Here is a 72089-nt window from a genome sequence, read left to right on the forward strand (position 1 = left end):
TCCCAAAGTGGGCTAAGAAGGAATGCAGGTAAGAAGAAGACCAAATCTTTATTATCTTCAGTCCTGAGTCTGAGCCAATGGGGATTAGTGGTTTGCTCCTACCCTCATTGATCTCAGTGGTACAGATCCCCAAAAGTAATTTCCATTCCAACTAAGCTCTCATCCCTGTAATATATAAACTCACAAAAGATATCCACAGAGAAGGCTGGAATAGACACTGCTCGTGGGAGAAACTTACTTCACCTGTGTGTTCATGTCACACTATAGTACAAACATAAGAAATAAATATTCAAAGGCAGAAAGAGAAATCTTTCCTTAATATAAATCACTTTCCACAAACAAGGAGGTATTCACATCACAAAAAGGGAGTCCAACTTGGATGAGGCAGTTCGATACTACTCAACATAGTCCTCGCTAGTCTTATCTATCTTATTCACAAGTGCCATCAGCTCCTTATTCCCTAAACAGTAATATGCAGAATAATTTCCTTGGCAGTAGTGTGTGATATGTTTGCAAGTTGCATCGTGATGTCAGTTATTACTGTGATTACAGAGAATAGAGTTGTTGCCTGAAATTTTTAATCCAGCGATTGTTATTTCTCACGAAACAAAAGGCAATCTCAAGAGTTCACTCTCCCACACACTAATGAATTAACTAAATTAGTCAATAATACCTAGCAAGTCATTTGTATCGAGATGCTGAGTGTAGAAAAAGGAGAGGAGTGCTGTTCACCGCGGAGATGAAGGGAAAGAGCATCTTTGTCCACAGATGCACCAAGTGATGAGGGCTTTAAACTAAGTTCAAAGGGGGCAAGTGACAAACACCAACAGATGAGCATGAAAAAAGACAACCTTAACAGAGAGCTAAATGTTGTGGGAGGGGGATGTGGAAAATTACACTAGGGTCACAGGTTTCTGAGTAGCAGCGTGTTAGTCTGTATCTGCAAAAAGAACAGGAGTACTTGTGGCACCTTAGAGACTAACAAATTTAGCTCAAATAAATTTGTTAGTCTCTAAGGTGCCACAAGTACTCCTGTTCTTTTTACTAGGGTCTCCGGGGCAACAAGAGGGAAATCTGTCAGGGAATCTGCTCAGCATTTTAGATGTGTATACACAAATGCAAGGAGTATGGGGAATAAAGAGGAAGAATTGGCAGTATCAGTACATGAGCTAAATTATGACTTGACTGGCATCACAGAGGGGGATAAATCTCATGACTGGAATATTGGCACAGAGGGATGTAGTGTTCTGGAAGGATAGTCAGGAAAAAAAGGGAGGAGGTGTTGCATTAAACATCAAGAATATATACAATTGTTCGGCAGTCCAGAAGCAGGTGAGAGGCAGACCCAGTTGAAAGTATCTGGGTAAAGGGGGAAAAAAGAGGGGTGACGTCATTGCAGGGGGCTACTGCAGACTGCCAAATCAGGAAGAAGAAGTGGATGAAGCATTTCTAGAACAAATAACAGAGTCCTTGTGAAAAGGCAGAAAATGTTCTTTGGAGTTGGAAACAACTGCCTTAAACTAGCAGTCTGCGGATTTATTTGCAGTATGTACCCATGCAAAGTATAATGTAAGTTGAGATGGCTGAGTGCCCTGACTGGGAAAAGGTTCATAACCCTTCATTTTCTGTTTAGCTTAAATGAGAATGGGATCCAATTCAGCATTCACTGAAATCATTGGAAAGACTTGGATTGACTTCAGTGGGTGTTGGATCAGGCCTTTAATGGGCAAAATGTATTAGCAACTCATGCCTGGCTATTCCAAAAATATCAGGTTTAAATTACTGATGACATTTGTTTGCTGATGTTCAGCAATTTACTTCCTCATACAAAAGACCTCTTCATTGACAGAGGAGTGGAATGTTTGTTCTTGGGTGTTACCCAAGTCATGTACGTGGAACCTTCTACATTTTTTACTTGCACCCGTCAGACAAAGGAAAAGAAATGTAAGTCTTTGTGCTTAAAAAGAAAGAGAAACTTCCACAAACCTAATTTATGACCAGAAAGGGATGATATATTTCCTTTACCTTTCTGATGTCTTCCCTTCCCTAGATTTCACTCATATCCTCCACTACAAACAGACTAGATCTCCCTACTCCCTGTGCCTTATGCACAGTTCCTTGAAACTAAACACACACTTAGGTTTGGGGCAGGGGTGTTAGAAGGCTGGAATCCCTGCCGTCAGAGCCGGCATTAGGCATAAACAGACTGAACAATTGCTTAGGCCCCAAGCAGCTCAAGGGGCCGCCCGATTAATTATTAATATGTGTTGTATGTGGGAGCCCCCCAAATATTCCTGCTAGCACTGCCTCTGCCTATCGTGGGAGTGGTAAGATTGTGGTGTGTTCTCTGGGTTTGTTGTGCTAGTGTTGAGATACGTCTCTGGATTGGGGAATAGAGTGTGTGAGCTGATGATAGCCTTACCTTTCCTTAACTGGTACACAACACTGTGTTTTTGTGTATTAATTTCTCAGGTTTTTTAGGGAGGATCTTTGATACAGCAATGACTCCTTTGACAAGGATCGTGTTCTATGTGAAAGGGACCATTGCGGTGTTGAAGGTCCTGCTCCTTATTCAACTGTTCAGCTGTCTCACAAGTAGAGCTGGTTGAAAAATGTCTATTGGAAGTTTTCCATCAGAAACGGCTGATTTGATTAAATTGAAATGTTTTGCAGGAACATATCAATTTTGTCAAAGAAATTTTGACTAGAAATTATCAAAATGTTTCATCTCTGTAAGGTGGAAATGTTTTGTTTTGACTTTATCACTTCAACTTTTACTTTGTATTATTATAATTTGTAATACAATATAAAATCTGAAATGTTTCAATTATAATAATATAGCAGTCAAACCCATAAAGACAAATATTTCAGATTATTTCATTTTGCAAAACTATTAGAGGGTTTGATTTTTCATCCCAATTTGGATAACATGAAATTTTGAAATCTCAGCCTTTTCCCTGGAATGGAAATTTACACTTTTCATCCAGCTCTATTCCAGGGCTCCACTCTTGGATCAGTTGATTGAAATCTTTTTGCAGAGCCACTAGTTGCTTCATAGAAGATCCTCCTGGTCATAAATCTCCTTTTCCGTCAGCTAGTGGTGACACGTAGTGGAGGTGCTACCCGATATCAAAGCCATATTGGGCTAGGTGATGTACATACAAACACTAGCATACAGTCCCCACTTCAAAGGGTTTACAATCTAAACAGAAAGACAAAGGAAGTACAATGCCCATTTTACAGATGGGGAATGGAGGCGCAGAGAAATTAAGTGATTTGCCCAAGGTCACACGGGAAGCCTGTGACAGAGCTGGAAATTGACCCAGATCCACTGAGTCCCAGTCCAGGGGCTGAACCACAAGACTGTCCTTCCTCTCAGCATATGTGGTCGCAAGGGGCGCTCCACTGCAGCCATATCACCAGATCTCTAGTGCAGTGCCTGAGGTGCTACTGGGATTGCAAGAGTTATGCCACGATCTGTAACTTTTCCCCTTCTCCCCGGTGGTGGTGGTGGTGGGTAACTTCCAGCTTTTGCTACTGGGAAGCTGACATAATTTCCATCCCCATCATGCTGTCTCCTGGCTCCTCTGCTTAACTAGGAAATCATATGTTTCAAAATTTAAGCCTGCCCTCCATTTTATAGTACTCCCATGGCAGACATCTGGCCACTGCTCTGTAACGTTGGGGAAAAGGGAACGATGGATTAATGCTGCCATGCAGATAAGAGTTTTGTTTGTCTTAGGGTTTTTCTAGAGCACCAACCACTGTAAGTAATTTATTGTTGGGAGTGGACTACATCCACCCTGATTGAATTGGCCCTGTCAACACTGGTTCTCTACTTGCGAAGTAACTCCCTGCTCTCCATGTGTCAGTATATAATGCCTGTATCTGTAACTTTCACTCTATGCATCTGAAGAAGTGAGGTTTTTACCCACGAAAGCTTATGCCCAAATAAATCTGTTAGTCTTTAAGGTGCCACCAGACTCCTTGTTGTTTTTGTAGATACAGACTAACATGGCTACCCCCTGATACTTGACACCATGCAAGGCACTAAATTTAGCCGTATGGAGTGGAAATCCATCAACCTCAACAAAAAACTTGCACAGATACAGATAGACATCATCTTCCTCTCCAAATGCAAACAGATGGACATCATACCAAATGGACTGAAGGTAAAAAATCCATTACAATCAACATACTACACTGACTATGGTGAGAGACTGTGCCACACACTCTCAAAGAGACTGAGGAACCACCTGATCAGCATCCTGTACAGAGGACAGGAGAAGATCAAGAATGAGCTCTCAGAACTGGAGACGCTCATACAATACCAACCTTCCACACAAACTTCCACGTGGCTGGACTTTACAAAAATGAGACAAGCCATTTACAATGCACACTTCACTTCTCTACAGAGGAAAAAGGGCAGTAAGCTATCTAAACTCCTACCTGCCACAGGGGGCTACAACGGTGGTACCCTCAACTCATCTAACAACATTGTCAATCTTTTCAACCACACACTTAGCCCAGCAGAGAGTCTGTCCTATCTCGGGGACTCTCTTTCTGTCCCACCATCCCCATGAACATGATACAGTTCTGCGGTGATCTGGAAGCCTACTTTCGTCGTCTCCGACTCAAGGAATATTTTCAGCGCACCACTGAACAGTGCACTGACCCACAGGAACCCTCCTACCAACACTACAAGAAGAAGAACTCTGAGTGGACTCCTTCTGATGGTCGAAATGACAGACTGGACCTCTACATAGAGTGCTTCCACAGACGTGCACAGGCTGAAATTGTGGACAAACAACATCACTTGTCCCATAATCTCAGCCGTACAGAACGCAATGCCATCCACAGCCTCAGAAACAACTCTGACATTATCATCAAAGGGGCTGACAAAGGAGGTGCTGTAGTCATAATGAACAGGTCGGATTATGAACAGGAGGCTGCCAGGCAACTCTCCAAGACCATATTCTACAGGCCACTATCCTCTGATCCCACTGAGGAATACCAAAAGAAACTACACCATCTGCTCAAGAAATTCCCAGCTACAGTATCGGAACAAATCTACATGGACACACCTCCAGAACTCCGACCAGGGGTATTGTATCTGCTACCCAAGATCCATAAACCCGGAAACCCTGGACGCCCCATCATCTCAGGCATTGGCACTCTTACAGCAGGATTATCTGGCTATTTGGACTCTCTCCTCAGACCCTACACTACCAGTGCTCCTAGCTATCTTCGAGACACCACCGACTTCCTGAGGAAACTACAATGCATTGATGTTCTTCCTGAAAACACCATCCTGGCCACCATGGATGTAGAAGCACTTTACACCAATATTCCACATGAGGATGGACTACAAGCTGTCAGGAACAGTATCCCTGATGAGGCCACAGCACGCCTGGTGGCTGAGCTTTGTGACTTTGTCCTCACCCACAACCACTTCAGATTTGGGGACAACTTATACCTTCTAGTCAGTGGCACTGCTATGGGTACCCGCATGGCCCCACAGTATGGCAACATTTTTATGGCTGACTTAGAACAACACTTCCTCAGCTCTCGTCCCCTAGTGCCCCTCCTCTACTTGCACTACATTGATGACATCTTCATCATATGGACCCACGGAAAGGAGGCCCTTGAAGAATTCCACCTGGACTTCAACAATTTCCACCCCACCATCAACCTCAGCCTGGACCAGTCCACACAAGAGATCCTTCCTGAACACTACAGTGCAAATAAGTGATGGTCACATAAACACCACCCTATACCGGAAACCTACTGACCACTATACGTACCTACATGCCTCCAGCTTCCATCCAAGACACATCACACGATCCATTGTCTACAGCCAAGCCCTAAGATACAACCGAATTTGCTCCAACCCCTCAGACAGAGACAAACACCTACAAGATCTTTATCAAGCATTCGTAAAAGTACAATACCCACCTGGGGAAGTGAGGAAACAGATTGACAGAGCAAGACGGGTACCCAGAAATCACCTACTACAGGACAGGCCCAACAAGGACAATAACAGAACACCCCTGGCCATCACATACAGCCCCCAGCTAAAACCTCTCCAGCGCATTATCCACGATCTACAACCTATCCTGGAAAATGATCCCTCACTCTCACAGACCTTGGGAGGCCAGTCCTCGCTTACAGACAACCCCCCAACCTGAAGCAAATACTCACCAGCAATTACACATCACACCACAGAAACACCAATCCCTGTAGCAAACCTCGTTGCCTACTCTGTCCCCATATCTACTCTGGCGACACCATCAGAGGACCCAACCACATCAGCCACACCATCAAGGGCTCATTCACCTGCACATTCACTAATGTTATGTATGCCATCATGTGCCAGCAATGCCCCTCTGCCATGTACATTGGCCAAACCGGACAGTCCCTCCGCAAAAGAATAAATGGACACAAATCGGACATCAGGAATGGTAACATACATAAGCCAGTAAGTGAACACTTCAATCTCCCTGGTCATTCTATTACAGATTTAAAAGTCACTATCATTGAACAAAAAAACTTCAGAAACAGACTTCAAAGAGAAACAGCAGAACTAAAATTCATTTGCAAATTCAACACCATTAATCTGGGCTTGAATAGGGACTGGGAGTGGCTGGCTCACTACAGAAGCAGCTTTTCCTCTCCTGGAATTGACACCTCCTCATCTATTATTGGGAGTGGACTACATCCACCCTGATTTTTGAATTGGCCCTGTCAACACTGGTTCTCCACTTGTGAAGTAACTCCCTGCTCTCCATGTGTCAGTATATAATGCCTGCATCTGTAACTTTCACTCTATGCATCCGAAGAAGTGAGGTTTTTACTCACGAAAGCTTATGCCCAAATAAATCTGTTAGTCTTTAAGGTGCCACCAGACTCCTTGTTGTTTTTGTAGATACAGACTAACACGGCTACCCCCTGATACTTGACACCATGCAAGGCACTAAATTTAGCCGTATGGAGTGGAAATCCATCAACCTCAACAAAAAACTTGCACAGATACAGACAGACATCATCTTCCTCTCCAAATGCAAACAGATGGACATCATACCAAAAGGACTGAAGGTAAAAAATCCATTGCAATCAACATACTACACTGAGTATGGTGAGAGATTGTGCCACACACTCTCTCAAAGAAACTGAGGAACCACCTGATCAGCATCCTGTACAGCAGACAGGAGAAGATCAAGAATGAGCTCTCAGAACTGGAGACTCTCATACAATACCAGCCTTCTACACAAACTTCCACGTGGCTGGACTTTACAAAAATGAGACAAGCCATTTACAATGCACACTTCACTTCTCTACAGAGGAAAAAGGACAGTAAGCTATCTAAACTTCTACCTGCCACAGGGGGCTACAACAGTGGTACCCTCAACTCATCTAACAACATTGTCAATCTTTTCAACCACACACTTAGCCCAGCAGAGAGTCTGTCCTATCTCGGGGACTCTCTTTCTGTCCCACCATCCCCATGAACATGATACAGTTCTGCGGTGATCTGGAAGCCTACTTTCGTCGTCTCCGACTCAAGGAATATTTTCAGCGCACCACTGAACAGTGCACTGACCCACAGGAACCCTCCTACCAACACTACAAGAAGAAGAACTCTGAGTGGACTCCTTCTGATGGTCGAAATGACAGACTGGACCTCTACATAGAGTGCTTCCATAGACGTGCACAGGCTGAAATTGTGGACAAACAACATCACTTGTCCCATAATCTCAGCCGTACAGAACGCAATGCCATCCACAGCCTCAGAAACAACTCTGACATTATCATCAAAGGGGCTGACAAAGGAGGTGCTGTAGTCATAATGAACAGGTCGGATTATGAACAGGAGGCTGCTAGGCAACTCTCCAAGACCATATTCTACAGGCCACTATCCTCTGATCCCACTGAGGAATACCAAAAGAAACTACACCATCTGCTCAAGAAATTCCCAGCTACAGTATCGGAACAAATCTACATGGACACACCTCCAGAACTCCGACCAGGGGTATTGTATCTGCTACCCAAGATCCATAAACCCGGAAACCCTGGACGCCCCATCATCTCAGGCATTGGCACTCTTACAGCAGGATTATCTGGCTATTTGGACTCTCTCCTCAGACCCTACACTACCAGCGCTCCTAGCTATCTTCGAGACACCACCGACTTCCTGAGGAAACTACAATGCATTGGTGTTCTTCCTGAAAACACCATCCTGGCCATCATGGATGTAGAAGCACTTTACACCAATATTCCACATGAGGATGGACTACAAGCTGTCAGGAACAGTATCCCTGATGAGGCCACAGCACGCCTGCTGGCTGAGCTTTGTGACTTTGTCCTCACCCACAACCACTTCAGATTTGGGGACAACTTATACCTTCTAGTCAGTGGCACTGCTATGGGTACCCGCATGGCCCCACAGTATGGCAACATTTTTATGGCTGACTTAGAACAACACTTCCTCAGCTCTCGTCCCACAGTGCCCCTCCTCTACTTGCACTACATTGATGACATCTTCATCATATGGACCCACGGAAAGGAGGCCCTTGAAGAATTCCACCTGGACTTCAACAATTTCCACCCCACCATCAACCTCAGCCTGGACCAGTCCACACAAGAGATCCTTCCTGAACACTACAGTGCAAATAAGTGATGGTCACATAAACACCACCCTATACCGGAAACCTACTGACCACTATACGTACCTACATGCCTCCAGCTTCCATCCAAGACACATCACACGATCCATTGTCTACAGCCAAGCCCTAAGATACAACCGAATTTGCTCCAACCCCTCAGACAGAGACAAACACCTACAAGATCTTTATCAAGCATTCGTAAAAGTACAATACCCACCTGGGGAAGTGAGGAAACAGATTGACAGAGCAAGACGGGTACCCAGAAATCACCTACTACAGGACAGGCCCAACAAGGACAATAACAGAACACCCCTGGCCATCACATACAGCCCCCAGCTAAAACCTCTCCAGCGCATTATCCACGATCTACAACCTATCCTGGAAAATGATCCTTCACTCTCACAGACCTTGGGAGGCAGGCCAGTCCTCGCTTACAGACAACCCCCAAACCTGAAGCAAATACTCACCAGCAACTACACACCACACCACAGAAACACCAACCCAGGAACCAATCCCTGTAGCAAACCTCGTTGCCTACTCTGTCCCCATATCTACTCTGGCGACACCATCAGAGGACCCAACCACATCAGCCACACCATCAAGGGCTCATTCACCTGCACATTCACTAATGTTATGTATGCCATCATGTGCCAGCAATGCCCCTCTGCCATGTACATTGGCCAAACCGGACAGTCCCTCCGCAAAAGAATAAATGGACACTAATCGGACATCAGAAATGGTAACATACATAAGCCAGTAAGTGAACACTTCAATCTCCCTGGTCATTCTATTACAGATTTAAAAGTCACTATCATTGAACAAAAAAACTTCAGAAACAGACTTCAAAGAGAAACAGCAGAACTAAAATTCATTTGCAAATTTAACACCATTAATCTGGGCTTGAATAGGGACTGGGAGTGGCTGGCTCATTACAGAAGCAGCTTTTCCTCTCCTGGAATTGACACCTCCTCATTTATTGTTGGGAGTGGACTACATCCACCCTGATTGAATTGGCCCTGTCAACACTGGTTCTCCACTTGCGAAGTAACTCCCTGCTCTCCATGTGTCAGTATATAATGCCTGTATTTGGAACTTTCACTCTATGCATTTGAAAAAGTGAGGTTTTTACCCACGAAAGCTTATGCCCAAATAAATCTGTTAGTCTTTAAGGTGCCACCAGACTCCTTGTTGTTTTTGTAGATACAGACTAAAACGGCTACCCCCTGATACTTGACACTGTAATTATTATTACTATCATCATTAATATTACAGTTTTACCTATAGGCCACAGCTGAGACCCTGGCCCCATTGTGCTAGGAGCTGTGCAAACACACAAGACAAGTCCCTTCCCTGAAAAGCCTACACTTTAAATAGACAAATGAACAGATGAAGGATGGGAGCAGAAACAGAGGCACAAAGACTTGCCCAACATCACACAGCAGGGTGAGTGGTAGACCAGGACTGGAATGCAGAGTTCCTAGCTCAGTGTGCTATCCACTAGACCACTCTGCCTCCTTATGTTACCTCTGTGCTACTCTGCTCTGATAGTGTCGGACAGGATGTTTTAAGACTTGTGCTCCAGAAAGGCAGGCAGTCTTCTTTTCTTGAGTTCCAAGCCCAATCTGGGAAATAAAGAGATGCTTCTGGAGTAATTAAAAATAATTTAAAGGGGTCTCAAAGAAGGAGATGGAATGGTGGGAGTGGCTGGTGCCAGCGGAGCAGAGACCAGCTCTGCTCCTGTCTCCAAGAACACTAGCCACCAGTTGCCTGTTACCCAGCAAGACACACAGCAACCCGTCAGGGCACAGAACTCTCTCTTTCTTGGCACTGCTTTCTTTATTAATGCTAGCTCTATGTAATTATGTGAAAATATTAGTGTTGGCAATATACTCTGGGTGCAGTGGTTAAACGCAGTAATTGGATTTGTCTTGCTTGCTAGATATTCTAGATACCATAGCTAATTTCTTAATTGCTCTCCGCTATTAGCTTTGATTTTTTTTCCCCCTTGGTGGGATATGTGGACAGGTTTCTGGAGTGGATGTTATGGGGCTGTTTCTTGGTGTAGGATCAGCCACTTTTTTCAGAAGGGACATTGTCTCTTATCTCTCCTCAGGGCCGACTCCAGGCACCAGCCTGGCAAGCAGATGCTTGGGGCGGCCGCTCCGGAGAGAGGCGGCCACTCCGGAGAGAGGCGGCACGTCCAGCTTTTCAGCGGCAATTTGGCGGACAGTCCCTCACTCCCGCTTGGAGTGAAGGACCTCCCCCCGAATTGCCGCTGCAGATCGTGATCGCGGCTTTTTTTTTTTTTTTTGGCTGCTTGGGGCGGCCAAAACCCTGGAGCCGGCCCTGTCTCTCCTTCTGCCTGTATTGATAGGGACACCCTGTGGAGGATCTGTTCTGGTTCTCATGGCTCGAACGATTGGTGTGGATCAGACGTCCCTGCCTCCCACCAGATGTGGCCGACTCCTTGCTCAGGAAGCTTTTCTACGTACTACGCTGTTGATAAACTCAGTAGACTCTTCTGATTTTCAGAATAAAGGTTTTCAGGAAATGGATGCAGTGGCTATTTAAAACTGGTGTCTGTAGTTTTTGTGGGTTAGATTGTACGCTCTCTCTGTGGATTTAGGTCAGTTATCTCCCAGGCTATTTATCTACTGTGCTGTTATGATTCACTTGGTTCTTTGTGCTTGTTTTTTTCCTCCATCTCCACTCTCCAAGAGAATACGGGACAAGTCTGGCTAGGAAAGAATGGGCTGCTTTTCATCTTAGATGGTGAAAGGCAACTCACATATCACAATCTACATGGCTCTGCACCCAGCAGCATGCTTCATTAGCTTTCTACAAAGGGGAAATTTGTTTTTAGTGGCCAGTTTTAAACAGGTTTGTTTTCTGAGAAACCCATTTTCCCTCAGCTTGAGAATGCTGAATGATGATTTGTCAGATTCACCATGTATTTATGTTGTACTAGCTATTGGAATTTAGTAGTCTTACAGTCATTAGGCTGGTTGCTTTATAATCTTGCAAATGGTCTGTCCATACCGAGTACTCTCCCTCCCTTATCTGGTGCTTCCTTGCCTGGTGTAAAGGGGGCAAAAATGGCCACTGGGGAAATAGGAGGGGGATCCCCTGCTAGTGTGTCCAGCCCTATTCCCAGCATAGGAGTATGTGTCTGGGGGTCTATAGGGACTGAAGGGGTGGGTCAGAGATGTAGTATGGCTGGTGTGTACTGTGGTACAGCTATTTTATGTCCCTTGACTTGCAACATGAGTTACAGTGTTATCAACTCTTGAAATTTGACAATGAATCTTCTTGTATTTGTTTTCTTAAAGCCCCAGTCACATTGTTATGTGAGACTCTCAGCTGTTTTAGGGGGAAAATGTTTCTAGTCCTTGTGGTTGCAGGAAAAGGCTTGCAAACGTGAACCCTAAAGGCTCAAAATCCAGAAAGCAAATGAAAAGAACCCGTCATTTATTATTTTCACAAGTCACATGATTTTTAAGCCCATGTCATGATTTTGGAGGGCCTGACTCATGATATTTGCACAGGCAGGGTTGGCAAGACTGATTAGAACTGCCCCGGGGCATCTGTAAATCGCTTCTCAGGACCAGACATCACCCGGTGTCCTGGCGATCAGTGAGCCTCAGAGGTGGCTTTATATCACTTATATATGTTCAGCCACCAAAGGGCCAGTCCCAAGCACTGAGTCTCTGTGTTAAAGCTTTATGTTAGTAAGGTGTAGATTATAATGACCTGTTCATTTACTGAAATGCACACATCTAGTTTTGTATAAAAGTGGCCTATCACATCATAAATTAATCGTGAGTGATCATTTCAAGAGAGGCAGCATGATTTAATCAATTGACCAGGGACCTGAGACTCAGGAATTCTTTTGTTTTAATCCCACTGTGTGTGACTATACGTCTCCGAGCCTCAGTTTCCCTAGGTGTAAGATGGGGATCATAATACTTATCTTCCAATGGTGTGATGAATAAGAAGAATAAGGAGTGATGAGCTTCCTCTGAGCTATCTCTGTGCCCAAATGGAGCTGGATTTGGGCCTAAATAGTTAGTGTTTGTAAAGAGCTGTGTAAGTACCAAGTGCTAATATGATCATTGTTCCTTTATGTCTGTTTAATTCATTGGGCTAGTATGTATTACTTTGTATTCTGGAGCCGTTGAGACACTCACTGGACCCCAGCATGAGTGTACATTTGAACACAGATTTTTTTTAATGCTTTCAGAGTGTTAGGAGTGGTGGGAAATATGTGCAAGTCTCTTATCTTGGCTGATGTGACGTCACAGGAATGAATCTAGACGTGCATGGAATTTACTGGAGATGGGAAAGTATCAAACAAATGTAATTTGAAAGACAGCATTCTCTCTCATACAGATATTGAAATTTAAAAGGTACTCTCATAGCATAAGGCAAGGAAAAACACTCAGTATTAATAGATTTTTTTTAGGCCTAAAAAACCCACTCAGGACCAGGTTTTTATTTCCTATGCACCAGTGTAATCCTGGAGTAACTCCAGTGACTTAATTGCAGTTAATCTGGGTTTACATTGGTGTAACAGATCAAAACGTGGCCTAGGCATTAAACAAAGAAACGTACGCAGAGTTCAACAATCAGGTAATTCTTATATAGGTGTGGTGGTAAAATAAACAATAATCCCAGGTGAAAAATGTCATTAGCCTTGAGTTTAAGGATGAAAGAACCTAAGCACAAAACACTTAAGAGACATAAAGGGAAGAAGGGTTAGAAAGCTTGAAAATTCCAAGTAAAGGTACACTTCACAAAAACTCAGCTAATCACATTTTTCACCTGGAATTGTTGTTTAATTTACAGCTGCACTTGCATGAGTGGGCTGATTGTTGAACTCTTTTTGTATTACTCTATATACAGCGTGGGCCCACAGGGACGGATATTGATCTGTTACACCAGCGTAATACACACATTGGCCATGCAGACTCTCTGATGTATGTGGAAAGTACAGTTTCTATCTAATTCCCCTTTTCCTCCCACATTAAATAAAAGGAGAAGAAGCAGCAGCAGTGTCAGCAAGAGCAACAACAAAACACCTCATTGAAAGCACTGCTCTGCATTTGGAAATTCTTGGCTAAGTCATTTTGGAAATATGTTGGGACAAAGTTAAAGAAATCTTCAAAATGTGAATGCCCCCCATCCCTCAATGTCTGATTTCCCCAAAGGGACACTGACAAACTCTCTCCTTGAATAACAATAGGTAGGTGAAATTTCAGGGGGACTGGTTGGCTGCTGGTAGAAAGGGAAGAAAGGAAGGGGTGTGCATGTGTCTCAGAACCAGGCTTATCATCGAAAGCAAGTGTATACTTAAACTATGAAGAGACTAGCATCTCTCTCCAAGGTATGAAGGTTATATTCCCTACCTCGATTTAATTTAGAAGCTGAGGCCCTGGAAAGCATGTACCCTTTAACTGCATGCACTCCAAGGCAGGTGTGAATTAAAGTGTAGTATCCACAGCTTTCAGACATCGCAAGGTGATACAGACTCCATTTTAATGATTTAATTATATACAATATCGCCCCTTTCCCTCTGTCACAGGGCAACTGCACCTGTAATCTCTCCCAATGGTCCACTCCAGGCATGCCCAGCCAGGTCTCAGGTCTTCAGCTGTCACCTGTCTGGACAGGGACCCTGGTCCAGGGTTTTTAAGGTGGCACAGCCCCTACCTTATCCTGTGATATCCCCAGCAATCCAGCCTGCCTGAAGGCCAGCACCTGTGCTTTGCTTTCTCTTGAAGAGGTATTAATAGTGTATTGCCAGCAGGTACCAGTTACAACACAGCTCTTTCTAAGCAAGCACATTTATTCTTAAGGGGAAAGCATTAAAAGGAAAACAAAAACAAACATATTTAAACCCACACGAAACATCAGGCATCATCCACCAGTCTTATTGGGCCCTAGTAGGCCAAAGTCTTCCCAACCCTTCCACACGGGTTGGGACCCTCCTTGGACCAAAAGTCCTGTCCATTTGTTGGATCAGAACAAAGGCCCCAAGTCTATTTAATTAAACACATCCTTTTTAAGCCACAAGCCCTTTCTTTGTCAACTGCTCTCTTGAAAACCCATTTTGAACCAGTACATGCAAGCGTCCCCAGGGTTGGCACCTTTCTGGAGGTGTATACAACCAAAGTGATTCACCTTAATTATCCCCTACTGTTTATGGTTCCTGGAAGAGCTGAATAACCCCCCTCCCTGAAGTTTCCTACAGTCCCTGGCCTGCGGTATGCATAAATGTAACACAATACGGTGCCCAAAGATATTTGCATGCAGTTGCAGTATCTGTCACACCCTCTCTCATATAATATTTGTCCTTGTATCTTCCCCTTTCATGCTAAATAGCTATAGCGAGAATCTCTTCTCTTGTGAAAGGCATACATAAACCTCAGCAGCGTAAATCAAATTTGGAGTTTATAGGAGGGTGTAGCAAGCCAAAATACATTAAAATAGTTGTGACAGGTCAACAACAGGTCAGTTTTGGAAGCCCTCATCTCTCTGAATCATCTTGTGTGCTTTGTTCCAAGTTTGTTGGAACATCATCTCTGGGATAATGTGGCATGCTGAAATTCAGGTTGACGAGTTTGGTTCTGGTGCAGTAAGCTGGAATTGTGTGAAAGAATGGAAAGCAGGTTTTATAGTAACAAGAAGCTAGCTGCAACCTTAGAGGCAAAATCTGCTAGCCCAGAAAAGATAAAAAAGGACTTCAGTTTCTCTACAATATGCCTATACCATCTGCTTTATAGCCCCTAACAATTAATAGGTTCTGAAATGTTCTGAACTTGGTATGCTCCTTTGTTTGCCAAATACCTTTCACACCCATAAGTCTGAACTTTCACTTGTGCATTCACAAACGATTGCTCTTCCCAAAACCTTACAACATGACGTTTGTTGAGTTTACGGGTATAATTTATAGTAAGCTTTTCAAGACTTGTGAGTAGGCGAGAAAATATGTATTTAAAAACTGAGAGCCCTCCAGGGGCAAATCCTACTCCCTCCTCAATGGGTACAGACGATTCCAGATTGCACTGGGAACTATTCAGTTCTGTTGCTCAGAGAAGGATGTAGGGAGGCCATTCAGGGGATCCACACACCCTGCATAGCGACTCATACAGCTCTGCAAGCGCTGTTATCTTGCAGTTGCCTGGGAGTGGGAGGTTGTGGCTGGGGCAGATATGCGATAGGGGAGTAGTGGGGCAGACTGATCTCCCATGAGGCTGATCCACCTGTCATTGAGCTGTATGGAGAGGAGATACAGGCACCGTAGAGGTTGCTGAAGCTTCAAGGCTGCAATATCAGGCACTGGGCTAATAATGTGAAAAAAGTACTCAAATCTTCCCTTGAGTGGGAAAGTGAAATTCAGTTCAGCCATATTTGTGACTAGTGCCTGGCAAATAGGGTGAAATTAACACTTGTGTGGAGGGTCTGCACAAGGACCAAGTCACTATTTTTGCTGTCAAAGTAGGGCTGGTAAGTGATGGGCAGGCTTGGTGCTGGGCATTTGTGGGGCAGTGCAACCCCAAATTCAAATATTGGTAATTTTTTTTTTTGAAAATTTTACCAAAATTTGTGAAATTATTCAAGGAAGATGCTCCCAGATCATCCACCATCTCTATTTCAAAGCTACTCTGCACTCCTGGGAATAGGAAGGCTACTACGAATTTCCCCCACTTCCTTGCACTGGACAGCTCAACTTTCTGAACTGTTTTTCTGATTTTTCAGGACCTGTTTCATGGATATAACAGGAGGTCGAATTTGACACTGCCCACTTGTTTCGCAATATTTCCTGGGAGACTTCACCTACCATAAATATAAGCCATAGATGGAAAAAAAAAAAACCACAAACTACTGTAGACATGAAAAATGGACTTCATGCTTTAGGAAAAGATAAGGGCAGTTTGTGATGCCACCTTGCCTTTGAAAGACGGATGTATTTATCTGTGGGATAAATAACTGGGGTAGCTTAAGGCCGAGCCAGTTTTGCACCTAAAACATATTGAGAAATGAAACAGAAGTTAGAGGTCTCCCATGCAAATACCTCTGTAATTTAAACAGGAAATCAGACAATAAAGTAATAAAACAGTCTAAATGATCATTTCTGTTTAGTTAATGATTAACTTTCATTAAAAGTTTGTGACATCTTGATTAAAGACTGCCAGAAATGTGGCTATGGCAAAGGGTTCTAACAGCCTGCAGGCTAGGGGTCACTGAGTGTAAGCTTCCAGGCTGTCTTTAAAGGAGACTGTGGGTATGTCTACTCTAGAGCTGGAAGATATCTATTCCAGCTTGAGGAGATACACCTGTGCTAGCTCGGAGTGAGCTAGCGTGCTAAAAATAGAAGTCTACCCGTGGTGGTGCGAGTGGCAGGCAGGGCTACGCCACCCCCTAAGTACATACCCGTCTGAGACCATAGGCACGTATTAGGTATGGCTGGCCCCTCCTGCCATTTGTGCAAGCACAGTCATACTCTATTTTTAGTGCATTAGCTTTGATCAAGCTAGTCTCCTCGAGCTGGGAATCCCCACCTCCCAGCTCCAAGTGTAGCTGTACTTTGTGGGTCAAAGCACGCTCCTTTGGCTGGCAGCTAAACTTCTGAGGTGCCATTAGGTTGCAAAGCAGCTGCACAAAAGGAAGGGTGATGCACAAGGCTCATCTTTCAAGGCCGTGTGGCCCCAGGTGAGGTGGTTTGGGTTATGGTGTAAACTGCAGGGACTGGAGGAGGAAGAGGGAACCACATTTTTTGCAGTTAAATCTGAGTTGCATTGTAGCGAGAAGCCGAGAGAGATTCAAGGCTTCTCCTCTTGGTAAAAGGCCAGTGGTGCTTTTTTGAGGCTTTGCAAGATGAAGTTGCCTGTGCAACCTCTGTTCAAGTAAAGGGGGCCCGCTGACATTTTGTAAATAAACAAATTGCACTATGAAAATACCCTGACTCTGCACCACCAATTGCTGCATCCAGCAGGACCCTTCAAGGCCTCAACATCTGTTACTGCTCAGCCGTGAGGCAACAATACTGTTTATTGCATTTGATTTCAATATCCTTTGTTCTCAATTATAGTCACCAGTCACAGTAAAATCAGAATGAATGGAATAAATGGAAGTTAATTTTAGAAAAAAGTCTGCTAGAGGACTATACAGAGTGAATATATTTTTGTTTCTAAACATCAAATACTTCTAGTATCGGAGATAGTTAAAGTTCTTCCTCCTTCAGTCATGCATCCCTAATCACATCCATACGTAGGATGTTCTCAATGGAAAAAACAGGCAAATCTCCAAACAGCACAGGGATAGATTCTCCCACCCTTACTCACAGTGTGGGGTGTCTTACACCTTAAGTATTTCCAGTGTAATGATTGGGATTCACTTGAGAACTCAAGTACTAATCAGTGTGCCTGAGGGTATGTCTATACTGTAATCACAGGGTGTGATTGTGGTTCATGTAATCATCCACAAACAATGGTCTAGCTAGCTGGGGTAGCGGAGCACTAGATCCATGACCAGTTTCATCTTGGTTTGTACAAACCCGCCTGGAACATTGGGTAATTACTCGGGTGGCCCGTGCTGCTGTGGCTTCACTGCTCTGGTCCCCGAGCTAGCTAGATTAATGCTAGGTCAGGTACATATGCAGGAGCTGCCATACAGACATACCCTGTGGGTTGAAGGAAGTAGCCATTGTAATTGTGAAAAATGAGATAAATTGGCACAAGGGGGGCAAGGCTGTAGAAAAGATGTGGTGTAATGATAGTCTGCAAGGAGGAATAAAAGGTTATCAACTAAGGGCCAGACTGAGGCTCCCCATTCTACTCACACAGGATTTAGCCACCGCTACAGCACTTGCACTCATTCTACTGGGCCAGGACTGCGGGTGTCTCCAGAAGAGGTGGGGAGGAGGCAGGACACACCTCTGCACTCCCTAATGGAGGCGAGCACATGCTGCACCTGTCTAAGTGGTAGAGCAAGAGCTGTGCTCTCCATAGACTGGGGAGCGCCCAGAGATGATGTGTGTTTGAAAAATATTACCCTGAAAATCATCTAATCAGACCCTTTAACCACACACCTCCAGACCTGGAAAGCCTGTTTTTAAAATGATTAAATGTAGCATAAACTAGAAGCTGAAGACAATGTAGAGGCAGCAGTTTCACAAAGGCCTAGGCTTTCCATCAGACCAGCAAGCTACTGAGCTAGTCTCTATGCAGCCACAATGCAGCCGGTGGGAGGTTATAGATTCCCTTGCATCTGCCTCAGTGCCCAGCTACTTGGCCTAGGAGGATTTGACTCAAAATGAGGTATCAGCCAGCCAGCATCAACCGTCTGTGAAAAGGAGCTGGCTGGGCTGCTAAGGAAAATGGGACAAGTTTAGCAAAAAATAAAGGGCTTGATTCTCCATTGTCTTGCACCATGTTCAAAGAGGTGCACAATGCTACCATCAGGGTATGAGTGATCAGAGAATTCTAATTGGGAAGCATTTTACAGCTGCTTTATAATCCCTTTACACAAGATGCTGGGCAGTGAAGAATCAGGCCTGAGAAATGTATTCTAAATGTAGAATGGTTTGAAATTTTACTCCATTACAGAGTTCTTAATGAAGAAATTTTGCCTTGGATTGAATACATCAATATCTAAGACCAAATTCAAAATACTGGAATTTTTGGGACAGTTTTGTCTAGTGGTTAGAGCAACAATCTGGGAGCCAGGGTGCCAGAGTTCCATTGCTCTGTCTTCTGTTGACTTGCTGTGATAATGTGAGTTTTAATTAATTACACCTCTACCCTGATATAACGCTGTCCTTGGGAGCCAAAAAAATCTTACTGTGTTATAGGTGAAACCGCGTTATATTGAACTTGCTTTGATCCACCGGAGTGCGCAGCCCTGCCCCTCCCCGGAGCACTGCTTTACCGTGTTATATCCAAATTCCTGTTATATCGGGTCGCATTATATCGAGGTAGATGTGTATTATTTAAAAGACTAACTTCTCTAGATGATAAACGATATGTACATTATGTAGTGGGCCAGATCCTTAACAGCCATAGCTCCATTCAGGAGCTGACCTCCCACTGATCAAAGCATACTTACCAAATCCCCACATGAACACACAAATAATACAAATAATTTAGAGCTTGATACAAAGCCCACTGAATTCAATGGGAGTCTTTCCATTGACTTCAGCTGGCTTTGGATCGGTCTCTAACTTTGTAATATTAAAGAACACAAGCAAACAACCAACCAACTTGAACAACAATTTAGAATTTATAATTGTTCAGGTGAATACACTTTGTGAGACTGGCTGGATTGCAAAACAAGCTTATGCTCCTGAGAGTGTGAGGAATTACCTCAGGTTAAAACGTAACAATGCATACAGCCTCACCCTGTTTATAATACTAAAGCCTTCAATCCATAATGTCAGTTTCACAAATGGGACAAGTACAGAAAGGAGACCAAAAGTAATCATGGAGACTTGGAAATATTTATGGCATTTCATTCTCTGTGTTTTGCTGGGTAAGTCAATATTCAATTGGACTAAATGTATTGTTATATGTTTTTATGCAATGTTCTACATTAAGAATATAATATAAAGACTACTGAAACAGATTTCAGTAACTGAAACAGGCTAAAAGGTTGCAAACAGCTTAATACTTCCTATTAGGAAATATTTTTAGTTTGCATTGTGTCTCAGTATTCAACAAGGTATTGAGTCTGTACATAAAGTCTGCAGTCAGTAGAAAATTAGAAATATATGAAAAGACAGTATCTGACAGTCTTTCATATCAACAGCACAACACAGTGTCTGGCTGGACTGCGTGAAGATTGATTTATTTATTTAGCCTTAGGTCTTATTTTGTCATCTATGAGAAATATGAATGGCACACCTTTGCCAGTCTTTTCACCCCCACCAAAGAATCTTTTGGTAAGACTTCAGTAGAAGAACATGGATTATGCTACTTCTGCTGTCCTACACTGCAGGGCCGGCTCTAGGCACCAGCAAACCAAGCTTCTGCACTTTGCTCTCGGAGGTTTTTTTTTTTTTTTTTATAAACTTGGGGTGGCAAAAAAAACTAGAGCCAGCCCTGTTACACTGTCCCTGTACAGCAATTATTTGAGATATTTAGAAATTGAGGCATTTCATAAAAATGATTTTCTTCTATTAGAGAATGTTTTAAAACATCTTATAATCTAATGTAGCACCAGTAATAGTTTTTTGCCACTATTCACTGCTTACTAATGTGACACACAAGACTATGCAAGCTGTATCCTACAGTTCAATCTGTATATTGGATCAGAAAGTATAGCCAAGTGCAGTAGGAATGATTTGATATGTTATGCTATATTTGAAAACACTAACATAATATATTTCCTATGCTATGGTAGACTCCAATGTGGCTTCAAATAGATGTACTCTGATTTATACCAGCTGAGGATCTGGCACTTTGTTTCTAAACACTTACACAATCAGAATCAAATTGCTAGTTTATTAGAAAGAATGCTCCTAACAGATATTAAAGATAGATAATAGACATATAGGCTAAACTCCACACAACTACAAGTTGGGGCAGACTTAGCAAGATGAGTATATGACACTAGTAGTTAGTGTACTTTGTATTATTTATACTACTTTGCCACAGTAGAAACCACACTGGCTACACTCTAAAAAGAAATTTTAGGAGCTATAGGAGATGTTGAAATCTACTTTCACACATGATTGTCCGCTTCAATTGTTAATATTTACATTTCATGACACAGGGAAACACAGGATAGAAGGGAGTTCTGTCTAATTATTATTTACCTTCTAGGGTGGCAAAGTAATAATTCTTGAGGGGCAAATACCTGACATGCCCAGAGGGTTAGTTACCAATACAATGGATAACTTTTGACTTGCAAAACAGAGCAGGGGGAAATACTTGAATAAATGAGTACTTTGCAACTGGGACTCGAGTCAAATTTATTTTGAAAGATGTAGAGGAGCAGACTCACCCCTGTGGCGCCTCCTGCTAGTGACTCTGGGAATTAGCTCAATCCAGCTGTCAGAGCACCCTCTGCAGGCTGGTGATCCACCTGTCCTCTGGCCCCATGTCCCTCCCAGACCCCAGTGCCCTTATCTGGGGGACTGCCCTCAGGCAGAACCCCTTTCCACTGGGTTTCCCCTCCCCAGGGAACCCCCCACCCACTATCCCTACCTCACCTCAGGATAAGGCCACTGCCAGCCACCAACTAACCCCCACTCCCTGGGGCAGACTGTAGTATAGGCCACTCATCATTGGCAAGGTTGGGTTTGGACCTGCTGCCTTGGCCTAGCTCTGGGCTACCCTCTGCAACCACCAGTACCCCTTGGCCTTCTCCTAGGCCATAGCCTGGGGTTTTCCAGGCTGGAGCTCCCCAGCTACTCAGCCTTTCCCCATCCCTGCTCTACTCAAGTACCCTGTCTCAAGCTCCCTGCAGCCAGGCCCTTCTTCCTCTGAAAGCAGAGAGAGACTACTCAGCTCCCAGTCTTTTTATACAGGCCAGCTGTGGCCTGATTGGGGAAGTAGGCACAGCTGGGCCATGCCCCAATCAGCCCAGCTTTTAGAGCTGCAGCTCTCTGCCAGGGCTGTTTTAACCCCTTCCAGGCAGGAGGGGGGTAATCACCCCACCACAAAAGAGTCTTGCAGTTTTTTTATTCATGTTTTATTGCTTCCTCTATTCCACCATACAGTCACTTGGGAGTGCGGGGGGGAGGGGATCTTAGTAAGTTTGAGGGTGGGTCAAAGGCAGAGAAGAAATTTTGACATTCTTTGTGCACACAAAAGCAATTGTTTTTATTTATATATATTTAACAATAGCTAATATAAAGACTAGGAGCCAGATTCTCCACTACCTTGTATCCTGTGTTGTTGCTTACATCTGTGCCAAAGGGGTGTAAAATGCCACTATTTCAATTTGGCTGTAAATGAGCACACAATCTGCAATGCAGGGGACAGTCAGGTCCTAAGACTTTATTAATAATCCTGTAGTTTTATTTATATAAACTTTAAAGCAATGATATTTGACTTAGAACTAGAGCTGGGTGAAATTTTTTGGTGAATAATAAATTTGGGGTCTTTTTGGAAGGGTGGGGGGACCAAAATTATTTGCCACTTTGCAGAATAATTTGGGGCTGAAAAAAATATTTTTGTTTAAAATGTCAAAATGAGATGTTTCAACCTTTGTTTCAAAATGACAATTTGTTTTTGTTTCAGCAAGAAAAAATGTAAACTTTCAGGTTCAGTTCAAAATTAACCAATTTTTCCCTTGCTCAGCTCTATTTTGAACAGTGATGACAGTAGCCAGACTAGTGGTCTAGGTCTGCCAAATGGTAATGTAAGGTGCAGTGTTGCCAAGTATTGTGATTTTATAGCAAGTCTTGTGATATTATACTTAAAGCCCCAGCTCCTGGAGACAAGTGAGTTTCAGCCTTTTTTTTTTTCTAAATAAGATTCTAGCCCTCATTATTGTGAGGAGAAAAGCTTGAAAATATTACCTGAGTGGACATGGAAGGTTCAGAAACAAGAAGGGAAAGAAAAAGAACCAGAAATGCATTATTTAAAAAAAATCCAATGATTTTAAGTCAATCGCAGGATTTCTCGGGGCCTCATTCATGATTTATAAATTTCACAAATTCTCTTGTGTGTGTAGAATACTAAAATTTGATTTATAAAACACAGTTTGTTCAGAGTACATTATGGAATTGGTTAAATTAGGAACTTGTGAGATTTTAATACTACATTTCTAAAGATATACTCTGTTAGGGTGACCAGATGTCCCAATTTTATAGGGACAGTCCCAATATTCAGGGCTTTGTCTTCTATAGGAACCAATTACACCCCACTTCCTGTCCCAATTGTTCACCCTTGCTATCTTGTCACTATATACTCTATGGGTTGAATAGCTCACATAGTGGAAATTATAGGTCTATTTAACATTACCTGCTTTATGACTGCCCATGCTGAAAATGGCCCAGTCAACCACTAATTCCCAAATTCCTTTTGAATGGCTATTAAGTCTAGACATAAATGCATACATTTGAAATATTGGAAGAAAAATATAGAAGCTATTTAAAAACTAAGCATAAAATAATTGTTCTGAATACAAATACAGTACAGTTTTGTCTTCCTAAGGGGGGGAAGGGATAGCTCAGTGGTTTGAGCATTGGCCTGCTAAACCCAGGCTTGTGAGTTCAGTCCTCGAGGGGACCACTTACGTATCTGGGGCAAAAATCAGTACTTGGTCCGGCTAGTGAAGGCAGGGGGCTGGACTCGAGTCAACTCGATGACTTTTCAAGGTCCCCTCCAGCTCTATGACATAGGTATATCTCAATGTATAACTGTTTTGAAGTAGAATTAATAAAATCTAAACTGGTTTCTCAACAGAAACAACTCTGGCAACAACAACAAGCACAAGGGATGGCACAGCTACTTTAAACCCCTTAGAAACAGAATCCAGCACCTCTTCTTCCTCCTCACCTGTATCAGAGAGTGCTTCTCAGGCAAGCGAGCAAACTGCTCCTATCGGTGTCAGTGGGCACGGCTCTACTGCCCCAAGTAACGCACGCACTGAAGAAACATCCTCTACTCCTTCTGCGACTGTCACGGAATCCAGCCTGGGCATTACATCCACCAAAGGTGCATTGTCACCAGTTACCTCTGAACAGAATACACAGGAGGGAATAACATCTTCCTCTAACCAGACAACTCTGAATGATGTAACGGCAACGGACCTCAGCCATTCCTCACTGCATTCAACTGCAGAGACACCCAGCACAGATACCGAGAAGTCGGCTCTTCCAGTGAGCACTGTGATTCTGGATAGCAGCACAGTGGCACCAAGTGCAACATCCCATTTCACCACAAATATTCCTCCTCAGACGGAGGTTTCTCAAATCACTGGCACTAGTAATACTGTTCCAAACACAGTACCCATGGGCAGCACAAGTAGCGATACAACTGATACAGAATCCAACACCCCACCTGCCTTCACAGACAAAGTCTCCTCTACTGCGTCTGTAGCTTCTGAAGTGGGTGATAAAAGTACAGCTTTTGTAGGAACCAATCCAATGAGTCACCTAAGCACTACAGCAGAGACCCCAGCAGAAATTTCTTCCAACAGTCCAGCCACAACTGGATTCTCCAAAGAAACAACTCCGCCTTTGTCAACAACAAGCACAAGGGACGGCACAGCTACTTTAAACCCCTTAGAAACAGAATCCAGCACCTCTTCTTCCTCCTCACCTGTATCAGAGAGTGCTTCTCAGGCAAGCGAGCAAACTGCTCCTATCGGTGTCAGTGGGCACGGCTCTACTGCCCCAAGTAACGCACGCACTGAAGAAACATCCTCTACTCCTTCTGCGACTGTCACGGAATCCAGCCTGGGCATTACATCCACCAAAGGTGCATTGTCACCAGTTACCTCTGAACAGAATACACAGGAGGGAATAACATCTTCCTCTAACCAGACAACTCTGAATGATGTAACGGCAACGGACCTCAGCCATTCCTCACTGCATTCAACTGCAGAGACACCCAGCACAGATACCGAGAAGTCGGCTCTTCCAGTGAGCACTGTGATTCTGGATAGCAGCACAGTGGCACCAAGTGCAACATCCCATTTCACCACAAATATTCCTCCTCAGACGGAGGTTTCTCAAATCACTGGCACTAGTAATACTGTTCCAAACACAGTACCCATGGGCAGCACAAGTAGCGATACAACTGATACAGAATCCAACACCCCACCTGCCTTCACAGACAAAGTCTCCTCTACTGCGTCTGTAGCTTCTGAAGTGGGTGATAAAAGTACAGCTTTTGTAGGAACCAATCCAATGAGTCACCTAAGCACTACAGCAGAGACCCCAGCAGAAATTTCTTCCAACAGTCCAGCCACAACTGGATTCTCCAAAGAAACAACTCCGCCTTTGTCAACAACAAGCACAAGGGACGGCACAGCTACTTTAAACCCCTTAGAAACAGAATCCAGCACCTCTTCTTCCTCCTCACCTGTATCAGAGAGTGCTTCTCAGGCAAGCGAGCAAACTGCTCCTATCGGTGTCAGTGGGCACGGCTCTACTGCCCCAAGTAACGCACGCACTGAAGAAACATCCTCTACTCCTTCTGCGACTGTCACGGAATCCAGCCTGGGCATTACATCCACCAAAGGTGCATTGTCACCAGTTACCTCTGAACAGAATACACAGGAGGGAATAACATCTTCCTCTAACCAGACAACTCTGAATGATGTAACGGCAACGGACCTCAGCCATTCCTCACTGCATTCAACTGCAGAGACACCCAGCACAGATACCGAGAAGTCGGCTCTTCCAGTGAGCACTGTGATTCTGGATAGCAGCACAGTGGCACCAAGTGCAACATCCCATTTCACCACAAATATTCCTCCTCAGACGGAGGTTTCTCAAATCACTGGCACTAGTAATACTGTTCCAAACACAGTACCCATGGGCAGCACAAGTAGCGATACAACTGATACAGAATCCAACACCCCACCTGCCTTCACAGACAAAGTCTCCTCTACTGCGTCTGTAGCTTCTGAAGTGGGTGATAAAAGTACAGCTTTTGTAGGAACCAATCCAATGAGTCACCTAAGCACTACAGCAGAGACCCCAGCAGAAATTTCTTCCAACAGTCCAGCCACAACTGGATTCTCCAAAGAAACAACTCCGCCTTTGTCAACAACAAGCACAAGGGACGGCACAGCTACTTTAAACCCCTTAGAAACAGAATCCAGCACCTCTTCTTCCTCCTCACCTGTATCAGAGAGTGCTTCTCAGGCAAGCGAGCAAACTGCTCCTATCGGTGTCAGTGGGCACGGCTCTACTGCCCCAAGTAACGCACGCACTGAAGAAACATCCTCTACTCCTTCTGCGACTGTCACGGAATCCAGCCTGGGCATTACATCCACCAAAGGTGCATTGTCACCAGTTACCTCTGAACAGAATACACAGGAGGGAATAACATCTTCCTCTAACCAGACAACTCTGAATGATGTAACGGCAACGGACCTCAGCCATTCCTCACTGCATTCAACTGCAGAGACACCCAGCACAGATACCGAGAAGTCGGCTCTTCCAGTGAGCACTGTGATTCTGGATAGCAGCACAGTGGCACCAAGTGCAACATCCCATTTCACCACAAATATTCCTCCTCAGACGGAGGTTTCTCAAATCACTGGCACTAGTAATACTGTTCCAAACACAGTACCCATGGGCAGCACAAGTAGCGATACAACTGATACAGAATCCAACACCCCACCTGCCTTCACAGACAAAGTCTCCTCTACTGCGTCTGTAGCTTCTGAAGTGGGTGATAAAAGTACAGCTTTTGTAGGAACCAATCCAATGAGTCACCTAAGCACTACAGCAGAGACCCCAGCAGAAATTTCTTCCAACAGTCCAGCCACAACTGGATTCTCCAAAGAAACAACTCCGCCTTTGTCAACAACAAGCACAAGGGACGGCACAGCTACTTTAAACCCCTTAGAAACAGAATCCAGCACCTCTTCTTCCTCCTCACCTGTATCAGAGAGTGCTTCTCAGGCAAGCGAGCAAACTGCTCCTATCGGTGTCAGTGGGCACGGCTCTACTGCCCCAAGTAACGCACGCACTGAAGAAACATCCTCTACTCCTTCTGCGACTGTCACGGAATCCAGCCTGGGCATTACATCCACCAAAGGTGCATTGTCACCAGTTACCTCTGAACAGAATACACAGGAGGGAATAACATCTTCCTCTAACCAGACAACTCTGAATGATGTAACGGCAACGGACCTCAGCCATTCCTCACTGCATTCAACTGCAGAGACACCCAGCACAGATACCGAGAAGTCGGCTCTTCCAGTGAGCACTGTGATTCTGGATAGCAGCACAGTGGCACCAAGTGCAACATCCCATTTCACCACAAATATTCCTCCTCAGACGGAGGTTTCTCAAATCACTGGCACTAGTAATACTGTTCCAAACACAGTACCCATGGGCAGCACAAGTAGCGATACAACTGATACAGAATCCAACACCCCACCTGCCTTCACAGACAAAGTCTCCTCTACTGCGTCTGTAGCTTCTGAAGTGGGTGATAAAAGTACAGCTTTTGTAGGAACCAATCCAATGAGTCACCTAAGCACTACAGCAGAGACCCCAGCAGAAATTTCTTCCAACAGTCCAGCCACAACTGGATTCTCCAAAGAAACAACTCCGCCTTTGTCAACAACAAGCACAAGGGATGGCACAGCTACTTTAAACCCCTTAGAAACAGAATCCAGCACCTCTTCTTCCTCCTCACCTGTATCAGAGAGTGCTTCTCAGGCAAGCGAGCAAACTGCTCCTATCGGTGTCAGTGGGCACGGCTCTACTGCCCCAAGTAACGCACGCACTGAAGAAACATCCTCTACTCCTTCTGCGACTGTCACGGAATCCAGCCTGGGCATTACATCCACCAAAGGTGCATTGTCACCAGTTACCTCTGAACAGAATACACAGGAGGGAATAACATCTTCCTCTAACCAGACAACTCTGAATGATGTAACGGCAACGGACCTCAGCCATTCCTCACTGCATTCAACTGCAGAGACACCCAGCACAGATACCGAGAAGTCGGCTCTTCCAGTGAGCACTGTGATTCTGGATAGCAGCACAGTGGCACCAAGTGCAACATCCCATTTCACCACAAATATTCCTCCTCAGACGGAGGTTTCTCAAATCACTGGCACTAGTAATACTGTTCCAAACACAGTACCCATGGGCAGCACAAGTAGCGATACAACTGATACAGAATCCAACACCCCACCTGCCTTCACAGACAAAGTCTCCTCTACTGCGTCTGTAGCTTCTGAAGTGGGTGATAAAAGTACAGCTTTTGTAGGAACCAATCCAATGAGTCACCTAAGCACTACAGCAGAGACCCCAGCAGAAATTTCTTCCAACAGTCCAGCCACAACTGGATTCTCCAAAGAAACAACTCCGCCTTTGTCAACAACAAGCACAAGGGATGGCACAGCTACTTTAAACCCCTTAGAAACAGAATCCAGCACCTCTTCTTCCTCCTCACCTGTATCAGAGAGTGCTTCTCAGGCAAGCGAGCAAACTGCTCCTATCGGTGTCAGTGGGCACGGCTCTACTGCCCCAAGTAACGCACGCACTGAAGAAACATCCTCTACTCCTTCTGCGACTGTCACGGAATCCAGCCTGGGCATTACATCCACCAAAGGTGCATTGTCACCAGTTACCTCTGAACAGAATACACAGGAGGGAATAACATCTTCCTCTAACCAGACAACTCTGAATGATGTAACGGCAACGGACCTCAGCCATTCCTCACTGCATTCAACTGCAGAGACACCCAGCACAGATACCGAGAAGTCGGCTCTTCCAGTGAGCACTGTGATTCTGGATAGCAGCACAGTGGCACCAAGTGCAACATCCCATTTCACCACAAATATTCCTCCTCAGACGGAGGTTTCTCAAATCACTGGCACTAGTAATACTGTTCCAAACACAGTACCCATGGGCAGCACAAGTAGCGATACAACTGATACAGAATCCAACACCCCACCTGCCTTCACAGACAAAGTCTCCTCTACTGCGTCTGTAGCTTCTGAAGTGGGTGATAAAAGTACAGCTTTTGTAGGAACCAATCCAATGAGTCACCTAAGCACTACAGCAGAGACCCCAGCAGAAATTTCTTCCAACAGTCCAGCCACAACTGGATTCTCCAAAGAAACAACTCCGCCTTTGTCAACAACAAGCACAAGGGATGGCACAGCTACTTTAAACCCCTTAGAAACAGAATCCAGCACCTCTTCTTCCTCCTCACCTGTATCAGAGAGTGCTTCTCAGGCAAGCGAGCAAACTGCTCCTATCGGTGTCAGTGGGCACGGCTCTACTGCCCCAAGTAACGCACGCACTGAAGAAACATCCTCTACTCCTTCTGCGACTGTCACGGAATCCAGCCTGGGCATTACATCCACCAAAGGTGCATTGTCACCAGTTACCTCTGAACAGAATACACAGGAGGGAATAACATCTTCCTCTAACCAGACAACTCTGAATGATGTAACGGCAACGGACCTCAGCCATTCCTCACTGCATTCAACTGCAGAGACACCCAGCACAGATACCGAGAAGTCGGCTCTTCCAGTGAGCACTGTGATTCTGGATAGCAGCACAGTGGCACCAAGTGCAACATCCCATTTCACCACAAATATTCCTCCTCAGACGGAGGTTTCTCAAATCACTGGCACTAGTAATACTGTTCCAAACACAGTACCCATGGGCAGCACAAGTAGCGATACAACTGATACAGAATCCAACACCCCACCTGCCTTCACAGACAAAGTCTCCTCTACTGCGTCTGTAGCTTCTGAAGTGGGTGATAAAAGTACAGCTTTTGTAGGAACCAATCCAATGAGTCACCTAAGCACTACAGCAGAGACCCCAGCAGAAATTTCTTCCAACAGTCCAGCCACAACTGGATTCTCCAAAGAAACAACTCCGCCTTTGTCAACAACAAGCACAAGGGATGGCACAGCTACTTTAAACCCCTTAGAAACAGAATCCAGCACCTCTTCTTCCTCCTCACCTGTATCAGAGAGTGCTTCTCAGGCAAGCGAGCAAACTGCTCCTATCGGTGTCAGTGGGCACGGCTCTACTGCCCCAAGTAACGCACGCACTGAAGAAACATCCTCTACTCCTTCTGCGACTGTCACGGAATCCAGCCTGGGCATTACATCCACCAAAGGTGCATTGTCACCAGTTACCTCTGAACAGAATACACAGGAGGGAATAACATCTTCCTCTAACCAGACAACTCTGAATGATGTAACGGCAACGGACCTCAGCCATTCCTCACTGCATTCAACTGCAGAGACACCCAGCACAGATACCGAGAAGTCGGCTCTTCCAGTGAGCACTGTGATTCTGGATAGCAGCACAGTGGCACCAAGTGCAACATCCCATTTCACCACAAATATTCCTCCTCAGACGGAGGTTTCTCAAATCACTGGCACTAGTAATACTGTTCCAAACACAGTACCCATGGGCAGCACAAGTAGCGATACAACTGATACAGAATCCAACACCCCACCTGCCTTCACAGACAAAGTCTCCTCTACTGCGTCTGTAGCTTCTGAAGTGGGTGATAAAAGTACAGCTTTTGTAGGAACCAATCCAATGAGTCACCTAAGCACTACAGCAGAGACCCCAGCAGAAATTTCTTCCAACAGTCCAGCCACAACTGGATTCTCCAAAGAAACAACTCCGCCTTTGTCAACAACAAGCACAAGGGATGGCACAGCTACTTTAAACCCCTTAGAAACAGAATCCAGCACCTCTTCTTCCTCCTCACCTGTATCAGAGAGTGCTTCTCAGGCAAGCGAGCAAACTGCTCCTATCGGTGTCAGTGGGCACGGCTCTACTGCCCCAAGTAACGCACGCACTGAAGAAACATCCTCTACTCCTTCTGCGACTGTCACGGAATCCAGCCTGGGCATTACATCCACCAAAGGTGCATTGTCACCAGTTACCTCTGAACAGAATACACAGGAGGGAATAACATCTTCCTCTAACCAGACAACTCTGAATGATGTAACGGCAACGGACCTCAGCCATTCCTCACTGCATTCAACTGCAGAGACACCCAGCACAGATACCGAGAAGTCGGCTCTTCCAGTGAGCACTGTGATTCTGGATAGCAGCACAGTGGCACCAAGTGCAACATCCCATTTCACCACAAATATTCCTCCTCAGACGGAGGTTTCTCAAATCACTGGCACTAGTAATACTGTTCCAAACACAGTACCCATGGGCAGCACAAGTAGCGATACAACTGATACAGAATCCAACACCCCACCTGCCTTCACAGACAAAGTCTCCTCTACTGCGTCTGTAGCTTCTGAAGTGGGTGATAAAAGTACAGCTTTTGTAGGAACCAATCCAATGAGTCACCTAAGCACTACAGCAGAGACCCCAGCAGAAATTTCTTCCAACAGTCCAGCCACAACTGGATTCTCCAAAGAAACAACTCCGCCTTTGTCAACAACAAGCACAAGGGATGGCACAGCTACTTTAAACCCCTTAGAAACAGAATCCAGCACCTCTTCTTCCTCCTCACCTGTATCAGAGAGTGCTTCTCAGGCAAGCGAGCAAACTGCTCCTATCGGTGTCAGTGGGCACGGCTCTACTGCCCCAAGTAACGCACGCACTGAAGAAACATCCTCTACTCCTTCTGCGACTGTCACGGAATCCAGCCTGGGCATTACATCCACCAAAGGTGCATTGTCACCAGTTACCTCTGAACAGAATACACAGGAGGGAATAACATCTTCCTCTAACCAGACAACTCTGAATGATGTAACGGCAACGGACCTCAGCCATTCCTCACTGCATTCAACTGCAGAGACACCCAGCACAGATACCGAGAAGTCGGCTCTTCCAGTGAGCACTGTGATTCTGGATAGCAGCACAGTGGCACCAAGTGCAACATCCCATTTCACCACAAATATTCCTCCTCAGACGGAGGTTTCTCAAATCACTGGCACTAGTAATACTGTTCCAAACACAGTACCCATGGGCAGCACAAGTAGCGATACAACTGATACAGAATCCAACACCCCACCTGCCTTCACAGACAAAGTCTCCTCTACTGCGTCTGTAGCTTCTGAAGTGGGTGATAAAAGTACAGCTTTTGTAGGAACCAATCCAATGAGTCACCTAAGCACTACAGCAGAGACCCCAGCAGAAATTTCTTCCAACAGTCCAGCCACAACTGGATTCTCCAAAGAAACAACTCCGCCTTTGTCAACAACAAGCACAAGGGATGGCACAGCTACTTTAAACCCCTTAGAAACAGAATCCAGCACCTCTTCTTCCTCCTCACCTGTATCAGAGAGTGCTTCTCAGGCAAGCGAGCAAACTGCTCCTATCGGTGTCAGTGGGCACGGCTCTACTGCCCCAAGTAACGCACGCACTGAAGAAACATCCTCTACTCCTTCTGCGACTGTCACGGAATCCAGCCTGGGCATTACATCCACCAAAGGTGCATTGTCACCAGTTACCTCTGAACAGAATACACAGGAGGGAATAACATCTTCCTCTAACCAGACAACTCTGAATGATGTAACGGCAACGGACCTCAGCCATTCCTCACTGCATTCAACTGCAGAGACACCCAGCACAGATACCGAGAAGTCGGCTCTTCCAGTGAGCACTGTGATTCTGGATAGCAGCACAGTGGCACCAAGTGCAACATCCCATTTCACCACAAATATTCCTCCTCAGACGGAGGTTTCTCAAATCACTGGCACTAGTAATACTGTTCCAAACACAGTACCCATGGGCAGCACAAGTAGCGATACAACTGATACAGAATCCAACACCCCACCTGCCTTCACAGACAAAGTCTCCTCTACTGCGTCTGTAGCTTCTGAAGTGGGTGATAAAAGTACAGCTTTTGTAGGAACCAATCCAATGAGTCACCTAAGCACTACAGCAGAGACCCCAGCAGAAATTTCTTCCAACAGTCCAGCCACAACTGGATTCTCCAAAGAAACAACTCCGCCTTTGTCAACAACAAGCACAAGGGATGGCACAGCTACTTTAAACCCCTTAGAAACAGAATCCAGCACCTCTTCTTCCTCCTCACCTGTATCAGAGAGTGCTTCTCAGGCAAGCGAGCAAACTGCTCCTATCGGTGTCAGTGGGCACGGCTCTACTGCCCCAAGTAACGCACGCACTGAAGAAACATCCTCTACTCCTTCTGCGACTGTCACGGAATCCAGCCTGGGCATTACATCCACCAAAGGTGCATTGTCACCAGTTACCTCTGAACAGAATACACAGGAGGGAATAACATCTTCCTCTAACCAGACAACTCTGAATGATGTAACGGCAACGGACCTCAGCCATTCCTCACTGCATTCAACTGCAGAGACACCCAGCACAGATACCGAGAAGTCGGCTCTTCCAGTGAGCACTGTGATTCTGGATAGCAGCACAGTGGCACCAAGTGCAACATCCCATTTCACCACAAATATTCCTCCTCAGACGGAGGTTTCTCAAATCACTGGCACTAGTAATACTGTTCCAAACACAGTACCCATGGGCAGCACAAGTAGCGATACAACTGATACAGAATCCAACACCCCACCTGCCTTCACAGACAAAGTCTCCTCTACTGCGTCTGTAGCTTCTGAAGTGGGTGATAAAAGTACAGCTTTTGTAGGAACCAATCCAATGAGTCACCTAAGCACTACAGCAGAGACCCCAGCAGAAATTTCTTCCAACAGTCCAGCCACAACTGGATTCTCCAAAGAAACAACTCCGCCTTTGTCAACAACAAGCACAAGGGATGGCACAGCTACTTTAAACCCCTTAGAAACAGAATCCAGCACCTCTTCTTCCTCCTCACCTGTATCAGAGAGTGCTTCTCAGGCAAGCGAGCAAACTGCTCCTATCGGTGTCAGTGGGCACGGCTCTACTGCCCCAAGTAACGCACGCACTGAAGAAACATCCTCTACTCCTTCTGCGACTGTCACGGAATCCAGCCTGGGCATTACATCCACCAAAGGTGCATTGTCACCAGTTACCTCTGAACAGAATACACAGGAGGGAATAACATCTTCCTCTAACCAGACAACTCTGAATGATGTAACGGCAACGGACCTCAGCCATTCCTCACTGCATTCAACTGCAGAGACACCCAGCACAGATACCGAGAAGTCGGCTCTTCCAGTGAGCACTGTGATTCTGGATAGCAGCACAGTGGCACCAAGTGCAACATCCCATTTCACCACAAATATTCCTCCTCAGACGGAGGTTTCTCAAATCACTGGCACTAGTAATACTGTTCCAAACACAGTACCCATGGGCAGCACAAGTAGCGATACAACTGATACAGAATCCAACACCCCACCTGCCTTCACAGACAAAGTCTCCTCTACTGCGTCTGTAGCTTCTGAAGTGGGTGATAAAAGTACAGCTTTTGTAGGAACCAATCCAATGAGTCACCTAAGCACTACAGCAGAGACCCCAGCAGAAATATCTTCCAACAGTCCAGCCACAACTGGATTCTCCAAAGAAACAACTCCGCCTTTGTCAACAACAAGCACAAGTGATGGCACAGCTACTTTAAACCCCTTAGAAACAGAATCCAGCACCAATCCAATGACTCATCTAAGCACTATGGCTCACACTCCAGCAGAAATATCTTCCACAACTATATTCTCTTCTGCCCTCACTGGTTTAGGCACTTCATTTTCATTAACATCTGTAACTTCATCTGAATCTAATTCTATTTCAAATACTGTCCAAATTTCTACACTTACTGACATGATAAATGCCAGTGAAACCGTTACGATGTCCTCCACAACACCTAAATCTGTCATACCTATCACTGTTCTGAACACTACAATATCTCAGATTTCTTCTACTTTTTCCACACCCAACATAGCTGTTTCCCCACCAACTACAGCCACAACAATAATTTCTGCTAGTCCCACAAAGACATCATTAACTAGCAGATCCACAGTTATTGTTGCTACAATTGTAACAGCAGGAGATACTTCCTCGAAGAATACGAAGCCCACAGTTAGAATTACTGCACCTGAAGCTGGCACTGTTTCATCTATGACACAAAATACATTACCACAAGGAACTTGCAGTAAGTATATTTGTGCTTTTTACTAAAGATTGAAAAACAAAATATAATAATAAATTCTGATGTCACCTGTGAAAATATACTTGTTCTTAAATAAATGTTTGTATTGGAAAGTGTGAGTAACAAACCCAATAAACTGTGGCTTTAGGAATGAAACATCTAAATTCTAAATAATTTTTTTAGATGTCATACAGGGAATCAGAAATTGTTCTACATGTAGGGATTGTTCATCCAGTAGTTGAAATATGTGGACCTTTTGAAATCAGAATTTTGAACTGTTACGTGTCTACTACTGCCTCTTGCCTGAGAAGATTTAGAGCATTGTATACTAAACAAATGAAATACAGCCAAATAGGCTATAGTAACAAATAAGAGGTTAGACAGTATTTTAGAATATAGTAGTGACTTAAATATTGAGACCAAATATGATCCATAACTTTATTTCTAGACTGTACTGAAGCATTTTATTAACTTATAAATTCTGCAAATAATTTAGTTTTACCTAAAATAAGAATTTGAAAACTAAGATTTATTTTTTGACTCACAGAAAATAAGCAAATCCATGACTTACAGCAACTTAATTTTTTGTTTATAGCTTCACTTATTTTTTCCATACAACTTGAGAAAGTAACCAGTGAAGTGATACAATTGAATTGGACACCTCAAGGTGGGACAAGAGATAGCCCTTACACTGTGTATCTGTTGAGGGATAACACGGTGAGGAATAAGAGCACTACGAACGAAACACGGATAGCATTTGGAGATCTAGTTCCTGGTTATGAATATATAATATCTGTGGAAGTTTTAACTTGTGCTAAGAAGATCAATACTTCAAAGAGAGTTCGCACAGGTATGGCCTTCATTATTGAATATTTTTTTCTTTATTACAGTAACTCATATATGGCCAAATTTGGAAGTCCTTACTCAGGCAAAACTCTCTTCGATATAAATGGGATAAATCTTGAAATGACTTGGCCATATCATGGACACTGAAGTCCAGATGTGCACTCGGTGATGATGGATCAGTCATTACATTTATAGTGATCACATCATGCAAATGAACAGAAAAATAAGTGTTTAATTTTGTAATGTTTTGATCACCCTCAACTCATTTGACTTTCAATGAAAGTTGTGGGTACTTTTGGGATTGGGCCCTAAATGATGTAGCACTGAATCTCAGAGACTGTCATGTCTATAACTCAGAAAATCTGGGACAAATCAAAGGAAACTGGCCCCTGAAAGACATTAATTCCATAGAAAGACATGACAGCCATTCTTCTCTCAGTTACACATAAACAACCCCTCTGCCATTAGTGTGGTTGTACACGTGTAAGTAAAGAAAAGATTTGGCCCATACAGGTATATCTTAAGCAAAAGACAGAGAGATACAGTAGATAAGTTATATTTTATTCTGGATATTTTCCATCTTACATTACAGGTTTCAAATATATATATTTGATAAAGAAATATATATATCTTACCTAGAAGAATAGAACAGAAATCAAAATTAGGATAGCAAATTGGGGTGTGAATTGAAGACACTTCCCATTAAGATCTGTAAGGGTGCGGACTCACCCCTGCGGCGCCCCCTACTGGTTGCTTTGGGGAATCAGCTCATCCAGCGTCTGGAGCGCCCTCTGCAGGCCGGTGATCTGCCTTGTCCCTACTTCTGGCCCCTGTGTCCCTACCAGGACCTGGTGCCCCTATTACTGGGATGCTGCCCCCTGGCAGTACCCCACAGATCTGGGTCTCCCCTCCCTGAGGAACCCCCACCCCCTATCCCCACCACTGGGAGGGTATCTATCCCTAACGCCTCAGCATTCCTCTCAGCTGGGCCCGCAGGGAATCCCTCTCTGCTCGCAGGCTCTCCAGTGCAAGGAGCAGCCTGCTCCCTTCCTCCAGAGTTTGGGTTCCCCTGGTAGCCTTCTCAGCTCCCCCATGGGATCCCAGGTTTGTCTGGGGCCTCCCTGCCCCTGACAATCCCCTCTCTAGGGCCCTGGTCGTCACCACCCACTCCTTCAGGGCAGTCTCGGACCCAGCCCGGTCCTGCGGCCTCCCCCTCCTTCTTTGGGGGCTAGGCCATTTTCCTTGGTGCCCCTTGTGGCAGAGGAGGCACAGCCAGTGCCCACCCCTGACCACCTCGGGGCTAATCTGGGCTCTGCGAGTTCCGTGAGGGCACTCCCCCTTCTTGTGCCCTGGCTCCCCACAGGCCCAACACAATTGGAGCCCCCCTGTTGGCTTCACAGGGGGCACTCAAGTCTGTCCATGGTCTATCTCTGGCATAGCCCTTCCTTCAGGGCTCGCCTGGGCCCTGTGAGTTCCATAAGGGCACTCCCTCTTCAAGTGTCCTGGTTCCCCACAGGCCCAACAGTTCCTTGGCCTTGGCACCGGCCTCCTGCCCAAGGTGCCTGGCCCCCAATGAGGTCCTTGTGCCCTCCCCCGCAGCAGCTGAAGCAGCCCCACTTGCTGCTCGGCAAGCTGGGCCACACAGGCTCTCCAATAATAGTCTCTCATTTCTTCTTCACCGTCAGTTAATCCACTTCCTGATTCGGGCAACTGTCCGACAGTCCTTGCCCTGGCCCCAGGTGTCAGGGGCAGACCGCTATGCCCACATTCTCCACCACATGTAGAGGAGCGGACTCACCCCTGCGGTGCCTCCCTGGGCTATCTCAGGCCCTTCCAGGCAGGAGCAGGTGTCCACCCTGCTACAGTACAGTATTGAGTGTCTTAGTGGATGAAGACATCCTGCCTACATTAACTTATGCCTAGTGCTATTATAGTTTGTATTTAGACAGAGAACCATTTTTGAAATAGAATATAAAATAAACTGACCAAAGTATATCTTCCTAAAATTTTCAGAGAAGAACCCAACATACCCCAGTAACAGTTTTATTATTGTGCTATTAGCTCTAATTAAATAATTCAATATGACAAACTTTTGAGTAGAAACAGTAGAATCCAGGTCCACTTTCTCCTGCTTACGGTAGATTCATTCTAGTTAACCTTTTAAAAATTGATATAGATCACATTCATTTTGATTACTTTACAATTCTTTTACCTTTCAACATGTCCCAGAAGTTGGGGTGAAGGTAGCATGCCAATGTTGTGTTTGATCTGGGTGGTAGCCAAAAGATTTCATGTAACAAATGCATTCTTGCAGCACTGTGCTGAACTGTTTTTCAATGTCTTTACAGAAGCTAAAACATTTGATGGAAAAACCAGGATTACAAATGAAAATTTCAAACCTGAGTATAACAACAAATCAAGTGAAGAATTTAAGGATTTTGAAAAGAAGTTCATTGGGGAGGTATCATATCCAGGATTATTCAAATAAAATTAGTTTTCTATTGAACTCTTCCTAATCCAAATATATGTGAGAACCAGCTCACACGCGTTCTACACGGATGGAACACACTGGTTGGAGACTAGAACACCAGTGATAATTATTGCACAGTGATGCATGAACTCTCATTTACACTAAAGCCCTATTGGGCCTTAGTTTAAATGACGCTCTGGCCCAGAGTGGTATTAACTGAAGGAGAATGAGTTTTTGAGATCTGAGATGGGGTAGAGGTGATGGGTTTTTTTTTCCCACCATGGTGTCCATGAAATGCCAGTGAATGCTGAATTTAGGTTTGGACTGCATAGTGAATCTGGATTGCCATTAACCAGAAGCAGAATCAGGTGTTTCTTGTTGTGAAATATTATCCACTTATTTGAGGATAAGACTGATGAGATTTGGATTAGGTCACCTCCTAGGTAGATGAGTCATACCAGCAGCAGACAAATGTGAAATCTTCTCTGGTTAATTTCTCACCAGTTTCATTTACTGAGAGTTTTTGTATAGGGAGAAATGCAGTCTGTTACCAGTGACTTCCTGTCTTATGGCTAGCAACATCCAGTAGGGAGTCATTGTGTCCCTGTTGTTTTGAGAACATCAGTGCCTCCTTAGAGAAGGGTAAGGTACCAACTTCTTGCATGTGAGCAGGTATTATGCTCTTGATCAGGGAATCATCCCCTGACACAGACAAGTTTTGACCATTATTGCCTTGTCTCTATCTTTCCCAATAAGTGATTATACTGCTAAAGTTTCGGCCAAGCATCTCTGTGTCCTTTGACATCCTCAGATTTCCTGATCCCCCTTCAATTTGACCTTATTCCTGGGACACCAAGACACTGCACTAATCTTTTTGGTTGACCATCACTTTCAAGGGATTGATCAATCTTGGGGGCTATTCTAATTCCTAAATCTCTCAGCAGCCTTTAATTTCAATGATATGTTATATTAACCATCCAAATGATAAGCCATTACATTACTTTACTTTACCATTACTTTAATTTGTAAGGAATTTACTGGTCTGTCTGGTAGTTGAGGGAGCTCTGGAGGGAAATGTGCAATCTAGTCTTCAGCAGTCAATCTGCAAAGAGCCAGTCTAGAGCACGGTGGGTTGAGTTCTGCCTCGCTGTTTTAGGGGAGCAGTCTGCTTTGTTTCTCCATTTTTGGTGCTTATATGTTAGGGTTTTGGAGTCTGGGAAATAAAGTAGTGTAACACTGCTATATTCCAGAAAGAGTATTTTATGTTTTTTATCTAACTTCTCTGTGTGTATGCCATAACAAACAAAAGACTGTAACAAAAGATTGGCAGATCTTGTTGATGCCCTGTGGAGCAATTACTTCTATGCCCTAAGGGTCAGTCAAACATGATTTTGGAGTTTCCGTCTCATCAGAAGGAGCCTGTTAGGAGATATAGTCAGATTACATAGTGTACGCTCTACACTTTCCACTTCCAAATGAGGTCGGGCCTTGGATGAGAGTGAGTTGGTCAAAGCTCTATCTAGAAAAAATTGGGATGATGTTTCTAGAAAAGGTGAAGAATGTAGCAAGGGTGCAAACACTGGCATTTGTTCCTTTGTATTGCAGGGGCTTCTCCCCCCCTTTGTTAAGGAAGTTCACAGCTAGCGCTTGTAAAATGCTTTGAACATGAATAGTGTGATATAATTGCTAAATTTTATTTTTAAACATAACTTTTTTATTAAAGTCTTTCCAATAACTGAAATACAAAACGTGTTGGTAGTAAACATACTTCCAAAGATTGTGAATGCATACGTAGACTTTGGACTTGATCTTCTACTATTTTTTCTTTTTTATTGCATGTGCTTCATTGTGGTTAGACAGAGCTAAAAACAAGCAAGTGAAAAATAAAGTGAGAGGAAAACATGTATCCAACAGCATAAACCCAAACCCAAATAACTGCTCTTTCATGACACTCTGGTATCTAATCATCACTATGGATAGTTTCATGTTCTTTGATTCCTGCATAGTGTCAGTGAAAAGATGAGCCTTTTCCCATCTCCATTTGGCTAGACACATGTGGACATTTTGTTCATTTGGGTCTTGCCATATTTATACAGTGATTCTTGGCCTTCCAACTGGATTACTGCAGAAAACGCTAATTTGTTACTACACTTAAATACCACTCAGAAGCTTCCACTAAAGCAGAATTTGGGAGACAGGAAGAAGAGATTTAAAAGTAGGGGATTTCAATTTGGTTTTAATTGAGGGCCAAAGGCTGTTCTAAACCAGTGTTCATGGAAGGGAACGGGCCTGACCTAGACAACTGGGAGAGTCCTGTACACCTTACAATCCTCAAGGGGAGTGGAAACGACCTCTGATTTGTAGATCTCTTTCTCAAACAGTTTTTAACCCTATCAACTCTTGCAATTTTTTACCATTTGCCATTAATAAATGAGAGTTATGAAAATGTTTGAAGGTCGTAGAACTGATTTCTATAAGCATTTGGTTCCACTATCAGTAATGCTTTTCAAATGAATTGAACAATGCAGGGTACTTTTTGCCTTAAGAAAGGAAAATTGAATAATTTAAACTTTTTTACTTTACAGATAAGAAAAAACTTGCCACCTGAGATGCAAAGGTTACTAGACGAAGGAAAAATGCGTATAGTAATCAACAATCTTAGAAGTGGCAGCATATCTGTGGACTTTATGATTGTTTTGGATGTAGGAGAAAATGTAACAAAAACAGAGCTCACAACTGCTTTTACAGAGGCCTTTAACAACAGTACAGAATTTCAAACGGACCGCAACAGTACTCTTATAGAAGGTATAGCCTAATGCTCATACAAACTGTTTTCTTTATATTTAGTGATTATAGTGTTTATCACTGATAGTGACTTTATGTGAAAACAACTGCACTGGCAGTGAACTGTGTCATTTAATTGTACTTTCAGCTTTTCCATGATGAGTTAAAGAATTGTTCTTTTTATGTTTGTTCAACTTCATTATAGAAACAAATAGTTGTGAGACGGGATTAGATGACTGTTCTGAACATGCCACATGCCACGCTAGTGGGCCATCTTATTCCTGTCAGTGTCAGTCTGGATTCACAGACTTCAGTCCCAGTGTACCTGGGAGAGATTGCCGAGGTAAGATGAATTTAAATTCACAAAACTCTTTAGATGGTCATTTTCTAAAACTTTGTATTTGACTCTTAAAAATAAACTTATAAATGAGTTATTTAAGAAAATAAGAAAAAGAAATAACTAGAATAAAACGTGGTTGAATCTTAACAGTTGATGATGATGATTTTATTATCTTATTACATTATTGTCAGGAGGCCCCAACCAATAGTGGAGTTCACTGTGATAGTCTCTGTACAAATACATAATAAGAGAGAAACGTTCACTGCCCTGAAGGACATACACTCTAAGGCCTTGCCTTTCTGACACTCCTCCATGTGGTGAATTGAAGCACAGTGTTGTCCAATTGAAACAGAGTACAATGGAATGAGTCATTTGTTTACTAAGTGTTTGCAGGACTGGGGATTAAATTGATAAGGCAGATAAAGGGTAGGAGAAAGGAAGTATCATTATCTCCATTTCACAAATGGGGAACTGAGGCAAAGAGAGATGAAGTAATTTGCACATGAAGTTTGTAGAAGTGCCAGTTTTGACCCCCCTCTCCCAAATGCCAGTGCAGCGTCTTAACACAACACTCTCCTTCTCCTCAAGAGAAACGTTTTAATGAAAATTCACAGTCTGGCCCAGGTGTACTTTAGAAATATGTGGGTCCTTTAAAAGGAAAGAAAGATTAATCCAAATTTAAAAGACAGGGACATGGCTTCAAATTGGCTGCATAAAGAATTATTTATAAGAGTAAAGTTATGTAGGATTGGGTCCATAGTCATATCACAATGGTAACTGAAGAGTGATTCCTGTTTACAACACAAGGACTATATTTTGGGTATATAAACTCTGAGGTTGAACCCTTTGTTTAGTACATAATTAATAGTAAGCAACTCTCAAGTTATTATATTGACTTAAAACATATAAAAAGCATTTTCCCTTCCAGCAGCTTCACAACCCTATTTTCTTTTCTTCTCTTTCATCTACATTTTGGAATTCTTCTGCTTCACCTTTAGCTTAACAAATAAGAGTTGTGAGCCAATCAGAGTACAGAGATTCACATTCTGTAAAGTTGCTGAGAAATAACTGCATGATGACTCTGCAAGTTAGATACACAGAGCCAACCAGAGTACTGGGAACTACACAACTGGGGAAAACTATGGATCAGACTGAGCTATTAGTCCCAGTCCTGAGTAAGGTGTAATGCATTGCTGTGGCCCCAGGAAAAGCCCTGAAAAGGAATTGTGGCACAGAGCTTCATAATTCCTGCCCTGATTTCATCTTGCTACAGGGAAAATTCAGTTACTACAGCTCTTGAAATGGTGAGCTTACTTCCCCAGGCAGCTCGCCATCTACTCTCAACAGCAAGTAGGGCCGGTGGAGCCAAAACTCTGTCTATTCCCTACCTGCTTTCTTGGTGGGGCAATGATCCAGAAAGCAGAGGCTGCACTCTGCATGAGACCCAGACCCAAGATCCAGGGAGATTGTGCAAAGGGGTGTGTGGCCCTTACTTCTCCTTATTCCCCTGCTTAGCTGACTAAGACAAGGGAACAATCTAGCCCTGCATGACTGTGCTTGGGTAGATGGACAGCAACTTTGATTGGCAGAAGCAATTCCATTTCAGTATGATTTAAAAATAATGTTCTCCATCTCTGATTTTAATGTTGCCTTATTCTTTCTATAATAGAACCAGCTGGAGAGCCTGTGACAATTGCACCATCAAGACAGCCATCTACATCAAAGCCATCTGTTGAAAGCATTAGCCCCACACAAAAATCTGAAACTGCACCTGCAACTTCTATAAACACAACAGTTCCGTTACCAATGCTGAGTCCACAATCTACATCACTCATATATCCAACCACAGACACAATAGCAACTACAGAGACACATTTTTCAACACCTGCCACCACTGAAACACATGTAACTTTGCCAGTATCTTCATCAGTAGCTACAATATCCACATATACATATTCGGTAAATAATACATCCTTGGAAACTACCCGCTTAGGAACTATTGCTACGGAGTCCACTGCAGCTCCCGTGTCCAATGCAGTGCTAACAAATGGCACTTCTAGGCCTTCTTCTACTATGGACACTAATGATATATCTACAGCTCCTTCCACAAGTACTCTTCTGGATGCCACAAAAACACCTTCACCTGTTTCCACCACACAAAAATCCTTATTGTCTACAGCTTCTTCCACAGAGAGCATTTTTACAGGGTCATCAAATATATCATCTGCTGATACTTCCAGAGCAACTCTGACTACTCCCTTAGGAACGATTGTGACACAGTCCACTGCAGCTCCTGGGTCTAATGCAGTGCTAACAAATGGTACTTCTAGGCCTTCTTCTACTATAGACACTAATGATATATCTACAGCTCCTTCCACAAGTACTCTTCCAGATGCCACAAAGACATCTTCTCCTGTTTCCACCACACAAATATCCTTATCGTCTACAGCTTATTCCACAGAAAGAATTTCCACAGGTTCATCAGGTACCTCATCTACTCATACGACCAGAGTAACTATGATTGTGGAACCCAGCACTACTTCTGGGAGTTCAACCACAAAAATGCCAACAACATTTTCTACAATCCCTGTGACATCTCCATACAGGTCTACGATTTCAACATCTCCAGAGACTTTTAACAGGACGACAAGGTCTACAGTTATAGTTACAGGGTCTACAACAAATCCTATTTTAACTACCACATCAGGAGCTTGCAGTGAGTTAATTAATATTGCACAGTAAGAGAAAAAGAAATTGTGATATAAGCTATGAAAATATAATTCTATGTTTACTAGGTACTTTAATTGGGAAGTAACATCTCTAGTAAAATGTGTCTTTAGGAAAGAATGATCCAAAAATCCTATAGAAGCTATATTTATTTGAATTATGTTTAAGGCTAGAATGCATGATTAGATCTGTGACGGGAGTCCCTCCCTGAACCTATGCAGAGCCACAGTGAGTGCAGAAGGGCTTGACATGGACAAAAATGTCTATCTGCCCAGATAAAGCTGCATGTTGGGAGCTGTGACTGTTGTTATAATGCACAATTGCGCAATGTCCATGACCACAATCTGTATACACATTAGCATGATAGAATTCGTTCTGAGCTTTTTGGGTTCTTGACTGCTTTTTAAAAAAATCTGCCATGATTAAGAGATCGGAGTCTGTTTTAAAGCCATCTGTCCGCTTCTGATTATGGTTATCAGCGAAGCCATCTTTAATTTGTGGTGAGAGATTAAAAAAGGAGAATGCAACTTTCTTTTGGATATATCAGATAATGCAAGTTAATATTTTAGAATGTAATTTACATTTTTAGAGGAAATAATTACCTTCCAGCTTTGAGGGAGACAATGAGCTTGGGGCTGGATTCTACCCTCAGATAGGTGCACAGAGCTATGGTTTGATTCAATGGGAGACATGCATGTACATCTTTGTCCCTTAACACTAGCCTAGAAAATCCCCAAAGTATTAAATTGTCCTTACATAAGAAATCATTTAATAACAATGTTTAATTTTCATACGTATTTATTTTTAGCATCACAGATGTGCGTAAATGTGTCACTTACAGAAAACTGATCTTTTTGTTTATAGCTTCACTTGATTTTTCCATACAACTTGAGACTGTAACCAGTGATATGATACAATTCAATTGGACACCACAAGGTGGCGGTATAGCTTATACAGCTTCTCTGTTGGGAGATGAAGAGGTGAAAAAAACCACTACATATAAAACAAGCATAGCATATGAACATTTGCTTCCCGGCCAGGAATATATAATATCTGTGGAGGTTTTAACCTGTGGTAAGAAGATCAATACTTCAATGACGGTTCAGACAGGTATTTCCTTGATAATCTAATCATTTTTATTAATAACTCATAAGATATCTTTTTTTAGATAAGATTAGAGCAGGGATGGGGAAACTTTTTGGCCTGAGAGCCACATATGGGAATGGAAATTGTATGGCGGGTCATAAATGCTCACAAAATTGGGGGCTGGGATGCGAGAGGGGGTGAGGGCTTTGGCTGGGGGTATGGGTTCTGGGGTGGGGCTGGGGATGAGGGGTTGGGGGTGCAGGAGGGTGCTCCGGGCTTGGATCGAGGAGTTTGGAGGGTGGGAGGGGGATCAGAGCTGGGGCAGGGAGCTGGGGCGCAGGAGGGGGTCAGGGGTGCAGACTCCAGGCGACGCTTACCTCAAGCAGCTCCTGGAAGCAGTGGCATGTCCTCCCTCCGGCTCCTATGCGGAGGTGCAGCCAGGCAGCTCTGCGTGCTGTCCCGTCTGCAGGCGCTGCCCCTGCAACTCCCATTGGTCGTGGTTGCCAGCCAGAGGGAGCTGCGGGGGCAGTGTGCGGAGCCCCCTGGCTGCCCCTATGCGTAGGAGGCGGAGAGGGGAAGTGCTGCTGCTTCCAGGAGCTGTGCGGAGCCCCAGCATGTTCAGAGTGGAGCAAACCTCTGACCCCACTCCCCAGCTGGAGCGGGGCAAGCCCCAGACTCCACTGCCTGGCTGGAGCTTGAGGGCCGGATTAAAATGTCTGAAGGGCCGGATGCAGCCCCGAAGGGCCGGATGCAGCCCCCGGGCCATAGTTTGCCCACATTTGGATTAGAGTCTACTTCTGTAACCTTTACTCATGTGAATAGTTCTTATTTATGTGACTCATCCCATTGACTTGAAGAGGACTACTTGCTTAAGCAGGAGTTATTCTGTATAATTTTGCAGTCATGGCACTTAAATAAAGAATTTTGTACAAAAAATCCCATTGAATATTTGTTACAAATTTAACACTCAAAAGTAAGGTAATGCCAAAATTAATGTTGCATGAGCCACCTTAACTGTGCCCCTATGTTTTATTAATTATTATTATTATTATTATTATTTTATTATGCCTAGGAATGATGAAACAGTATTAATTATAGGGTCACATACTATTTCTAAAAAATACATATATGATAAAAAAAATTCTACAACCTTAGACACACAAGTAGCATCATGTAACAGTTTTTCATTCTTGTATATTTATATTCTGTTCATCATCATAATGCTCTAGTGTATCATTGTCATAAGACTTTTCATATGAATTACAATACATATTTCCTTATGTGTAATTCCAGGAACGAGGCAAGTAACCAAGGGTCTGACGCTTAGAGCTTGTCTACACAGAATATTAGTGGGCAGCAAGCCAGGGTGTGAATCTGCAGCACACTAGATTGCTGCACAGTAACATACTAAGTGGGCACTGCTTTTGCACACTAAATGTGCTGTAATGGGCTTTGAGGTACTGCTGTTTGAAATGAAAGTACTTCAAAGTGCACTACAGAACTTTTAATGTGCTGCTGTACCAGTGTCCATGTAGGACGTTACTGCCCGGCAAGCTGTAGATTAACACCTTGGCTTGCTGCACACTAACGTCCCATGTAGACAAGTCCTCAGAGGTGCCAAGAACGTACTGACTTCAAATGAAATCGCAGGTGCACTGTACTTCTGAACATCAGTTCCTACAAGGCTGACTTAGCTGCACAAGCCTGTACAGTACAAGCTATCACTCTCTCTCTTCTAAGGAAATGGCAAACGGGGGCTTTAAATGAATTAAAATATTGTAGTGTAATTTCAGCAATGTGCATGAATTCCTGGGGCCTGATTCTCTTCTCACTTATTCCAGTTTTACACCAGTGCAATTCTATTGATTTTGAAGGGATTACTCTCAATGTACAATGATGTGCTGGAGAGGAGATTCAGACTTCTCAGATATGAGTATACTGCCTTTGTGTCTTTCAGTTTATGCCTGATGATGTTCTAGTTTGGATTTAGAGACTCAATATCAAAAAGGACATCAAATAACAGGACAAAATATACATTGCTTACATTCTCTGACTTTGCCTAGAAGCGCTGCTCCTTTGTTTTAATGCAACGATGGGCCCAACCCTGCGTGCTTTCTACAAATGGAACCCCCCACTCTCCTCAGGGGAGTTTCACGTGGAGAAGGATAAAGGAATCAGACCCAAGGTTTTTTGCACAGTCAGATTCTAATATTGTCTGATTGAAGAAGTTGTCTCATTCCAGCTAATTTTTAAAAATTAAAATTGACTGGATAAGTAATGATTTTTATAAACCCTTTGTGCCTTCCAAAGTGTCCCAGAGGTTAGGCTGATTGTGGCAGTCCAAGATTATTTTTTGCTCAGTCTAGTAAACCCAGTGCATCAATGTCATTAGGTTAATCCTTTGGGGAGAATGTTTAATATGTTCTATTTCTTTACAGCATCCAAAAACTTCAAAGGACAAACCAGGTTGATAGATAAAGTGTTCAACCCTCAATACAGAAACAAATCAAGTACAGCATTTAAAGACTTTGAAAAGAATTTCACTGACGAGGTACCACTCATTGCTTCAAAATATCTATGGGCTTTATCATTCCCTACACTGCTTACTACTGTCTAGAGGACAGTTTGTCACATTCTTCTGGAGGAGTGTCAGGGGGATTTTCTGCACTGGTGAAGTAGCAGAGGGTTAGGCCTCCCAAACCAACAGACCCCCTGAGAGCCACCTAAAACTCTGGGATTTCGGAAGGCCAGGGCCATCTGGGCAGAGGCCCCATGTTTTCCCACTAGCTTCCATCTCAGTCTGATCCTTTGTTAACACAGCTTCTGCAAGCAGGGCCGGCTCCAGGCATCAGCTTGTCAAGCAGATGCTTGGGGCAGCCGCTCCGGAGAGGGGCGCCATGTCCAGGTATTCGGCGGCAATTCGGCAGATAGTCCCTCACTCCGCCTTGGAGCGAAGAACCTCCCGCCGAATTGCTGCCGCAGATCGCGGCTTTTTTTTTTTTTTGGCTGCTTGGGGCGGCCAAAACCCTGGAGCAGGCCCTGTCTGCAAGAACCATGCTACTAAGAGCTTCCCTGTTGGCTGCTGTGTCTGGAACTCCCTCAGAGATGGGTTGCAAGGGGTGGAAGGAGAAAGCATGTAAATTAATTCTGATGGAGTCAGCAGTAATGGGAGGGATCCTGCTGTAAACAGTGGCTGCCCCTCCATCCCGCGGCAACTTGCCCTTTCCCGGATTTTGGATCCCGACTCCTGCAGAGTGGCTTTGACTGTCATGGTGCAAAACCCTGCTGGGTGAATGCAGCACAAAACTGCAACAGACCTACACCTAAATCATCATGGCTAATGTGGCCCCACTGCACCACTGGTGCTTACAATTGGAGATGCCCTATCAGTTTAATTAAAAATGGTTCCATTCACTTGTGTAGATAAGGCTAAAATGGGAATCACATGGTGAAATGCTGTTTTTTCTGTTCCTCTTCCCCTTTTTCCCCAGAATGGGGAATTTTGTTTTGTTTTTAGAGTTTTAAATACCACCACAGGTAAATGAATAAGGAATGTTTTACATTATTTGGCTTATTTTATTCCTTTATCGGTAGTTCATCAAACAGTTACATTTAAAACTGAAAGGTCTATAAAATGGTTTGGGAAACAGAGAACTGATTCCTATACGTGGGTTATTTTTTTATCGGTGGCTCTTATGAAAGGTTATGAAATCACAAAAAGTTGGTTTAAGAATTTATGAAGGTGAAAGAAAATCAGATTTATTGTTACTTTTCATTTTACAGATAGGGGAAAAATTGACAGGCGAGTTCAAAAACTTATTTGACATGCGGAAATTGCGTATAGTAATTGACAATCTTAGCAATGGCAGTGTGACTGTGCTCTTCAACATGGTGATGCCTGTGCAACAAAACTTAACACAAACAACGGTCTTCGATGCTTTAATAAAAGCCCTGAACAAAAGCGCTCTGGGGCGAGTGGACTTCAACAGCACTTTTATAGAAGGTATGGCCCAGTGCTCACAGGAATCTCTTTCTGGTATACTCTGCGATTACTGTGTTTACCAATGACGATGACTTGCCTGTAAAAACTACTGTAGTGGGATTTCTGAATTTAGGACCCAATACACAAGGGGAGTTATTCCTTATTTCAGATGTTCAAGAACCCATAAGAAAATGCAGACCCAATCCAACAGTCACTGATCTCAGTGGAAAGACCTCTGTAGAGGCAGTGGGCATGAGATTGAGTGCTAGGGGCAGAGCAAGGAGGACACTGCACATTTTCCAAGGATTCAATGGGATGATGAGCCTTTTGCAAAGCCCCCAGAAAGGCATCTTAAAAGCACAAGAGAGCCGTTAGCCTACTAGCCATGCAAGTGCTAGTATTACACATTTGGCTAAAACCACAAACATTGATTTGAGAACATAGCCAGTGCCACTTTTAAGTAACATTGATAACAATACAATGCTCATCAGCTTAAAGCTAGGTAACAAACTGTTTCTGTGTTTGGTTATTGATTAATAAAAATACTTCCAAATTGTATGAATTTTCCAATTGCTGGGAGCATTATTTCCTTCACTTCACTGACAGACAAAATTAACAGCTGGGCTACTTTTACAAAGTAAATGTGAATATTTTTAGAGTGGCTCTTACGTTTTAATTTTGGAAGATTTGCTTCTTGCCATATGGCTAAGCTCACTGGCTGCAGTACATGGCTATACGACGTTATTCTCAGAAGTTCTCTAATTGCTTCATGTTGGAGCAAGTCTACATCAAGTAGAGGACTGACAATGGTGGAAGCACAATGCCTCTGAACGTTACGTTTCTATATTTCCTACATTTCCAAGAGGCATTAAGGGAATTTCCGGGTCAAGGCAGAGCTAGAAGTCTAGCTGTCCAGGCTGATCCACACCCTTGTCTTTCAAGTACGATTAATGATGCCAGTAATTGTACCTTTCACTGTTTTTGTTCATGCTGTGCATCCTATTATTCAATATGGCAGAGGAGCACTTGATGCAAGTTGTATGTGTGGGGGGGGAGTGGGGGGGGGGCAAAAGTCTCCCAAACTCTTTCTTCTGCGGAAGATGTACCTTTACTATGTTATCTATGCCCTAGGAATTAAACTAGTCAGTGTTTAGGTAATTTTACTTCATTATTCTTGCCAGAACAGTGACTAAAGAGTAAATGCTGCAAATGCTTATGCTTGTATTGACCCTATCCACATGAGTAATCCCATGAAATTATGGCCCAAAATGCCAAGATTGGGAGCCTAAAGTTATGCACCCAAATCCAGATGAAGTGCTTGATGCTGCAAACAGGGACTGCAATGTGTCATGTTTTCTTTCATGAACAGTCTTATTGCACTCAATGCACTTCACTAGGACATACAATTTGTAAACACGAAGCAGTAAGTGTCCGCAGGACTGGGCCCTATGCACCTAAATAAGGTGGCCTGATGTTCAGAATATTGAGCACCCATAGCTCCCATTCTCCCACATCACCCATTGCTAAGCACCTCTGAAAATCAGGCCATTTTTATTTAGGTGTCTAAATATAGATTTAGGAACCAAAGTTTGCACATTTTTGCCTACTACCTTCCTGAGTTATACCGTAGGAAATGGCAGGAAAATACAAGTTACAGACAGTATCTTATAGTAACTGGTTGCCTTAAAAAATAAAACAAAGGGAAGAGTGCAACCAATGCTTCTGGTTTTTCAGAAATAAAAATCAAACATGACATGAAAATAATACAAGAGCATGTGTGCCATCTCTTTGGTTGGAAATACTTCTGTATGATGTTAGCTTTAATAATAGAAAGTTGGTTGTCATTAGTGTCAGCACTAGAGCTGGTCAAAAATTTTCCGATGAAACAGTTTTTCATCAGAAAATGCTGCTTCGACAAAATTGAAATGTTTCATAGGAACGTATCAACTTTATTTACATTTTTGAGGAAAAATTAACAAAATGTTTAATTTTGGTAATGTCAAAGCCTTGGTTTTGACATTATCATTTTGTCTTTAATATAATAAATATAATATAATATAACTACTGGGGGAATTCTGTGGGACTGCATGCCTGCAGAAAATGCCCCTCCCCCTCGCAGAATTCCTGTGCTTCCCTGCAGAAAACAGCAAAGAAGCAAAGGGAAGCCATGCGTGGGGAGGGGAGGGACGACTATGGATGAATTTTGGGGGGGGCGGATTGCACCCCCAAACAGAGGCGAGGCATGGGGGGCACACAAGGTTATGCCACTGCCCCCCCCCCATTTCTGCAAGCGCAGAGCTGCCCTGCAGAAGGAGGCTGCGTCTCAGCTCTGCTAACTCTGCAGCTGAACGCCACCTACCTGGGTCCTACTGCCAGTTGTGCTCCCCTATGTGTGCTGGTAGCCTTCCTGTTTTCTGTGCAACAGTGAGTGCCCACGGTGGGGCTGGATAAGGGGAGCAGAGGAAATGAGGGAAGGAGGAGTGAGCGGGTGAGGGTAAGAGGCAATGGGGAAGGAAGGGGGTGGAATAGGGCAGGGGAAGGGAATGTGGGAGTGAGGGGAGGGGGGTGGGGCATGGGGCAGAGCGGGAGGGCGATGAGACGGGAAAGAAAAGGGAATAGGGAAATCATGGAGGGAAGCGGGAGCCTTGGCAGTAGCTGGGACTTCCTTGTTAAGTAGACCCATCGAACCCTCATCCTGACAAGCCCTACACCACTACACCAGATCTCCCCCAATGAGCCCCCCACACCCAGACTCCCACTCCACTGAGCTCCATCCAGCTGCACCTTGACCCCCACCCCATCAAGCCCCACTCCCCCAGCACCTGGACCCCCCACTGAGTCCCCCACACCCAGACCCCCCCCCGAGTCTCATTTCCCCACACCCAGACCCTCCCACTGAGCACCAACCACTTTTACATGAAATGTCAACTTTTCATTTTGATTTGGGATGAAAGGAAATTTTGAAATATCAGAATTTCATGTGAAATGGCATTTCTGTTTTTTAGACAGCACTAATATTTTCATTTTTTCCAAGAGGCGTTTAATATGGCAAATATTTACTTTATTACAGCGGGAAACAGCTGTGAAACAGGATCAAAAATCTGTTCTGAACATGCCTCATGCATCCGCGAAGAGGCAACTTATTCCTGTAAGTGTAAGGATGGATTCTATGACCACAGTCCCCGTGTACCAGGGAGAGATTGCCAAGGTAAGAAGGAAAGGCTATGATACCCTTTCGGAGATGTGCACTGATATGAATCTGATCTTGATTAACCCAATGCAAGTTTATGTGTAAAAACAAACTGATTACATTTACATCTGTATTAACTGAAATTGTTTGCTTAAATCTTCCATACAGTGATTTTTCAAGTGTGAAAAATTAATTTTCAGTCTCATGTGTGTATTATGGTGTCCATCTGCCTTTATACAGTAGAAGGGGGAAAATGTTATCTCAGTTTATAAACATGATCTTCTCTTAACTTATAGACATAAATGAATGTGCTACTAACACGTCATCATGTTCACGCTTGGCCACATGCAACAACACTGTAGGAAGTTATGAATGTAACTGTAATCCAGGAATAAAAGATGGGAATCCAACAAATCCTGGAAGACAATGTAAAGGTAAATGAATATTGGCTTACTGGTGCTGAGGAAAACATTATTTTGCAATATGTTGCTGAAAAACCTCAAATAAATTCTCCCAGGCCACACTTATTTCACCAAAAATGTTGTTTTGTACTCTCTACACATAAAAGCTGCATTCTAAATGGTATACTTGGAGATCCATACTGTGGAATTCTCAAAGCTATTATTATGTATGATAGGGGCACAGGATGTGGGGCTGAAAGTTGTCTCCACACGGAGGGCAGATATCGTTCCACAGATCTGTGCCCTGACAGGGTCCTCCCGTCCCACATCTTCTTCCTCCCACGTAGAAGTGATGGGCTCAGACACATCCATGGCACTTTCCCTAGTCTACCTAGGATCCCGTGGTGGGTTCTGTGTAAGGCTGGGATCTCCACTCGGTGAAGACTAGGTGGGCTGGGGGAGGGGACTGGGCAACTCTGCACTGAGTGGGAATGGATGAAGAGAGACATATAATGGCCCTCACTCTGGCCCCTAGAGTCCCCAGAAAAGTTCTGGCGCTGTTATAACTTTCCTGCAGAACCCCCTTTGTAGCAAGAAACTCTCTTTAACGAGATATGGGTAGGGTTGCTGGGGACTGCTGTTAGTTGCAGAAGCTCTGGCAGCACTGCTCCATTGGAACTTCAGTTCCCCAGGCCAGCAGGGCCTCCGTGTGGCTAGCCCTGACTTCCCACTGATCCTTGAGGACATGCATGAATTCCATGGGCTCTGCAGGGCCTAAGATCAGGACTCATGGCTCACCCCACCTGCCCAGTGGAAAAATTTGGGTGGAACTTTGTGTGGGGGGAACCTTGTGAAGCTTATCTCCCCTATTAACTCTCTTGTGTGGGTCTAACCATGAGATGGAGAGATCCAGCCCTAGGTGATCCAGCTGCATCTTTTCATGCACCAGAAAGAATGGATCTCCCATTCCATATGTTCTCTGGTGTTTGCGACATGATACTCCCAAGAAATAGCATGAGAGCATCCGCTGCTTTCCCCATACATTGTGGTGGCATCAATGGAAATAACTCCATGCCGGCTACAACAGGCTGGGCTGAGGATTTTGTTCCCCAGCTCTGTCATTTTTGTATGAAAAACAGAACCTTTTAATACAGGCTTTCTTCCATAACTAGGGTGATCACACCTAAAAGTGTGCTAGCTGCTTTACAGACATATAATTCCATTGGAAATTCCTTCATCTCTCCCACTGGATGGAATTCACACCTGGGCAAAGGGCCACTACAAGGCTTATATATACCATTTCTGTCCCACTTAAAGCCTCTGAGTGTTTATGTGTTATATACAGCTTTCAATGGCCCTTTACCCGGGGTGAATTTCCTTTCTGTATCTAAGTGTATCACTTAACTTGGTTTTGCTATTTACTTTACAGACCCTGTTCTCTGCTTCAGCAGTGCTAACCTTTGCTCAACACAAAATAATGACTGTCTTGACTCCAAAAATCGGATATGCTCAAGTAAGTTTTTAAGCATTCCTGATTCATTTCAGATTGCTGGGTAACATCCCACATGGGAGCAAGTGTTTTTGGTATACAGTTTATGCTCTACTTTGGTACGTGAGTTCCACTAGCACCTGAAGTTCACATTTCTTTGGCCTATAGTTGTGAATGCTCCCTCCACCAAAGCTTCACTTTCAGCCTCAGTCTTTATTTTTAAATAAGACAATTGCTTCTAAAGTGTCTTCTTCTTGGGTAGGGATCATCCATTTACTTCCTGGGAGTTGCGGGTATTCAGCTCCTAGCATGGAGTGCATCTTGAAGGAGCCAGAACTAACAGCCTGATCTTGCTCCCACTAAAATCAAAGGAAGTGTTGCCATTGAGTTGGGTGGGAGCATTGTAAATGGTCACAAACGATAGCAAGGGATGATAAGCAAACGGCAGCCACTGTGATGTGGGACACGTTTTGGGAGGGATGAGGATTGTACTAGGTAATCTATTCTATGAACAGACTTGATGAGTTCCTTTGTTTTTATTTAATTAATTTACTTTTTACATAAAATTAATATAATAAATTAATAACATGAGATAGGAAAGTCTAACAAGAAGACACAAGTGAAGGTCAGGGATTCTTTAAATCTATTACCTCTTTTTCCTCCCACAGGTAAACAAGCTTTTGCTTGTGAAATTTTGTTCAAAAACTTGGTGTTTGGTCCTGAACTTTATAACTCTGAAAGTCAAAGGTATCAGAATTTGTCCCAAAGCATCACAACAGACGTAAGTTTGACTTTCTAATGGATTATCATTTTGTAAATTGTCCTCCTTTGTCATCTGGAAATGCACTAATAATATTGTTATGAGCCCCAGAGTCATTCGCAGAGGTTGGTATCTCACTGAATATTTTGATGTGATTAAGCAGAAAAAAATTACCCCTTCTTGTACAGTGAAAATAATACACAAAGCATGTGCCTAAAAAGAATCATCAGGGCAGAGAAGGAGCTTTTGGCTGCCTGCTCAGTTCTCAGATGTACCATATTTAATAATGGGAACTTTAAAAAGTTTTAAATAAAAAGGAGGGGAATTCCTCATCCCTTTTGTTTTCTTTCATTCCTGTTAGATAAATGTCTATAGGAGTAGCTATTCTAGTGTTCTAAAGTCATGCTGCAAAAAATATTTGTAAGATGTAGGGCTTTCACTAATTCCAGTAGAATACTGTAACTCATGGCCAATGCCTTACGCTGGCAGCTGAGGCACCGGAGGGGGTGCTGGTGGAATACAGAAGGGAGGAGGGGAGTTCAGAAACGTTACATAACATAGAACAGTTTAGCAAAATTGTCATGAAAAATGTACCAGGCAAGTAAAAAAATCTACTCTACCTTGCCATGATGATAATGTAAAAACTAATGACAATTTATTCACCTGTCAAAAAGACTTACATGCCTGAGCCAGCTTGAAGAGTGAAAATATTGCAAGGTTGGGATAGACTGTCATTGATTTGAATAATAAAGAAAAGAATTCTTAGCGTGTCTTTTGTAGCTTTCACCCAAGAATTTCCAAGTATTTTACAAGCAGTAAATAATTCCTTCTTACTACATAAGGGGGGAGGGATAGCTCAGTGGTTTGAGCATTGGCCTGCTAAACCCAGGATTGTCAGTTCAATCCTTGAGGGGGCCATTTAGGGATCTGGGGCAAAATCAGTACTTGGTCCTGCTAGTGAAGGCAGGGGGCTGGACTCAATGACCTTTCAGGGTCCCTTCCAGTTCTAGGAGATAGGATATCTCCATATATTATTATTATTACATCAGCTGAACGTTCATACAATGTTGTTATTAGCATCCCCATTTTATAGAGGGGTAAACTGACTTTTTAAAGGGCATGATCCAAAGTTCACCAAACACAGTGGGAGTCTTTCTACCGATTTAAATGATCAGGCCTTGTATGACTTTCTCAAGGCAATAGTGATTATTATTAGACAGTGTCAGAGCTGGGGAAAGACCCTCCTCTGAAGTCACAAAATGTTTTCTATTTCTGTGGACAATTTTATCAAAAATGTGAAATATTTTGGGTTGGAAATGCTGTCATGGTGCCTCATGGGAAGTATAGTCAAATTCCCCATGCTCCTCTTCTCCTCTCACATCTCCCACAATGGTCTTGGAGCTGGGAAGAAGTGTGTTATGGGAGTCTCTGGCCATGGTGCATCATGGAACATGTAGTCCAGCTGGGGAGTGTGGCCCATAAAGGAGAATGGAGACATGAGGCAACTCCCAGCTGGCACTACAACAGCGTTTCCAAATCTAATTTTTTTGTTATTTAGGCATTTGTTTTTTCAACAAAAAAAATCAAAATTCTCCATGGAAAGCAGATACTTTGTGAAATATTTTCTTTAATGAAGAGTTTTGACAGCAATTTTTGACCAGGCCTACCTAGAAGGAAGGAAACTATCAGTACTTTTCCTCTATCTGGTAGGAAATACTAGGCCAAATTGCATTTTGATGTACACCAGTGTAAATCTGGAGTCACCCCAATAAAGCCAATGGAGGTTATGCTTGATTTATACTGGAGTGGTTGTGAGATGAATCTTTCCTCCTGTCTCTCCTTTGCCCAGTCAGTTTGAAATGTCTGGCTCTTGATTATGTGACGATGAAACAAAGGGTACGTCTATACTTACCTCTGGGTTCAGTGGTAAGCAATCGATCTTCTGGGATCGATTTATCGCGTCTTGTCTAGATGCGATAAATCGATCCCGGAAGTGCTCGCCGTCGACACCGGTACTCCTGCTCTGCGAGAGGAGTACGTGCAGTCGACGGGGGAGCCTGCCTGCCGCATGTGTATTTCGAACTAAGATACTTCGACTTCAGCTACGTGAAGTTGCGTATCTTAGTTCGAACTGGGGGGTTAGTGTGGACCAGCCCAAAGTGAATAATGCTCTACAAGTTATACATGCTATTTGTCTAGACTAGTAGCACTATCATATCCATTTTAAACGCCTATTTCCAACTTCTACCATTGGATGTGTACGTATTGGATGAGCACACTTGAAGTCAAAGTGTGCAAGCTAATAAGGCTGAAGGGATCCTAAAAGTAACCTTAGAAATCTTATATGTGCTTTGTAAATATAGCAGTAAGGTGCTGCCGGGTTCCAATATACATGTGAAGAAGGATACTGCATACAAATTCCCGACTGATAGTTAACTATAGATTGCTACGCCAAAAATCAAGTTCTGATTTCATACTTTAAATCATGCACTGTACATTGCCAAGAGAACCTTTCTTGAATAAATATTTTGTGCTATAGAAAAAAAATGTATCCAATTACTTCTTATTCTAAAAGTATTGCCTTAAAAGGGTGATGTGTACAAAAAATAAATTTACTGGTGTATGTATATAGTAATTCTTGCTCTGCCTCTGACATTTTGGAACAAATGTTGGTTTACATTTTTCCAGGTTGTTAAACAAATGCGAATTAGTCTGAGAGATGACAGCTTTGATATCATAGTGGTTGGATTCAGACCTGGGAGTGTGATCGCCTATTTCGTTTCTCTACTACAAGGACAACAGTCCATTGACGCAAATACTCTTCAAGCAAATTTAAGTAAAATAGTAAAGAATGTGTTTGGTAATGAAACTGAAGTAACAGTACAATGTAAGTGTTACTAAAACATCTTATTAGTTATGGCATAGGGACCTGAAAGCATCTAATCTCATGCACTGCACAGAAATTGTTAAAAATAATTCTTTCCTTCTACAAGGTGCATATCTTTTATGCTAACTTTTCAAATAACATTCACATCAGCACAGGGGCATAACCAGAATTTTCCTAAGGAGGGAGCCTAGGGAAAGGACCCCTCTTCAGTGAGGGAATGAGGATGGTGGTGTGCAGGGTGCCCTGTGGGCATGGCTCAGAATGACAGAGGACAGAGCCAGTTACAGGCAGGTTTTCAGGGCTGCACCCAGGGAAGGAAGTGCTGGGACATGCCAACCTGAGGCCCTGGTGCCAAGGCAGGGCAGTCCTGCAGGCCCTTAGTGCTCCTGCTCCCTGCGGAAGGCCCCAGCCTCTTACCCCCAGCCAGGACTCCAGCAGGGGGCAGGGATGTGGGTGCCCCAGCCTGTTACTTCCTGTGTGGGCCAAGGGTCTCTGGTCGTGGGGCTGCCACACGCTGCTGTCTCAAGCATGGCCAGGAGGAAAGGCTGGGAGTGGGGCTCTGCTCAGAACTAAGCGGGGATGGGCCTGGGCCCCCTACCTCACCCCTCTTCTGTTGCACCTCTTCATCAGCTCATTCCCTCTGGAATGTAGATTACTGTTCTATTTTGAACATGTTATAACTCTCCTCAGCAGTGTGAAAGTAGAATATTCTGGGGTACATTCTTATATTTAAAGATCTATGGGGCAAATCCTGTCTCTCTTTACACAGAAGGAAGGAAACGATATAGATCTCCTTGTTGCAGTGTATGCCAGCTCTGCACCAGCCAGGCTGGTGCTACAGATGGTTGGCTTTGGGTGGGAGGGGGCATGAAGAGTCTCCATACTTGGTCCATGATGTGACCCCCTGAGCTGCTTTCCAACCGCTGCTCTCCTTTTCTAGTACTTAAAAATGAAATGCTGCAGTATAAAGCATATAGGTCCCACGACCCTTCCTTAGCCTGGTAAGTACGTACTTACAAGAGTAGTTCTCTGGAGGGAACAAAGCTACTCACATAAGTACTGCACAACTGGACCCTACGCTGGTGTAAGATACACTTTGAAGAATCTGAAAGAAGAGGCAGGTTACATTAACTTAAACTTTCTCTCAGCTCACTTAGACTCATCTCTGAATTTGCCTCTGTGGACCTGATGTAGCTCGCTTAAAATCAATGAAAAGACTCCTATTGACTACACTGAATGTTGGACAGCATGTGCATATCTTGCATTGAGTATAAGGGCTGGATCAGGTCATTTCTGTCACAGCTCTGGGGAGGGCGCTGTGCAGAGCCGCATTGCCACAGGAGAGGCATCGAGACATCAGACATAATTCTGTGCGCACACAGCATGCAATCTGCTCCAACTATTTGGATGCAGCTGATTGCTCCCCCTGGTACACTGACTCTGCTCTGGGTTGGCATAGGGCCAGGGCCCTTCCCCCTCTGTGCTCCCTTCTTGGCACCTGGCTCCCCAGGAGGAGTGGAAGTAAGCAGTTCTTACACTTCATACAGCATAGTGACTGCTATGTCAGCCGGCACACCTGTGCCGGGGCTGCCACAATCTGGCCCCAAGAGATGGGCATGAACACAGTAGTATTTAACATCGGCCCAGTTTCAAAGTGTCTGATGTCAGACATTGAATGCAGCTGTCATTTAATGGACCGAGCTTTCTAAAGGCTTCACATTTTGACATTTCAGGCTGGCATTTCTCAAATATATTTTCCATTTACAGCAATCCCAACATCTGAAACAAATCTGGCCTGGAAAACAGCGGTGATTGTCCTTGGAGTTCTACTTGGAGTTGCATTAATACTTGCTATGCTGATACTGGCAGTGTGCCTTTGGATGAGGTCTACAGCTGGTGAATATTGGCTTGAACCTAAAGGACTCATGGGAAATTTTGCCTACCATTACTTATAAGCCTTCACTTTGACTTATAAATGATTTCACACGCTACCTTAAAATAGATTTAATAGAGAGATTTTAATGTATCTTTTTATCTGAAGTACTTACATGACACTCCGTGCCCCCCATTACAGTTGTACCTGAGTGCCTCACAATCTTTAATGTATTTATCTTCACAACAGCTTGGTGAGGTAGGGAAGTGCTATTATCCTCATTTTATTAAGGAGGAACTGAGCCACAGAGAGACTAAGTGACCTACCCTGAGAAGTCTGTGGCAGAGCTCGGAGTTCCATGCTAGTGACCCAAGGAAATGAAATGGCCATAAATGGCAGTTGTAGATTAGATATGTGGTGTTAGAGTTATAAACACAAAAGAGTTGATGCTTCTACAGAAATCACCAGCAACATTTCCATTGTCTTAAATGGGAACATGATGAAGCCCACTATTATGGTCCATATTTTGCTCTTGGAAGTACTTAACTTCAAGGAGAGCTGTGTATATGCATCTAATGGCAGAACTTGACTCTTTGTGTGCCTGTGTGTTTACTACATTCATTTAGTTTTAACCCATCACATAAATTCACTATACAAAGTGTGGCTTGGCATGTACCTACATGTCTTACGCACATCACAAATGAACTTATACATATGAATACTCTACACAACTCCATGATTATCTTCTTTCGTTTTGACCAATGAGCACAGTTTGCAATAAACAAATAAAATCTTTATAAAGTATGTTGACTTTAAATACACATGTATGTGTGATCTAAAAAGAAACTGCCAAATGTAAAATGTTAACATACCACTGAAAGGGAAGGAAGATGATCTGGGGAGGAACAGATTAACTCATTTTTACCAATTAGAAATGATTAGACAAAAATCTGACATATAATCTCATTTCACTTTTGCCTGATCCAAAGCCCATTGAAGTCAATGGAAAGACTCAGGGATTTCACTAGGCATTAAATCAGACCCTGTATATTTTATAATCATAAAATATTTTACAGAGTTTTCCTTATCTTCATCACACCTAGACTGTAAACTCTTTGGAACAGGACCTGTTTACATTTTTTGTGTATTTTACAGCACTGAGCATACTAATAAATAGTAATAATAATTATTCCACTATGATTTGTGTATTTCATATAGGCTTAATTTTGTCTGTGTCTGTATTTCCTTTTGTCTGTGAGCCAACGCCTGGTTCTATGATTTGTTATTGAATGTGCGTTACTGTGAAATACTGATTGGGTGGAATTTCTGAATAATGGGGTCTGACTTCAGTTCAGAAGTCAGCAGTCAATTAAGAAAGAACGGAGTTCATTTCTTCATAACAGCAGGAGTCCTATTCTTTTACAGGCTACATCATGTCTTTTGGGCACAGCCTAGATAGAGTTAGAAGGAAAGCAGAGCTGCACTGCCCCAGACGGCTGAATGCCTTTCTGAACATCCCAGTCCACAGGGACAGCACACCTATTCTTACTGTTTTATATGGGTGCAGCCAGTTCCTTTTTGCGAGGCCAAATCCCAAGTCAGTTTGACCTTTCAGTGCTGTTTCTCTGGCTCTCCTCTTTTGCCGGATAGCATGTCTCGTGGAGGAACCAAGATACAATTAACTAAATGGAGGGGGTCACACCTGTATGGATATGTCTACGCAGCATTTTGAAGGTCTAAAATTAGCTGGATAGACAGCGCTTTGAAGCTGCTGCTCAGGCTAGAGCTTGGGGTCTGAAGGCTAGTGAGGAGCATGGGCTTCAGCATCCAAGCTGCAACTTCAAAGAGACGTTCCCACTGCTATTTTAGAGTGCGAGCGTGAGCCCTATAAGCCTGAGTCTATCGACCTGGACTGGAAAGCTCACTCCCACTCGCTCCAAAATGCTGTGTAGACAGACCCTGTGGGACTTTGCTTCCCAGAACATAGGGTGGGTGCGTTCAGGCTGCACCATCCTTCCAAGAGGTCGCTTACCAGACCCTCCATAGATTAGCAACACAGTGATATTCCAGAATGGGCCATGGTGGTCACGAAGGGATGGCTGCATGTTTGCTGCACCTTTCTGCACAAATTTGTGTCACTATTTTGTGCTCCTGGCAGGACTAATATTTGCAGGAATCTGTGACGGGGGCTTGTGTCTCATGAGGCACAAGCCCTTTCTGAGCATCCCTGGGGCAGTATATGCTGCACTGCCCTCTACTCGGGCTGTGCCTATATGCCACAACCCAGCCCCACAGAAGAAGACTTAGAGACATTAATATTTGTGGCCACTATTTTACATGCTTTATAACCCTCATGTCATGCTATACTCATGAATCACTTGTTAATGTGTACATAGCCATTCATTAGGGTGACAAGATGTCCCGATTTTATAGGGACAGTCCCAATTTTTGGGTCTTTTTCGTATATAGGTTCCTATTAACCCCCATCCCCGTCCCGATTTTTCACACTTGCTGTCTGGTCATCCTACCATTCATTCTATCAGTAAATGCTGTCTCATTTGAGTATTATGCTTTGCAAATACAAATGAAGGTCATTGGCTGCTGTTAATATTTTTTTCTGTTTTTTTTAAATATTGTATGAATAATAATGGACATGACTCTTAGTTTCAGTTTTTCTGGTGTCTGGAAATTATATTGATTGGAAGAGTATGTACAGCTGGGTTGTACTGTAATATAAAATGACAGAATTCTATGATACTATGTATGTAAAATATGTTAAACTCTCTGAAGACCTGTTATTTTAAATGGTTTCCAGAAATATATTAGAAATAAATATACTATTTTTACAATTTTGCATTTCTAAGGGGTTTGTTATTGTTATTTTGCAGTACAATTTTGGGGACTTTTTTTTTTAATATTTTCAGTTTTGATTGAAATTATTAAGTAGTGGCAGAGCCAGGTTGGCAAGGCTTAATTCAACAGCTACAGAGATGTGATTTCTCTGCGCAAGATCAGCACTGCCATTTTTACAAGCTGTGGGACCCAGATCTGGTGGATATGGCCCTATTCCCTCCAGCCCTATGAAAGCCTCTCTGCAGCTGTACTGTGGGGACCAGGCTCCAGGAACTCCCCGGGGGCAAGAAGAGGATTAGCCACTCTTCTCCCTTCCAGAGGTAGGGGATAATCTTTTGAATTTCAAGTAGAATTAAGTTAGGCTCTACACCTGCTCCCTCCTCAGTGAGATAGGTTTCTGCACTCATGGAGTGCCTGTCAACAAGATTCACGCTGTCAGCCAAAAGAGGGAGACCAGAGAAACCACACAGAAAAGGCCAGACCTCCATGGGACTTGATGTTCCCATTCCTGGGTTCTGTGGGCTGGGAAGGCTACGCTCCCTGCCTCTTCCAAAAAGGCACATATCCCTCACTGGTGAGGAGACACTTTCAAAGAAACACTACAAGGTTCACCGTGCCGAGTTTCCTGGACACTCTACCTCCCTTCCATGGAAAGGCACAATATATAACATCCATGATGGTAAAGGGTTAGCCAATAAGGGTAGGTCTACACTGCAATTAAACACCTGTGCCAGCTGACTCAGGATGTGGGGCTATAGAATTGTGGTGTAGATGTTTGGTCTGGGCTCCAGCCTGGGCTGTCGGACTCTCCCTGCTCCCCAGGTTCCAGAGCTCAGGCTCCAACCACAGCCCGAACCTCCAATTTTACAGCCCTGCACCCTGAGCTCCACAAGCTTGAGTCAGCTGATATTGGTAGAGCTGGTGCTAGGCATAAGCTGACTAAGCAATTGCTTTTAGGGCCCTGAGCAGCTCAAGGTGCCCTCCCCCTTAATTATTAGTATGTCTAGTGTGTGTATGTGGGTGGCTGGGGGAAATATTCCTGCTTAAGGCCTCCAAGGGGCTAGCACCAGCACTGGCCATGGGCCAGCTGCAGAAGTTTAACTACAGTGTAGATATACTTTAAGCATTTAAGAGAAAAGGACACTGTCAACTTAAAAATCACTCTGCTGTCTCAAAACGGATCTACCACTGATAGACATAAAACCCTGGATTGCTCTACCTCAAGACATTAGAGAAAACACATACCTTTTTCTTCTTTTTTCCCCCTCGGTTTGTTCCTTTGTACATTTGACAGAACTTTGTCCATAGTCAGTCAATTTCTCCTGATGAAGAGAAACGAACTTTTAAAAGAGAAAAAAAACATTATGGTAAAGCCACAGAAACTGGCAGGAGGAACAGGGTTAGTACCTGACACTATTTTCACTCATATTTGGAAACTGACAGGATTTCAAGCAAAGGGGATCCCTTTAAAAAAAACATAAAATCAGAGCTACTTTGCTCCGATTCATAAACCCACACCTGTAAGGGGAGAAACTTAGCCCTAACTGTAGGTTCTTTATTTTAAAATGTGTATGTCCCAAAATAAAATGTAGGACAATATGAAGTATTTATATTTATCGGAAATTAAAACACTAATAAATACAAATGATAACTTTAATATATCATACATATTAAATGCTTCTAGCTATAGGAAAGAATAAACTAATCTGACAAATCCAATAATAGATGTATTAATCATAATTCTCTAGAAAATTAGACCAGACTGTATTGAAGCCCTTTAGTTAGGATTCAAATGAGAACTCACCCTTTCAAGGTTCACCAACTCTGTCAGACCAATATACCGTTCTGTAATGCTTAAGAGGTCTTGATATTTCCTCTTTTTTGTCATATTAACCTTTTGGCCCCTAAGTTTTCTCATAACAAAATATTTTTTCCTGAGCTTAGTTAATATGAGGCGGATTCCTGTTATTGCCTCATAAAATATTTAGGCTCCAGATACTTAGGTGCCTATTTAGGTGCCTAGCCCCTATTGAAATCAAACAGAGTGAGGTGCCTAAATATCTTTGATGATCTAGGCCTATAGTAATAACTAGGTAGGAATGTAGGATTTGCCATACTAGATCAGATCCCCGGTCCCTGAGATCTCGGAAGACATTGCCCTTCTGTGGTGAGCTGGCGCTACATAAGAGCTGGACAAAACGTGTCAGAGAGAACTTTTTACCGCCAAACAATGCAGATTCAACTCAAATGAAATATTTTGCATATTCATGTCAATTTTGGTGAACTGTTTAAGTCAAAATGAAAAAAAAAATGGACCTGTCAAAATGAACTGTTTTGACAGTATCACAATGAAAGATTTTGATTTTTTTGGGCTAGTGACTCGCAGGGTTTTTGGCACCAGTCACAAAAGAAGTAATACCGGTGGTGGTCTTATACCCAGTAACTCAGTGATTAGGGCACTCATGTGGGAGACCCAGGTTTGAATCCCCACTTTGGAACAAGGATTTGAATACATGTCTCTGCCCTCCCAGGTGTCTTAGCTACCAAATCATTGGGTATTCCAGGGTGGGTCTCTCTCAGTCTCTCCTATTGAAACTGTTACACTCTGTATAAATAATTAAATATTCATTGGAGCAGCAACTGAAATCTGGGTGGACCCCCTTCCCCACCTCCCAGGAGAGTGCCCTCACTGTAGATCATAGGTCATGGAGTGTGCAGATCATAGAGCATATCCCCAGGATGGCGCAGCAAGACACCAAGATCTGCTGGATGAAGGGACTGAGCACCTTCCTGATGTCAAGATTGAGCTTCCAGTGAGTCAAGGAGCCATTTGCTCCACTATTGGAGAAAACAGGAACAACAAATTCTGGAAAGATCAAGCAGCCAGTCCCTCCAGCCCACAGAATTGCTGTTGTAAAGGATGTATGTGCCGGTATCCCTGTTCTTCCTCATTATGTGGCCTTGCTCTACTAGGAGTAGGATTTAACTCTAATGGTGATTGTTCTCTATATTAAAGAACAGCTTTTTAAAAAAAGAGCTACTTTAAAAAAAGGAATAACACTGAAATAATTGATCCATAAAAATAACACCCTTGTGGATCTAAGCAAATATATACCATTTTTACCATATTCCTGAAAGAAAGCTGGGTTATCTTAGGACATGACAAATTTCTGGGTAAACAAATCAATACCTATCCTTTTAGCTATCATCAGCCATATCAATGTAGTGCATTCGATCATTGGAAGCTGCGTTTCTTCCTTAGTATCATAGGGACCATGCTGCTGAAAACACAATAGAAATACAAGCATCCAGATTTGGTATTGTGGGGGGCCATACTTCAGATTCCCCATCAAGTTTGATTCTGTGTTGATCAGTACAGGAGTGCTAATTTTCTAGCTTGGCTTGAGTCACTGTTGTGACAGTTGGTGTGACTGTGATTCTATATTATGCACACACAGCAAGTAAATATTGTAAAAATCCTTTTGACAGTCCTTTTGAAAAATCTGCTCTTCAAAGTTACTGTTTATAGCATATTAATATAAATTTCCTTTTTTTTTTCAAAATACCAATGTTGTGAAAGAAGGCTTTAATCTACTGAGACTGGGTCAATTTATCAGTCACTACACTGAAGTTCTGGAAATCTTTTTTAGCATCCTGATTAGATACAGAACAGAAAACTATCCAGCTTATAAATGGCCCGGGGTAGATGGAGAATGCGGTACATTCCTGCAATTTCCACTAGGTGCTGCTGTCTCTATCCATTTCAGCCCACAAGGGGAAATATTTAGATTACAGCCAAGTGGTTTACAGATGTAATAAGCAACGTCTAAAATAAATCTCAGTGACTGCGAAATTTGGAAACTTGCTCCACATGGATAAAATTCACCACAATGCCTAAGCACCACTTCAGCTCTCAAAATAGGACTTAATCAGTGCCTGGGTCTTATACTGACTTTTTCCACAACAGTGGATTTTACCCCATGTGAAGAAAACTGTTTTCTGAATGACATAGTTACCTGTGCCAAAGATACATTTACAATCTGCACTCGAAAAAAAGTGGTTAATATGAGTGGGTGACCTTAGTTCAGTTTCTGTGAGACAAGCATCCATATGACAAAAATCTCCACCTCAACTGGAGACAAGAAGACAGCCTTGTTAGCAGTCTGGGCAGAGAGGAGAAGGTTTCAAAGGGAAAGGAAAACAAACACTTACAGCACCTTCTCAGATGGCACCTCCTTATGGGGCTGGAGACACTCTGGAGGGGCCGCTTGGGGACATTTGCACTGCTGTTACCCATGTTGTAACTCTACTATGAACAAAGATGCCAGACTTCGCACCCTAGGTCTGTCTGTTCAGAATAGTTCGCAAGCACTGAGGCCCAGATTTTTAAAGGTGTTTAGGTGCCTAAAGATGTTGATAGGTGTCTTGTGGGATTTATAAAACTTCTTAGGTACCTAACTTTCATTGAAATCAAAGGGAGCTAGACCCCAAGGGTATGTCTACACAGCAATGGGAGGTCTGATTCCCAGCCTGGGTAGAGAGACTCATGCTAGCTCACCTTGAGCTAGCATGCTCAAAGTAGCAGTGTAGATGTTGCAGCAGTGGCAATGGTTCAGGCTAGACACCTGAGCTCTGGGGATTGGGTGGGCTTGGACTTGGACACTTAGCCTGAGCTGCCACCAGTAACATCCATGCTACTATTTCTAGTGTGCTAGCTCAAGCAGAGCTTGTATGAGGCTATCTACCTGCACTGGGAATGACACCTCTCAGCTGCAGTGTAAACATACCCTAAGTGTCTTTGAAAATCCCTGCAGGCACGTACCTGCATTTTTAGGTGTGAAATACCTTTGAAAATGTGGCTTTAAATCCACCTATTAAAAACATTTTAAAGAAAGAGAGATTGATAGATGTTTCCCCATATCGTGTTCCCTCCACTCTCCCCACTGCTCTCCTTTGTGTTTTCAGATAAATGTTCTGGGGTGGTGCAGTATGAAGCTAGCACACAAACAAGACTCGCTCTTTAAGGGCTTGATTTACTGATTCTGAGAGATGCTGAGCACCTGCATCTCGCATTGACTTGGTTCCCACAGCCTTCATTGATTCTTTTTTGTATCCTACTGAAGATCATTGTGAAAATGCAACAAAATTTTGTTATCTCCAGGAATTCCAGGACTCTTCCAATGGAGAAGAGTGATCTTTTTTCTCTGAGAAATTACATTCCCCAGATACATGTTCTTTTAAGAGATGGGATAGAGTGCATGTTATAAAAGTAATAACTACGGATGTGGGAATATAGCCAAAGTACTGGCATTAACATTCCAACTCTTGCGTATAATGCCACTGGATCTTTAATGAATGCAAGCAGTCAGGAAAATTTATCTGACACAGCACCTCCAAAAACATAGTGTCCCCTATTGCTAATGTTAGGGCATTGATTCAATCCCGACTCAGAGGGAAGCATGCTATTTATTGAGTCATTGGTCTATTTGTCATTTCAAATCAACAGCTATGTCCTCTTAATTTTATTCAACTCACTTCAGTAATAAGCATCATTCTATTCTTCTGATGAAAAGGTTAATTTTATACAAAGGTTATTACACATAGTACATTCAAAATCTTAATCTGATTTGAGTGTTAACTTCCACTTTAGTTTTTAGAGTCGTCTACAAATGTTTGGATTATTTATTATTATTGCAATTGCTTATGGCAATTTTTACCTTGGAATTACTGAATCAGCAGATGAAGAGAATTCATGTTTAAAAAGATAGGATTTCATGAGCACTGCTGAATTATCTGACCAAAAAGATCCTGTGTAAATCAAAAAAGTAATTAAACATTAGCTCTATGTTAACTACAAAGTCTGATGCTCTACGTTTCAGTTTCCTTGACTGTCATTAAGTCACTTTATATATTTAATTATTCCCCCATTATGAGGAAATGGATAACAGCCTAGAATAAGGCTACCAATGAACTGGACTGTTCTTGAATATCAAACGACAGAGCTTGAATATTGTTCATTACATTTTAAATCTTGATTAGCATTTAAGGATCAGATTCTGATTCCCTTACTCCCGCTGAATGGATGCTAACTCCGTGAGTATTTTTTGCTGAAGTATTTTTTGCTGAAGTCAGTAGGACCACTTATGGAATAATGTGCTACTCAACACGAATAAAGGTATCAGAATCTGTCTCTATAGACGTAACAGGTAAGCAGTAACATACCACAAACTGCATGGTTATGCTGGATATCTGCATGCATTAGGAATGTTCTTAGATACGGGCCCAATAAGACAAGAGGTTACAGCTAACCAGGAAGCATGATAATACTGCTATAATCCTACATCTTGACTTTAGAAAGCAGTCCAGCACCACTAAAGGAATGGACAATATAACATAATGCCCTGCTCTCATTTATTTCATTCTGTGATAAGAGCATTATTACAACAATGCAGGGCTATCTCTGGCTGTTTTTTGCCTCTCACTTACCTGAACTTCAGTGGTATCCTACTTGAATGGGGGGATTGGGTTATTGTTGTTTTATTTCATTCTGTGAAGACAGATTAGCAAAATGACTCCTCCAAAAAGGTGTCCTACAAATTGTTTGCAGAAAATTCCCTCAAACCTAGCAATATGTGCTGAAAATCCCCAACAGCTAGGCCAGGGGTCGGCAATGTTCGGTACATGGCTCGCCAGCGTAAGCACCCTGGCGGGCCAGGCCAGTTTATTTACCTGCTGACGCGGCAGGTTCGGCCGATCGCGGCCCCCCACTGGCCGTGGTTCGCCGCGCCGGGCCAATGGGGGTGGCGGGAAGCGGCGCGGGCTGAGGGATGTGCTGGCTGCGGCTTCCCGCCGCCCCCATTGGCCCGGGATGGCGAACCGCGGCCAGTGGGGGCCACGATCGGCTGAACCTGCCGCGTCAGCAGGTAAATAAACTGGCCCAGCCCGCCAGGGTGCTTACCCTGGCGAGCCGTGTGCCGAACGTTGCCGACCCCTGAGCTAGGCTAAAAGAGTTTTTAGATCATTCTTGGTTTAATCCCCCATTTGTGTCTTTATTTGTTTTCCCATTGCTCAGGCTCACTCTAATGACTTTTCCCCACTGCACTATAACCTAGTGTGTGCTATGCTGATATTAGTCATTAGGGTTGACTGCAGCATGGGGCTGACATATGTAGGTGGGGGATTTCTCATCTTGGCTATGGGAGAATGCAGCATGGATTGCTGCAGCTGAGAAAATTTAGTAAAAAAATTTGCAGGTGTCCTTTAAAAGTAATATGATGACTTTATTCCATTCACAAGTTGTCAAAAATCACATGCTGATGTCTTAGTTTTGAGGAAGAAATGTTTTCTACTTTATCCTGCAGCTTACATGGCAATGGTCTCATTCATTACATTATTCAATGACCTTTCCAGCAATTTTTTTCCATGAATTTTCCCCTGCTATTTTCAAATGTGTTCTGGGATCAGATATTACAGTGACAAGGACCATACAAGTATAGACTGATAGATTTTTAACTTCCACTTTGACAGCCACCAATTCATTATACTGGCTACAAACCTAACTGCTGGAGCGGGATAAAAGTGAGAGTGCTGTCAACTTAATCAAACTGAGGTTGATAAGGAATAAGATCCCGTTTTCTTTCTTGTTTCTTTTTTGTACTGGAATCTGCTTATAAGGCTGCACAGAGGGGTCCAGGGCAAAAACCCAGAGAAGAGGCAGAGGTTTGGGGAACAAATCTGCCTTGCACTCCACCCATAGCAGCAGTCTCCTATCCCGCAGGGCTGGACCTGGCTCCCCACTCTGGGTGTTACGACAGGGTGGCAGCACCACTCAGGTTTGGCGGCTCCTGGATCATGAGCCAGTGGCCGTGCAACTTGGCATGCTGGGTTGCAGCACCACTCAGGTGTGCGCCAGGTCTCAATGCCCAGAGCAAACTTCCCCTTTCACCCACGCTCTGGCGGCCCTGCTTATAAGAAGGGAGTAGAGTATCTAAAAATACTTGAAAAATAAAAGATAAATTGGATAGTTCTTGTATTACCACAAATCAATATGTTAGCTGAAGAACAAAGGGTGGAACAGGAACATATACTGTGTAGAGTAGAGTGTACCTATATGTAAAAAAAAAGATTGTTTACATAGTTCAACAATGACTCAAATTCTCTACAATTGACAACTGTATGGAAAGTCTATTCTGGGTATAAGCAAGGGCTAGTGGGGAGAGATGGCATTTTTTATTTCTATTTTAAACTATTCTGAGAGAGATGTAATTCAATGAGTGTTAAAATAAGTTGGTTGTATTTGAAGCCTGTGGTTGATGAGAGTTGTAATTATATTAAACAGCGTCCTCCTGGGCAGCTATCACAGATGCCAAAGGTTAGTAATTCCAGGACTGGATGAAAGCAAGGTAAGAATAGGGTTGGGGGAAAGGTGGCACAAGGAACACCAGCCCTAACCTAGATTCATCGTAAAGTTACATGTCCTCTTTTAGAAGTTTATTTGATATGTTTAGGTGGCCAGAGGGGGTCCAGATCTCTGAGCCTCATTCAGCCACCAGATGGAACAACAGGCATCCAGTCACGGAAGCCTCTATGTGCTATACAAAACCTGGGAGTGTGGAGGAAGGTATACGTGTTTAAATATTGTTTTTGTTTTGTAGCTGAAGCCTGCCATAATGGCTAATGGCCATGTAGTCATACAAGCCAACTTCTTGCTCTAGCTACCAGGGCTGGCCTGACAATGGATGCTGCAGGAAAGAACACTGAACAAAGGTAAGAAAAAGGACGAGCTGGGTGGGAAATGGTTTTCCATTCTGTGAGAGTTTTCAAGATTTTGAATTTTTTCCCCTGTCCCAAATTGGGATGAAAAGTAGAAATCATGAAAACTGTTGCAAACAGGTAATCTGAAATTGTTTTTGGATTGGGTCTATCAAAAGGTTTCATTTAAATAATTTTGAAATATTTTATTTCAATCATTTCAAAATGTTTTGTTTCAATTTTGAGTTTAATTTTTAAAATTTCGAAACAAAAAGTAATTTCGAACTG

The 72089-nt window shown here is 43.4% G+C and overlaps 1 protein-coding gene and 1 long non-coding RNA gene across 2 annotated transcripts; both read left to right on the top strand.

Annotated features, from left to right (window-relative positions):
- Positions 1–15580: 15580 nt before the first annotated feature.
- Positions 15581–38696, top strand: LOC117877484 (mucin-17-like). The gene is made up of 4 exons (XM_034770642.1): positions 15581–15602; positions 24077–35365; positions 35958–36212; positions 38557–38696. The coding sequence occupies exons 1-4, from the start codon at positions 15581–15583 to the stop codon at positions 38694–38696; spliced, it is 11706 nt and encodes a 3901-aa protein (XP_034626533.1).
- A 13988-nt stretch (positions 38697–52684) lies between these two features.
- On the top strand, positions 52685–54701 carry LOC117871182. Its single transcript, XR_004644171.1, has 3 exons — positions 52685–52805; positions 53084–53221; positions 54618–54701. It is a non-coding gene; the product is annotated as an uncharacterized LOC117871182 (long non-coding RNA).
- The last annotated feature ends 17388 nt before the right edge of the window (positions 54702–72089 follow it).

This window comes from Trachemys scripta, chromosome 1 (assembly GCF_013100865.1).
Source record: "Trachemys scripta elegans isolate TJP31775 chromosome 1, CAS_Tse_1.0, whole genome shotgun sequence".
Taxonomy (NCBI): domain Eukaryota; kingdom Metazoa; phylum Chordata; order Testudines; family Emydidae; genus Trachemys; species Trachemys scripta.

Bases quoted from the DNA above. Each gene is read 5' to 3' on its own strand.
- LOC117877484 (XM_034770642.1), top strand. From the start codon at position 15,581: ATGACGTTTGTTGAGTTTACGG. The intron at 15,603-24,076 runs GTATAATTTATA...GTTTCTCAACAG, and splicing joins GACGTTTGTTGAGTTTACGG to AAACAACTCTGGCAACAACA. The intron at 35,366-35,957 runs GTAAGTATATTT...TTTTGTTTATAG, and splicing joins ATTACCACAAGGAACTTGCA to CTTCACTTATTTTTTCCATA.